This window comes from Cetorhinus maximus, chromosome 1 (assembly GCF_964194155.1).
Source record: "Cetorhinus maximus chromosome 1, sCetMax3.hap1.1, whole genome shotgun sequence".
Taxonomy (NCBI): domain Eukaryota; kingdom Metazoa; phylum Chordata; class Chondrichthyes; order Lamniformes; family Cetorhinidae; genus Cetorhinus; species Cetorhinus maximus.
Window position 1 is genome coordinate 202,328,544 of NC_135879.1, and position 72,089 is coordinate 202,400,632.

The window sequence follows — 72,089 nt, forward strand, 5'->3', positions numbered from 1 at the left end:
TGGTTCATTGTAATGGGATACTTGTGAAATAAAAGACCAGACATAAATCCACAAATTACAATCTTAACATTTGTAGCGGTTAAATGATCAACAGTGTTTTTTTGGATACTATTATTGCTGGATTTAAAATTAGCAGCTATGTCTTATCTACCTACTAGAATTCTTTGAAGATCCAACCACACAAATGGATGGAAAGTAATATAACTTACTAGGAAATTTGGAAGGTATTTTAAAATTTTCTATATGACCCATGTAAAGAAGGCAAAGGGCTATGGGATTATTGGGAAATTGGCTAACTAGTTTGAAAATTTTTCTTGGCAATACCACACAGAGAATGGTGATAAATAGAAAAAGATCTGTGACAATAGCAACTCACTGATTTTTATAGGGCTTTATTTTTATATAAAGTTTAGCTCTCTACTGTTCACACTCTTCACAAATGACTTGTAAGGGAGTACTTGTACGAACATAAGATCTGCTGAACATATAAAGCTATACTCATAACAAGATATGTGAACTAGCAAGAGACAGAAAGACAAGATTTCAAAAGCTTCTATAGGTATGTAAAAAGGAAGGGATTAGCAAAATGAAACATGATTTCTTTACAGGCAGAGTTAGGAGAAATTATAATGGGGAATAAGGAAATGGTTGGGATACTAAACAAATACTTTGGTATCATTGCTCATGGTAGAAGACAAAAACAAATCTGGAAATATTGGGGATCTAAGGGTCTAATAGTAACTTGAAACTTAAAGAAATTAGTATTAGTAGATAAATAGTATTGGAGAAATTAAGAGGAAAGTTGATGAACTCCCAGGATCTGGTGGCGTGCAACCATGGGTTATAAAAGAGGTGGCAGCAGAGATAGGGGATGCTCTGGTCTTGATCTTCTGAAATTCCCTAGATTTTAGAATGTTCCCCACAGATTGGAAGATAGCAAATATAACCCTGCTTTCAAGAAAGGAGGGAAGAGAAAACAGGGAACTATAGGTCAGTCAGCCTGACATCAGTATTAGGGAAGATGCTAGAATCTATAACAGGGATATGGTAACAATATGCTTAGAAAATCAGAAATCAAAAATAGTTGGACAGCATCATCATGGAGTTATGAAATAGAACTCATATTTGGCAGATGTATTAGAGTTGTTTGAGGATGTAATCAGTAGCCAGATAAGGGTGTACCAGAGGATGTAGTGTATTTGAATTTTGAAATAATATTTGGTAAGGTAGCAAACAAGAGATTACAAAATTAAGGCTCACAGGGTTGGGGGTAATATGACTTAAGGCGTGGTTAATGGACAGAAAGAAGACTAGGAATAAATGGGTTATTTTCAGGTTGGCAGGTGGTAACTACCACAAGGATCAGTTCCTGGGCCTCAGCTATTTACAAGCTATATCAATGGCTTAGATAAGGGGACCAAGAGCATTGTAACCCAAGTTTGCTGATGATACAAAGCTAGTTGGGAAAGTAAATTATATTTCACCCCTCTCCTAATATTACTCAGTTCTGTTGAAGGGTCATGAGGACTCGAAACATCAACTCTTTTCTTCTCTGCCGATGCTGCCAGACCTGCTGAGTTTTTCCAGGTAATTCTGTTTTTGTTTGGGAAAGTAAACTGTGAGGAGGATGCAAACTGATAAATGCAGGTTAAGTGATTGGACAAGAATGTGGCAGATAGAATTAGATATAATGTGGAGAAGTGTAAAGTTATCCACCTTGGTAGAAAAATAGAAAAGCAGAATGTTTTTTAAAAGATGAAACTCGGAAATGTTGTTATTCACAGGGACCTGGGTGTCCTTATGGATCACAGGAAATTAGCATATAGGTAGAGAAAGCAGTTAAGAAAGCCTTCATTACAAATGGATTGAAGAATGAGCAAAAATAATGCAATTGGTGAGACCACACTTGGAGTATTATGTACAGTTTTGGTCTCCTTAGAAAGAAAGAAAGATTTGCATCGCTTTTCATGATCACCAGGCATCTCAAAGCACTTTACAGCCAATGAAGCACTGTTGTAGTCTAGTCACTATTGTAATGTAGAAAACACAGCAGCCAATTTGCACACAGCAAACCTCCACAAATAGCAATGTGATAATGACTGATAATCTGTTTTGTGATGTTAGTTTAGGGATAAATATTGGCAGGAAACTGGGGATAACTCCCCTGGTGTTCTTTGAAATAGTGATATGGGATCTTTTACATCCACCTGAGCAGACAGATAGGGCATCAATCTAGCATCCCATCTGAAAGGCGACACCATCAACTGTGCAGCACTCCCTAAGCACTGCACTTGAGTGTGAGGCTTAATTGCTTTGCTCAAGCCTTGAGGTGCAACTTGAACACAGATCCTTGTGATTCAGAAGTGAGAGTGCTAGCAACTGAGCTATGGCTGACATTCCTAAGGGAGAATATACTTGCCTTAAGGGCAGTACAATAAAGGTTCACTGTCTGATTCCTGTGTTGAGGGAATTGTCCTATGAGGAAGGATTGAGTAGACTAGGCATATATTCCTTAGGTGATCTCTGAAACATATCAAATTTCTAAGAAGCTTGACAGGATAGATGCTGGGACGATGTTTCCTATTGGTTAGGAGTTTAGAACTAGGGGTGATAGTCTCAGGATAAGGGGCTGGCCATGTAGAACTGAGCCGAGGATAAATTTCTTTAATCAAATGGTTGTGAATCTTAAAATTCTTTATCCAGAGGGCTGCAGATGCTCTCGTTGAATATATTCAAGACAGAGGTCAATACATTTTTGGATACTAAGGGAACCAAGGGATATGGGAATAATGTGAGAAAGAGGAGTTGAGGTAGAAGATCAGCCATGGTCCTGTTGAATGGCCAGCAGGCTTGAAGGTCTGAATAAAAAACCCCTACATCTGTTCCTTCTGTGCTATGTAGCTAGTTCACCAAAATAATGGAAATACAACAGTTTTCAAAAGGATCGAGGCCAATTAAGTAATTAGGTTAAGGAATGGCAGCCAGTAACTGTACAACTGTACCCCAGCAGGGACTAGTTTCACAAATTCATGCTGTTACTGGACAGTTAGTAAGTTGGCAGTACATATTGGGAAATTGCAGGCACGCCGAACAGGACTTTCTTTGCACCTGTTTTATGGATGGAAAATCATGGGCAGTGTAGCCACAGTGTGGGGCAGTGGTTGAGGTTCCCTGCTAGCATTGACCTTAAATATCTTCAGATCAAGCAGTGGGAGGGAACAGAAATAGTAAATAGATTTATTTAAGTGCATAAGTGTTAGAGGTGACTGATTTCTTATACAACAGCAAAATATATATTTTTTAAATCAACTCAGTTACCAATTTTCATAGAACTGAGAATTTTGGAAGGTGACTTTTTTATATGAACTGGATGCTCTTAACAATCTGCAATGGTCGTGATTCATTATTGTGGGAAGTAGGTGGGACTGATAAGTAATTCATTGTGTGTCACAGGCGGTTCAATGAACACAAATCTCTGCTTTCAATATTTTCCATGTATTATGTAGAAACAAAGAAAGATGCTTAATTATATTTTTTATAATTTGCCTGTATCTTGGGGTTACTGTCAAGCATAAACATGTCACAACCATTCATGAGCACCATGGTGGGGGCAGGGTGTGCCTTTTTCTGAAGCATACAGAAGGATTTACAACCTGTACTTGGAAGATCTACAAATATATAGCAGTGTCCACTCTGTGGCTAATGCATTTGATGTAGATGATAAAAACTTGACAAAATCTCCAATCTTCTATTGTATAAATTATTGCTGAAACCTCAACATTTGGTAGAAAAATCAAAAAACTGTAATGTTTGTAAAATTTGCTGCATGTGAATTACTTAAAAGACTTAGGCTTAAAGCCTATGTGTAGAACAACATGGGGCAGTTTTTTGCGATATCAAAGTGGCAATGCATTCAGCCTTCATTGTTACTATTTATCAAGGAGGCCCCATAACTTTCTGGGGTACGCATCCTAGTGTGCTAATCCAAAAGTTGCAGTGGTCCTATTATAAGAAAATCTGTACTTTTTAGTTGGGTCTGCATGTTTTTGGGGTGGAAGCCGAGGAGTACAATTCATTGCATACCCCGGGTTCCGTCGTGAGCACAGAGAATGGAAGGGGGAAGGGCTGCGCATGCTCAGTTCCGGATTTCCTATGACGGGACCTGGAGAGATGGCGTGAAAAGAATTATCAGGTGACCGGGGTGTGCGTGGCATTAGGAGAGTGCCCACAAGATTAGTCCGGCCGGAGAAACAGCATGAGCGCAGCAGTGTGTATCTTGGAGCAGCTGCAGGGCAGGCATTGGCTCAGCACAGCTGCAAATTGGGGCTTAGAGAAGTGCAGCCTGGCAAATACCATGGGCCGCAGTCTCGGACAAAGTGATTGAGCAGCTGGGAGGTGAGCAGTCATTGGGGCAGCCTCAGTTGGAGTCCGTTTCCCTGACAACTCATTGCAGGAAGAAGAAGGTTTCCAGGTTGAGTTGGAGCTGCTGTTGAGGGAAATCAGAGGCTATATTCTAAAAAGAGCGAAACTGAAATCCCTCGTGGGGAAGATAGAGCTGGAAGGGCTGTGTGACTCACAGTGATCACTGATGTCGGGACGAGTTGCTAGAAATTTGTGAGACTTGCCTTGGTTGTGATTGATATTTGGTGTCCATTTTGTGGCTTGCGTTTGACCACAGCTTGCCTGTTACTTCATGTTTACCTCATGTAAATTCTGGATGTTAGCGTACAAAATAGATAGTAGCAACTGTTTGCTATGTTGACTCATTTATAGTAAAATTCCTCTTTGTTTGAAACTGTGCAAACTTTTGGCTTTATTCTTTTAGTAGGTAACTGGGATTTAAAATTTTGTCTACCTTAAAAAGTTAATGGTTGCTAACTGGAATGTAACACAATTAGCACTATTTCCGAGGGTTTACTACTTCAAATGGCAAGTATGGGCCAGTGCTAATTTGGGTTAATTTTTTATTTGTTCTTTCACAGAACATATGAACAAAGAGCAGGGGTAGGGCATTCGGCCCCTCACAGCTGCTCTGCACTTAATAAGATCATGGCTGATGTGATATTAACTTCTAATCTACATTCCACCTACCCCTGATAACCTAGCACCCCCTTGCTTGCGAAGAATCTATCTGCCTCTGCCTCAAAAATATTCAAGGAAACTGCTTCCACTGCCTTTTCAGGAAGAGAGTTCCAAAGATTCACAACCCTCTGAGAGAAAAAATTTTGCCTCATCTCTGTTTTAAATGGGCAACCCCTTATTTTTAAATAGCAACCCCTAGTTCTAGATTCTCCCATAAGAGGAAACATCCCCTCCATATCCACCCTGTCATGACCCCTCAGGATCTTATGTTTCACTCAAGTCGCCTCTTACTCTTCTAAACTCCAGCGGATACAAGCCTAGACTGTTCAACCTTTCCTCATAAGACAACCCACCTATTCCAGGTAATAGTCTGGTAAATCTTCTCTGAACTGCTTCCAACGCACTTACATCCTTCCTTAAATAAGGTAACCAATACTGTACACAGTACTCCAGATGTGGTCTCATTAGTGCCCTGTATAACTGCAGCATAACCTCCCTATTTTTGTAATCAGTTCCCTTCACAATAAATGATAACATTCTATTAGGTTTCTTAATTACTTGCTGCTCCTGCATATTAAGCTTTTACAATTCATACACTAAGACACCCAGATCTCTGCATTTCAGAGCTCTGCAATCTCTCACCATTTAGATAATATGCTTTTCTTATATTCTTCCTGCCAAAATGGACAATTTCACATTTTCCCACATTATACTCCATTTTCCAGATCTTTGCCCACTCACTTAACCTACCTATATCTCTTTGTAGCCTCCTTTTGTCCTATTCATAACTTACTTTCCTACCTATCTTTGTGTCATCAGCAAATTTGGCAACTATCTCATCCATCCCTTTATCGAAGCACTTTATTTAAATTGTAAACATTTAAGATCCCATCACTGATCACAAGGCGCATCACTTGTTACATTTTGCCAACCTGAAAAAGAACCATTTATGCCTATTCTCTGCTTCCTGTTAGCCAGCCAATCTTCTATCCATGCAATATGTTGCCCCCTATACCATGAGCTTTTATTTTCTGCAATAACCTTTGGTGTGGCACTTTATCAAATGCCTTCTGGAAATCTAAGTACAGTACATCCAATGGTTCCTCTTTATCTACAGCACATGTTACTTCCTCAAAGAACTCCAATAAGTTGGTTAAACATGATTTCCCTTTCACAAAACCATGTTGAATCTGCCTGATTACCTTGAACTTATCCAAGTACACTGACTGCTATAGCTTCTTTAATAATAGCTTTTAACATTTTCCCTATTAAGTTAACTGGCCTGTAGTTTCCTGCTTTCTGTCTCCCTTTTTAAATAATGAAGTTACATTTGCAATCTTCCAATCTAATGGGACTTTCCCCAAATCTAGGTTGTTTTGGAAAATTAAAACCAATGTATCAACTATCTCACTAGCCAGTTCTTTTATGGCCCTAGGATGAAGTCCATCAGTCACTTGTCAGCCCACAGCCCCAACAATTTACTCAGTACCACTTCTCTGGTGATTGTAATTTTCCTGAGTTCCTCCTCCCTTCCATTTCCTGATATATATCTGCTTCTGGGATGTTACTTGTATCCTCTATAGTGAAAACTGATGCAAAATATCTGTTCAATCCATCTGCCATTTTCTTGTTTTCCATTATCAATTCTCCAGACCCACTTTCTATAGGACCAACACTCACTTTGTTAACTTGTTTCTTTTTAAAATATTTATAAAAACTCTTACTATCTGTTTTTATATTTCTGGCTAGCTTTCTTCATACTCTATTTTCCCCTCTTTATTAACCTTTCAGTCATCCTTTGGGATGTGGGTGTCACTGGCTAGGTTAGCATTTATTGCCCATCCCTAATTTCCTTTGAGAAGGTAGTGGTGAGCTGCTGACTTGAACTGCTGCTGTCCATGTGTTATAGGTACACTCACAGTACTGTTGAGAAGGAAATTGCCCACTAATTCTGAATTAATTTCAATTTAAAATTTTATACCTGTATTTCCAGACGTAAGGGGCCTTCTTGTCGTAGGCTCATGTAGTGGTTTAGTCAATGTCAGTGACAAGCATTGCCATTGTGCCACTGACTGCTACATCTACATGCACGTGTGTACCCAGTGCCATTGTGGGTTTATACATTGTTGAAAGTTTCCCTCTTTTTGACCATGCAAAGACCAAACAATTTAATAAGGAATGCATCCTCCTGTGTTTCATGTGACAGTATTGTGATTGAACTACTACATTCCATAATTGCATCATCATCTCAAATTCAGTCCTCTCTCAATCTCACATCCAGTTAGCCCCAACCTTTCTTGAGTCACAAATTTTATTGATAGTAGTTGTTACTCCTTTTCTAAACTTTCCTCTCATTCACTCCTACACCTTTGGTTAAGCAATATTACATATTCTTCCTCCTCCACGCTTCCTGACATTACATGTTGCCTTCCATCTAACCCATCTTTTCCCATATACTCAATAATATAACATGGTGAGGCCAACTCTGTTTAAAACACTTCCTCTCAATATTTGCTAATGTCAAATCCCATGGACAGAAATATCAGCTGTTCAATCCCGAACAGAACAGTGCCTTGGATTCTTCTCCTACTGAAAACAGAACCAACACCATTTCCTCCAAAAACCTTTATTAGCCATGCAAAGTGCTGATTTATTGCTACTGGAAGGGTGGGAAATACAGTTTTGGTTTCAACCAATTAAGGGGCAACATCACTTTTCAACAAAATGACAGAAGTAGTAGCATCTGAAGCGTCTCAGGGTCAAGATTGTGAATGAGTCAGAGCATACGCACCCTTGGAAGTGTCCATAAAATTCTAAACTGATGAGGGCCGGAGAAATCATTTGGGCCACAGATGTGGCCTTTCCTTCCCATGGCCCAGAGATTGGGGCATGAAGCCTCCAGTTTCTGTGCCCCCTCAGCTTGTTGCTGTATTGCTGCCTCCAAGGAGCTTCCAGCCTCAACACTCAGCAGGAGACTGCTACAGTACTGGGAAGAACCCAGCTGAGTCCTCCCTGTCCCCATCATTAGTGAACTAATTGCTAATTATATTTTGTCCGCTGTTGTCGGTCAGGTAGCTGGTGCTGTTGATGACAAGATTGCCTAAAGGCAGGAACACATTGACTTGCCAACCCAAGTCCCTCATTTCCAAGCTTACTCTTGGTCCCAACTTCTAGCCAGCCTCAGGAGGACTGGGAAGATTCCATCCCCTGTACTGGTAGCTGGCTGCTGGCTCTCATGTTCCAGTTCCTCTTCTTGTGGTCCAATTTAACCCCTTCGGTGTTTTCACCCTCTTCTTTAACATAACATCAAAATTAAGATATTTTCCATTGAGAAATCCATGTTTAGAGTGCAAAATAGTACATTGAGCAGAGCTGAATAAAATAGCAGCTAAAAGTCCTGATTCAACCCCCAAAGAACTAAAATAATTACTACGCAGGCAAAGAAACACCAACCTCTGTTGGAACACATAAAATGACCTCCTCAATATAATGTCCACTATGAAATATTCTTTGCTGCAGTTGAGGCCCACCATTCAGAAAAAAAAAGCATTCAGTGAGACCTGCTTTGAATTCACTCTATTATCTACGTTTTGCTGTAAGTGGCTCAAACTTTAAATGAGTAAATCACTACAGCAGCTATTCAGGCAGCCCAAGTGAAACCATTGTACTGTTCTGCATGAAGCCATTTTGCATTTTAATCCACACTAATTTATATTACACTTGTATTGATATTGTGAGCGAAACATATTTGTCCTCAATGCTCCTGTTTGTTTTGAAATGATGTGAGGAGTGGCATGGCTGCCGATCAGCGTGACAGGAAACAAAGGCCCTAAAATTCTAAAGGAATCTTTGATAGTTAAATGCTTGAGTATTTGTATCTTGAAAAGATAAAAGTTCCTTTCGAACTCTCTGGTGGCTCCGTGAGCGAATGCACTGTTTGGTTGTGCAGACGTTTTGATCCTTAAACTGAGCTTTGTTAGGTTATCTCATCCAGGAGACAGTGAGGATGCTAAAGTTGGTCTCAGTACCCCAAACTATGGAAAGTAAATGCCCATTTTTCAGAGGAGCTTGTTGCAAAGAAAGCATGTACCAAGATTACTGGGAGTCTGTAATGCTTTGCACAGTTGACTTGACTACCAACACTCACTATCTAAACTCATACATGAAGAAGACCACTTGAATGAGCTACTTCAGGGTTGCCAGTGCCTTTCAAAAAAGTCACTTCCTTCAGGAGAAGAATGGGGAAAACTGAGGGTAAAAATCTGATAGATAATGACTGAGGGATGATCAGCTACTTATAGTAGTCTGGACAGCATACATGATGCTGATGTAATAATTATGTTGGATCACATGACTGAGAAGTAAGAGAGATCTGGAAGGAGGAGAAGCTTCGACTCATAAAAGGACCAAATATGTAAATAATTGTTGTAAATAAAGAGTAATGGTTTTGAGAAACTACAGACTCAAGCAGCATACTTTGGGAAAATAGACAGTCCCCAAAAATCACCATCTAGATCCCAACAACACAACAAAGCAAGGTGGCAGTGAGTAAAAGAACTGGCAAACTTTAAACAGAATGTACAGGGCTGGCAAGAAAAGCAGTCATCAAAGGAAGGACAGAAGAGAAAAATTTAAGACTCACCAAGATGTCAGAACATCATGGCAGCAACAGAATCAAGCTGAGACAGAGACGCGGAGACCAGAAAGTAGTAAGCACAGACCCGAAACAGAAGGTAGCAGCACAGAAGCAGGAACAATTTCAGGGCTCAACACTACCATTCTCAGAACCATTTCAGAGTGCAGAGGGCTTGCAATAGGCCAGAACTGGGACAACTGGAGAAAGTGTTTCTCAAAGTACAGACTAGGTCAGTACACTATTTTATGCAGTTGGATCTATCACTGATGACATGATAGCAAGGCTGGAGGTTGGCGAGACTTTAACTGCTTATGCAGAAGTCCTGCATGCTCTCAACTCTTATTTCAGCATCCATCAGAATTTAATAATGGAGGACTAAATTTAATAAAAGAAAGCAAGGTCCAGGCAAAATCATCAACGATCTCTATAGGCTGGGAGGGATTATGGAATTATGGAACCTTAAAGGTTGTGCTGATTCACGACAGGATTGCAGTTGGGGTCATAGCTGAAGCATTATTAGATTGCTTACAGACAAGAAAGGATTTAACACTAGTGATGGTATTGCAGATTGTGAGGCAAATGGAACTCAAGAAAGGGAATCGTGCTTTTGTTCTTGTGTAAGGAGAGGAGAGGAGGTAGAGGAGATCAGTTTGTAAGCCATAAAAGAGACAGCGTGCCAAAGACTAAGCCGACTAAAATGGGGGGAAAGTGCACCAACAGCCATTTTGAAATGTGGAGGCAACAAAATGCACAAGCAAGAAGAATGTGCAGCGACGGGGAGAGTGTCACAACTGTGGAAAAGTAGACCATTTCAAAACTGTTTGTCACTCAACAATGCTGACAACCTACAAAATGAGGGAGAAAATTTTAAAACAGAGCCACATACAAGAAGTGGAAGAACCACAAGGAAAGGAATAAACCTTCCTAGTGGAGGTAAATGATACTGAAAAGAATTGGAGTATTAAGCGAGAAATTGAAAAGATGCAGCAGCAAGGGGTTATCTTTCTGATCACCATGACAACAAAATGGTGTTTGCGAATGGTTACAGTCCCAAAGCCAAATGGCTCTACAAGAATCCATGTGGATTTAACTCATCTAAATGAATCAGTGGAACATGATGGCCTCAATGAATGAGAGCCTTGTCAAACTGGTCAAGAAATTTCATTTACCAAATTGGATGTGAAATGTAGGTTTTGGCAGTTGCCCCTGGACAAAGAATCCAGATTACTGACCACATTTATAATGCCATTCGGTCATTATTGTTTCAATAGATTGTCCTTTGGCATAACGTCCACTCCAGAAATTTTCCAGAAAACATTGCCTCATACTCTAGAAGACATGAAAGTAGTAAGATACCATATGGATGACATACTTATACATAGCTCCATGAGAGAAGAGAATGCTCAGAGAGTCAGTATCACTGAATGCAGGCCTAACATTGAATGAAAAATGTGAGTTCACCAAACCTACGATCAATTTTCTAGGTCTCATAGTTCATACCACTGGAATCACAGTTGATCCACAAAGGATGAAAGTAATCAGAGAATTTCCACAGCCCAAGAACATAACTGAGCTTCAAAGATTCCTTGGGGTAGTCAAATAAGTAGGCAAGTTCTTGCCAAATTTATCAGAGGCCAACAAGCCCTCGAGACAGCCGTTGAGACAAGATCAACAGTGGAGCTGGAATGTGGACCAGCAAAATGCTCTTGAAAGGATTAAACCACTTTTAATCTCTTCTGAAACCTTGTAAAATTACAACCCAGAACTAACGACCACAGTAGCAGTAGATGCATCGTCTACAGATCTGGGGGCAATTTTATTTCAAGTGCAGAGAGACAAAAAAGCATAGATCAGGATATTATGCCTCTAGGCCACTAACAGAAACAGAACAATGGTACCCCACAATAGAAAAAGAGGTGTTGGCAGCAATGTGAGAATGCCAATAAAATTTTCAGACTATGTTATGGGGTTGCGTTTTAAAATCAGAACAGACCACCCTCTGAACATGAAAGAAATTGCAAAGATGCTGTCCAGAATCCAGTGATTAAGGTTAAGATTGGTGAGATATGATTCCATTACATAGTATGTGGAACTTAGGAGCAGGAGTAGGCCATTCAGCCCATCAAGCCTGCTCCACCATTCAAAATAATCATGGCTGATCTTCCACTTCAATGTCTTTTTCCCACACTATCCCCATATCCCTTTATGTCATTGGCATTTAGAAATCTGTCAATCTCTACTTTAAACATACTGAATGATTGAGCTTCCACGGCCCTCTGGGGTAGAGAATTCCAAAGATTCACAATCCTCTGAGTAAAAAAAATTCTCCTCATCTCGGTCCTAAGTGGCTTTCCCCTTATGTTGAAATTGTGTCCCTGCTTCTAGACTCCCCAACAAGGAGAAACATCTTATCTTCATCTACCCCGTCTATCCCTTTAAGTATTTTGTAGGTTTCACTGAGATCACCTCTCATTCTTTGAAAAGCTAGAGAATACGGGCCCACTTTCCCCAACCTCTATTCATAGGACAGTCTTGCCATTCCAGGAACAAGGGAAGTATCAAACAATGGCAGAACACTGTCTACGATTACTATCAGAAAGAAGCAAACAAGGGGATTTAAACTTCATTGAGGAGGTTGAAACATATACATCATTAATCACTCAATAATTAACACCAGCTACTGCAAAAAAAGTTGCAGGAAATAAAACAAGCCCAGCAATGAGATAAAGAATGTCTCTAAATCCGACAATGTTGTCTGGAAGGATGGCCAGACTGTATCACCTATAGTCCGATACTGTGCCAACACTTTGAACAGTGCAAGCACCTTACAGTCATTGATGACTTACTGGTCTTCAACGAGAAAATAGCCGCACCGAAACACTGGGTTTTCAGATCGGCAGGCGGGCATGATGGGCAGGCCCAGGAGCGGCCGAGAAATAGGCCACTGCCCACAATAGGCCACAGATCGCGATTTCACACTGGCTGGCCAATTAACGGCCAGCCAACGTGAAACTCACACTGAAAGACTGAGCACTGCCGGGAGGAGAGCGAATGCTGAAGTCTGGGCAGTGGCGAGGGGGCATGCAATGAAAGCTCCCTGAAGGCAGAAAGCTGCTTCAGGGAGCTGAAGAATTTAAAACCAAAAAGTTAGGTTGTAAAAATGCGGAAAAAAATGTCCACACATATGACTCACTCACCTAAACGTACAGATAATAAAAATTTTGCCCAAATATTTTTTTAAAGTTATTATCAGAAACCTCATCCCGCCCGTGGATGAGCTTTCCTCAAAAATCCAAAGGCCTCCTGGCTGATTTGCCCGCCCGCCAACCATGAATTTGGACGGGCAGCAAAAAATCACTAATTGAAACTTTAATGGCCTTAATAGACCTCTTAATTGTCAGCAGGCGTGCTGCCGACTATTGTGCGTGCCCGCCGACCAAAGTATTGTGCGAGTGCATGATTATGTCAAGACGCTCACCCGACATCATCGCTCACTATGTTACGCCCGATTGGGTCAGGCACATGCCCGCTGGTGGGGTGTAAAACTCTGCCCTTAGGCTTGATATTCTTCAAAGACTTCACCAGGGTCATCTAGGAATAGTAAAATGTCGTACGAAAACACGGCAATCAGTCTGGTGTCTGGAACTGAGTTCCAAAGAAGTCCTATTGGACTCGAAACATTAACTCTGTTTCTCTCTCCACAGATGCTGCCAGACCTGCTGAGTTTTTGAAGCACTTTCTGTTTTTATTTCTGTCTTTCTTGTGCCGTAAATGGCCAAGAACAAAAGGAACCATTAATTCCTTCTACTTTTCCAAGAAGGCTGTGGGAGCATTTGAGAATGGACTTATTTGAATTTAGAGGAAAACTTTCTTTATTGTAATTGATTACTGTTCACAATGGATTGAAGTGAACAGATTGCATTTTATCACAGCAGAAACAGTCATCCAATTGCTCAAGAGAATTTATGCAGCACATGGCATCCTGGACATCATAGTTTCCGATAATGGGCTGTAATTTGCTAATGAGTTATTCCAAAATCTTGCGAACAAATATGGCTTTGTTCGTGTAACCAGTTTACCTCACTATCTTCAAGCAAATGGAGAAGCTGAATGAGGAACCATAAAAAATTTATTGAAGCAAAATGAAGCCCTTAATCTAGCACTACTGAGTTATCAAAAAAAAACCTCACCACTACAAAATGGCTTCTCACCATCAGAAGGGAAGGAGATTGAGAACACAGCTTCCACCTCTAGCACAAAAACTCAACCCAATATCACCACAAATGACCATGAGAGCATAAGATAGCCTGAGGAAGAACGGAGAAGCAACCAGGCTTGGAACTTTAATCACAGGCGTAGAGCACATGAGTTAGCACTGCTGGAGCCCAGGGAGAGAGTATGGGTCTGAGGCCAACAGAGGAAAGTACAATTATTGAAAAACTTACACAAGAAGATTGTACAGGATTGAGACACACCAGGGTATCTATCATAAGGAGAAACCGCAGCGCTGTAATTTCCTTGGGGGGGAAAAGTCTTTTCTACTCAGATCCTGATGTAGAAGAAGAAAGACATACTATAAACCCTACAGCTACCCAGGAGAAGAACACTCACACCAACAGAAGGGAGAGTATGGAATATCCTCAACCTCAAAAGGTGAATAGAACGAGATCAGGGAGGTTGGTCAAGGCACCTCAGAGACTAACCCTGTGAAGTCTGAGACTTTGAGGGGAGATGTAGGAGGGTGTAAATATGATAGAAATTTGGGGGGAGATGTAAAGTGTTAACATCAGAAACATACATGATGCTGATGTAATAATTATGTCAGATCACATGAATGAGAAGTAAGAGAGATCTGGAAGGAGGAGAAGCTCCAACCTTGTATAGAGGTCCAAATGTGTAAATACTTGTTGTAAATAAAGAGTAATAATTTTGAGAAACAACAAACTTGAGCAGCATAATTTGGGAGAATAGACAATCCCCAAAACCCTCGTCTAGACCCCAACCACACAACAAAACATAAGAAGCTTCAGCTGTTTCAATAAATATCAGAAGAGCACTGAACACAAGGCAAGGGCGGGGTAGGCTGGTCATGATACCACACTGGCAACCTAAACTATTCCACCCATCCAAATAAAGGAGGAACCATGATAGGTTAAAGTGTAATACCTATTGTTACAAGAATATTTTTAGGAATGGCGCAAGAACAATAATATCAACCCTCCATGATAGCTGCGAAAACTGTTTCTTACTTACTCCACTGAAGAAACAGGTTTTCTGGAGCACTGTGGTGGTTCCAGAGTCACAGCTTTGGGTTGCTGTGCCTTTTTGGAAACTGCCCCGAGTCTGAATGTCGGTGCATATGTTCCTCCAACATCAGATGTGCATCTTTTGGCTCTGGTTCTTCAACTCTAAACCTCGTGGGCAGCTTTCTCTTTGCCCTCTGCTAAAATGGTAGCACATCACACTCCTGCAGCTCCTTTTATGCATAGTGAATTAACCCAGTACAACATATTCACTGATACTATCTACTTTCCCTTAGGTGCAAGTACCTGAGCTGGTGTGTGTGAATGCAAAAGCAAATGATGCTGGGGCTTACATGGAGTAGGTTGTGGCAGAGGAACATGGCACAGGTTCTTGCTTTCAGGGTTGCTGTTCAATAATGACCTCAACATCCTCTTTCTCTACATCTTCTTTCTCATTACCTTAGTCCACAAAGGAGGAATTTTCTCTTCCTGTCCATCACCCTATTAACCCCTCCCGTTACTGTGATGGATCTGCGGTAAAGGAGCGAATAAACTAAGAATGGGTGAGGAAAAGCCACTTTAGGATTAAGGATGTGGAAAATGATGGCTGTGTGCTACTTTGCTGTCAATTCTGTAGGTACGCACACACTAACCTACACTTTCCCACTGCTCTCCCCTTAGCTCCATAGGATTAAGGATGTGGAAAATGATGGCTGTGTGCTACTTTGCTATCAATTCTGTAGGTACGCACACACTAACCTACACTTTCCCACTGCTCTCCCCTTAGCTCCATAGTATACTCCTTTTATGAGTGAATTCTGATATTTGGAATGCCCCCTCAGGTCTCCTGCCTTTCACAGGCATTGTGCACAAGTTTCTTCTGAAAAAAATGGGTGAATTATATGAAAGCTAGCCACAACAAAAACAATATTTATTAGCACCCCTAATATAACAAAATGTCCAAGGCCAATGTTCAGAGGTGAGTTATCAAAGAAAATTTGACACTGGGCCATACAAGTGGATATTAGGGTGGATAACCAAAAGCTGGGTCAAAAAGGTAGGTTGTAAGGAGCTTCTTAAAGGAGGAAAGTGATGAATAAAGGTGGAGATATTTAGGGATGGAGTCTCAGAGTTTAGGGCCTTGGCAGCCGAAGGCATAGCCGCCAATGATGGAATGATTAAAATCAGGGAATGCTCAAGAAGCTGGAACTGGAAGAGCACAGAGGTCTCAGAGGGTTATAGGGTTCAAGGCATTGCTTAACCAGAGGCAATGTAGCTTTGCAAGCTCAGAGATAATGAATTTTAATTGACCTCAGGTTTATGGAGGGTAAACCAATGAAGGTCGGCCAGGGCTGCATTGGAATAACCAAGTCCAGAGGTAACAAAGGGGTTGACGGTTTCAGCAGCAAATGAGCTGAGGCATGGTGGAGTTGTGCATAGTTACATAGGTGGAAATAGCTGGTCTTAGTAATGGTACAGATACGTGGTCAGAAGTTCATCTGAGTGTCAAATATGACACCAAGGTTCCAAACCACATGGACTGCAACAGTTCAAGGAGGTGGCTCGCCACTACCTTTTCAAGGGCAATTAGGGATGGGCAATAAAAATCCTGGCCTAGTCATTGACACCCATGAATAAAAATAGCCTGGTTCAACTTCAGATAGTTGCCAAGGAGAGGGTTGGAGTCGGTGGCTGGGGAACAGAGTTCATGGCAGGGTCCAAAGGCAATGGCTTTGGTCTTCCCAATATTTAGTTGGACAAAATTTCTGCTCATCCAGTACTGGATTTCTGACAAGTAGTCTGACAATTTAGGGACAGTGGAGGGGCCAAGAGAGGTGCTGGTGAGATTGAGTTGGGCAATTGAGGGAAGTTTCCCAAGTGATAGTGAGCAGCTGATGTAAGAAATATATTCCCTTCTTAAAGTGAAGAAAGGAATTGTTTGTAAATTGGTCTTATGTTCTACTTTCCACCTGCTTGCATTAACCAGATCCTTATTTTGGGTGGCTCTATTAAGTTCTTCCCTTAAGACATGCTGCAAAAATGGTGCAAAATCACACAAGCCAATTGCTACATCCACCTGACAGTCAACTCACTATTCCAAACATCATCCCACTTACCTCCTGTTCCCCCAGCTTGTTGCTGCAATCTTCAGCCATGCTTGGCTTCTTAATTAATTTTCAGAAAACTATTCATGTTTTACAGTGCAGTTATACTACTGAAACACCAGTGGACACTTAACTGAACAGACCCCACTTGTGAGGGCAGAATCAATGCTAGAGAGGGTTGGTGGTTCAAGTCTAGCTGAAGGAAATATCAGTGCAATAAATGGCCCAGTCAAATTTTGGGGTCTTTAGCTTTGTAGCGGGTTGAATTTCAATGTGGGTTTACCCCTATCCTCTGCACAGGTGATCAGGAACCACGCTATCCACCCCAGAATTCAATGTCTCTCAGAAACATAACAAGATACTTTACAGGCAATGGAGCTATTCACTGCTATTATATCGTTAAGCACAGCAGCCATTCACACACAGCAATATCCCATAAACAGAAATGAGATGAATGACTATTTAATCCATTGGTGGTTTGTTTGCTAAGGAATAGATGTTGACCAGAACAGCAGGAGCATTCCCTGCTCTTCTTCAAAGCATGCTATTATTTATCATTTACCTAATCATGGAGACAAGACCTCAGTTATCAGCATCTCCAGCAATGCTGCATTACTCCAGTACTGCACTGAAGTTTCAGCCCAGGTCATGTACTCAAGTCCTGGAGGGAGCTTGACTCCATTACTTTCTGACTATCAGATAAGTGTGATAACACTGAGTTAAGCTGGCACTATTAGAGCCACTTTCTGTCCCCTGTGATAGATGAATTTTCACCATGTTTATGCACATTGGCAGGCCTCAATGTCTCAAGTGTACTGTTTGCAATGAAATTCTCACAGCTAAATTTTAGGCAATAGTAAGAGCTCCGGATCCAGCTGGAGAGATGACAATCAATTCTAGAGAAATAAGCAGTCCACTACTCCTCCTTTTGCATGAAATTAAATGCCCATCATCATCTACAATGCACCTGGAAAAATCATTGGTAGCACCTTACAAATGGTGCACTTTGGCTCAGTTCATAGCACCCTCGCCTTTGAATCAGAGGGTTGTGGGTTCATGTCCCGCTCCCGGAAACCAAGAACTGTGATTGTACTCGAAAGAGTTGCAATCTGTGACTGTTGATAACTCGAAAGAGTTTCAGAATGTGCATACGTGAATTTATCTGATTGTAACAGATATTGTTGCTTATCATCCATTTCTAAATATCTTCAATTATTGTAACTCTAGAAACTAACATGATATGGGTTAAGATTTTATTTTTAGAATTCATAACGTAGCGGCAACCCAAAAGGTGAATGATTATAAAACACCAAAATAGTAAAATTATGATCATTATATTGGAAGACCTTCCCTAACAATGCTTATTTACATTAAAAACATCAAAACATAATCTGCTGTGTGAAAATCATTTAGTTAATGTTCAGAGGTACAAGAACATTCAGTTATTTTAAAACAAAAAACAATTTTGTCTGATATTTGGTACAGCTAAACACTTGGAGAAAAAAAACATAATAGTCTCTTTAGATTTATTTCTGGCAGGATTGATATCATGTATTCAACTTGGGGTTTCGTCCTTCAGGTTCATCAATTGCAGAAGATAATCCACCATCTGTCAAAAAAGAAACATTGCCCATTAATTGAGGACTGCTTAGAAGCGACAAGATGAATATCTTATTATTTTGTCCTTCTAACCCTTATTATTCAGTTACTAAATCTAGCAAAAAGGCAAAAATAGCAAATATTGACTCTTCTGTACTCTCCAATAGCACATTGGCTCTTTACGGTTCTCTGGCAAGACGAAGGGAGAAGCTCAGGTTTTTCCCCATAGTGAACTGCTCCACCTCGTGGCCAAACAGAAAATTTACACAGGCATCCAATATAGCAGAGAAACAACCTTGTAACCTGAATTCCTGCCTACAAAACAATCACATGACAATGATAAGAATAGAAAAGTTAATGAAAGATGAGAATGTAAAGAAATTGCAAAATAAAATAGCCCTCTAAACGCTAGATAGATTGAAACTAGTAGCATTCAGAGAGCCAAAATGAATTGCTTCAATCCTCAAACATGTATTGATGCCAAGGTATATACAGACGTACATCTCCCACAACCACGATACAACAAATCTGTACAATGGATTCACAAAATATGTATTAAATATAACAATTCAATTCAAAAATTTCCAGCACCTGTCATATTTTGCTTTATTTAACCTTCATCCTATTTCAGTCACTTGAGCATTCCTGATTCTAACTGCTCCACTGCTGATGACTGCGCTTTTAGTTGCATCGGCCCTAAGCTCTGGAATTCCGTCCATACACCTCTCCATCTCTACCTCACTTTCCTCCTTCAAGACACTCCTTAAAACCTACGTCTTTGACCGAGCTTTTGGTCATCTGACCTGATATCTGGCTTGATATTTTGTTTTACAAAGCTCCTCTGAATGGCCTTGGGACATTTTATTATAATATAGGTGCTATATAAATATAAGTTGTTATTAGCTGCCTACCATTACCATTAGATAAATGGCTTTTACACCATGACAGCACATCTGTACCAAGAAACAGTTTGTGGGGAGTCTGCGAACGCGATTGTCAAATTTGAAACCAGTTCTGCAGACATGTCAGTAGAAAGGATCTAGAATGGTACAGTAAGCACAAAGTAGGGGGTGCAAGTGGGAAGAACACAGAGAACCTAGCCAGATAGGAAAGAGAGAAAAAATGTAAAGAAATACTGAAAAACAACTTACTTACCTTAGTGTCCAGAACAAAGGAAGAAATCACAGTTCATTCCACAGCACCAGCCAATGGCCAAAGCCACTATAGACAGGCTGAAAGCATTTTTAAAAAATCATATATGCTCTTATTATCAATAAAATTTAGATTTACATTGACTTGTAATGTTACCTCACAAAGGTAACAATTAATTAGACCAGAAATCCCTTTTTGAGTGCCACAAGTATTTTTTTCTGATTTTTCACCTCTGCCAGGATATTGCGTGTCAGGGTGGGGGCACAGGAGGGAAGTAATTGAAGGTGGACATGTTGGTATGGGTGTAAATTGTACTCTGCTGGGATGTGACAGGCTCAATGGACCATCTATTTTCTCTTTCTGATCTTTTTCAGATGTGTACGTTTAAAATGTAAAATAGATTAGGCAGCATAACATTGTCATACAACTGAAGACAGCTTTTTTAAAGGGAAGAACAACTAAAGACAGATTTTTTTAAAGGGCAGACCTCCCAAATTTGACCTTGCTGGTTGCTAAGATATTGACTAATGATACTGATTGCTCACAGTAAAGTCAAATATTTCTCATAGCTAACATGATTCTACAAATCAAGTTCAACAAATCATTAGCTCTGCACTTGAACAACAATTAGGCTCTCAGCAACTATCTGAAAGAGAATTCCCCAGGAATAAGAAGTGAATAAAACTTGACTGCTTTTATTCTAGGATAACCTTTTCAGAGTAAGATTCAATGTTGTGCTGTAGTGGGTGTTGTTTCTGTTTTTCTGCCTTACTCCGTAGCATCTTTAGCTATGCTCAGTCACATCTCCTTAAGGCCAGAGGTGGTGGAATAGATCAACCTTACACAATCTACTTGTCTTTTGGCTTTGGACTGTAGTTCAGAAGTGAGTGGTAGGTTTCCGTTGAAGTAGGTCAATTAGCTGAATAGAGGTATGCAGGAAAACTAAATAACCAATTGTGACAAACAAGCTAAGCTTTCTTGAGGATTCACATGCAACCAGCCACTCTGCCTGTTCCACTTTTTCCCCTGTGTAGCTTACACGTCAAGTCAAAGAATTCTAACTAAAGACAGCCAGGTACTCATATCAGGTATAGGTGGAAAGCTAAGATCATAATCAATCTTCCCAAAGGAGTTACTGACAGGTTTTCTTTGTGCTCAAGACTGCAAATCTTTTATTTTTTGTATTAATTTGTGGGATGTGGTTGTTCCTGGCAAGGCACTTATTGCCCATCATTATTCAGAAGGCAAACTTCTTGAACAGCTGCAATCCGTGTGGTGTAGGTACAGCCACAATACTGTTTGGGAGGGAGTTCCACGATTCTGACCCAGCGTGACGAAGGACTGTTATAAATTTCCAAGTCAGGATAGTGTGTGACTTGATGGGGAACTTTCAGATGGTGGTATTCCCATGCACCTGCCTTTTCCTTCTAGGTGATAGAGATTGTGGGTTTGGCCGGTGTCGTCAAAGGAACCTTGCTGAGTTGCTGCAGTGCATCTTGTACACACTGTAGCCATGGTGGTGGAGGCAATGAATGTTTGAAGTGGTGATGCAAACAAGTAAAGGTCTTACTGTCCACTATCTAATTATCTTTAATCGCTTTTTGATAGAGTTGACTACTCCGTAGGCACTGGAGTTGTAAGCAAATTGAGTTAAATCATTTTTGAAGACATTATCTGTGGAACAAGCTGTTTAGGTGCTGTGAAAAGATAGACACATATTTGTCATGACTGATTAAGGAAGTTTGCATATGGTTCAACAACCTAAATAATATATTCCAAGAGCCCAGTTTACCAATGAGATCAGATTTTTAAAAAACGTACTGATCTGACTTTGAGCCAGACATTGAGGGAAGTGAACCTGCTGTACTTAGCAGGCCTGGGTTATATATGACTCCATGACATCAATGTAGCTAGCTCTTAACTGGCCGCTAAAGCTGCCTAGCACACCATTAAATTGTTAAAAAAAAAATCAGGGCTCTAAGGATGGGCAATAAATGCCAGTATTGCCAGTGACACCCCCAAACAAAGAATTTTTTTAAGTCATTATTTTTAGACAATTTTATGCATTTTGATGGAGATTTTGAGAATTGAGATTAACTTTCAGACTTTCATTAAATATACTGTTAGAAACTCCAATTGGCACAAGTGCATGTGATATTAGTCCATTGTTCTGAAGTTATGCCATCAGATTTAACTATCCTCCAAAACTCTTTGAAGTTTAGTTTATAATTATGGATATCTAAAGTGTTATAAGGTTTGTATCTTGAGAGAGATGATGGTAGAATCTTTCATGCTGGAAATTAATCAGGCAATATGCTTCCCTCCCCTTTTGCCTGAATTCCTCAATGTAATTGTGCAATCCAACATTTTTTTAGACAATGTTGCAATAGATCTTTGACTAAATATGAATCATTACCAATTAATAGATGTTTAGGTTAAATGTTGCACACTGCAGCATTGCATTAGGTATGTTTGGCCTGACCAAGGTCTAAATCACTTTGGCTGATAATACGGAATGAGAGACATAGAAGTGAGGTTTTTGAGTACAAGAATGAAGCACTGGAGTACCGGACTTTTGGGGAGTGAATTTGTCACAAATGTGCAAAGTTTTATATGTTTTGGGAATGTGTCTCTAATTTAAAGTAAACTGGAGGATTGAATGGGATTATATATTCTGGATTCTGCCTGACAACAAGTTTGGGTGGCTTGGATGTGAAAGGTTACAAGGGAGCCCTGGTTGTTTTACTGGAAAGAAGGTGCAAGATATTCACACCAGTAAACAATGACCTGAGCAGCTGTGTTGACAGTGGACAGACTGTTGGTTTCCAAGTCCCGTGGAGGTGTTAGGAATGTTAGGTTTTGTAAATAGGTATATTATTTAACTCCAAGATAGAATGGAGCTGTGGGGAGAGAGGGGTTGGGGAGGGGTGCCTAAAGATAGCTAATTAGCATTTCTGCCTCGATACAAAGCCCATATGATTCACATTCTCATGGAGATGGGCTTTAAGAGAGCAAGAGTCCAGAGGGAGCATTGCAGAGTCGGGTTGCAGATTTTCCTAAAAATATCACTGAACCTCATAGGCATGGACAGTGTGTAAGAATCTAAGGGAGCGAGAGAGAGAAGGCAGAGAGACAGAGGCAGCAAGACTATTGTTCACCACACAAATGCGGATGGAGCTCGCACTCAGTTAGAAGAGACCAAGCTTGCCTAGCTTTGGCAAGGTTGTGGGGTGGGGGGGTGGGGGGAGATGGGGGTGGTCTCCATGGTAACCCACACTGTTAAAGTTGGGGATTAGATGTTATCTGGCTGGAAAAGGAAAATGGTGCTAAGAATCACTTTGGGTTGGGTCCTGGAAAATGAAGTGTCCACTTAAGGGATGAAGTAAAGTATAACCGGTCATTCAAAATGTTAAATGGGAGATCTTTTCTTTAGTTTAGGGTATAAGTTGCCCACTGGAATAGTGTTTAGTCAATGTTCCTTTTAGATTGCGGCTTACAGTAAAAGTCTGAAAATTTGAAATCTTGTTGTGTGAACCTTTTGGCCATTCACTAGAAGTTCAAATTTCTTTTTAAAGTTATCAGTCTCTACAGGGATCATGACAAATTTTTGTGGATGTTCTACTGCTCTTCTGCCTAGCTTTGCCAAAAGAAGCACACAAATCCCAGTAAATTTACAAAGTAACCTCTCTGTAACCTCTGGGAAATCATCCCCTTGAACTTTTGCAATGTTATCCTAACAAGTAGTTAGACCATCAAAGGATGGTGGACAGAAAACTGTCTTCATAGGTCCTTCTTCATTCTTGAGAGATACATTTGTCCAAAAAAGGTCTTCAATTTGTGAAGGTTTGCCACCTCATGCTTGGAATAAACAGTGTCTGTGTTACAGCTTCAACTGAAAGAAATTATAATCAGGATAAATACAGCCTCATTTAACGCCTACTCCCTTAAGACACTGTAACTAATATTAAACAACTCAGAAATTGCAAAATCTGTAAGAGATGAAAGATTGCTACAAAGACCATGGATGCTTGTGAAATGTAATGACAATTTATGACTCTTGAGCATAAACGGTTGCCAGTTTGTCAACAGATATAACCACTCATGTCTGAAGCCAGATTCTTGTTCAAACAATGCTGCATATTTAGAACCATCTCTCATTCCTACACTAAAACTGGAATCCAATCCCTGGTAATTGATTCTAATGATTCTGTGCATAGTTAACACCAGATCCTCACCATTACCAATTCCAAAATAAATTACTCCTTAAATGACCATTCTGCAACAACTTGTATTTAGGCGGTGACCTTAACATTAAAAAAAAGTCCCAAGGCTCTTCACTACCAAAATTGTTATCAAGCAAAATTTGACTTAGTGGCACACAAGGAGATAATAGAGCAGATGACCAAAAACCTGCTCAAAAATTTTGGTTCTAAGGAGTGTCTTAATGGAGGAGCGAGAAGTAGAGAGATGGAAAGTTTTAGAGAGGGACTTCCAGAGCTTAGGGACTTGGCAGCTGAAGGCACAGCCGCCAATGGTGGAGCGATTAAAATTGAGAATGCTCAAGGGACCAGAGTTGGATGAGCTAAGATGTCTCATTGTGGAGAAGGCTGGAGGAGATTACAGAGCTCGAGAAGGGCGAAGGATTTGAAAACAAGAATGAGAGTTTTAAAATCGGGGCATAGCTTATCCAGGAGCCAATGTAGGTCAGTGAGCACAAGTGTAATAGGTGTATGGGACTTGGTGTGAGTTAGGACTAGGGCAACAGAGTTTTGAATAACCTCAAATGTATAGAGATTGAAACATGGGAAGCCAGATAGGAGAAGGTTGGACTAGGCAAGCCTAAAGGTAAGAAATGCATGGATGAGGGTTTCAGCAGTGGGCATGCTAAGGCAGGGGTAGAATTGGGCGTTGTTATGGAGGTAGAAATAGGCAGCCTTAATGCTGGCATGGCTATGTTGCTGGAGCTCACCTTGGAGTTAAGTATGTTATGAACAGCCTGGTTCAGTCTTAGATAGTTGCCAGGGCAATGGTTGAAGCCAGTGGCTAGGAAACAGAGTTTGCACTGGAGACTGAAAACAATAGTCTTGGTCTTCCTATGTTTGGTTGGAGGACATTTCTGCTCATCCAGTACTGGGTATTGGGTACACTGTCTGACCAGTTAGACAGTGGAGGGGTTGAGAGAGGTGGTGGTGAGGTAGAGCTGAGCATTGTCAGAGTACAAGTGGAAACTGACACTGTGTCTTCAGATGAAGTTGTGGAGGGGCAGCAAGTTGATGAAAGATATGAGGGCTACTAGGTTCCATATTTCTTGGTGGATGATGAGACAATTGGCCTTAATATGATCCATAATTGAATCCATCTCAGATACACATTTGTTCAACTACTAGGCATTCCATTCCCTCACCACCAATTCCCTCCCTCACCACGGCCACTGCTTCAGGCTGAACTAGACTCTTTGCAACCTCACCATTAGATGAGATTCCGATCCCTTTCCATCACAAAGACTGCCCAATTTCACCTCAGCACCATCACCTACCACTGATCCTGCCTCAGCTTTTCTGCTTTTCCAATGGTCCAATGTATGTGGAGTTAGGTTGCAGATCAGCAGTATTGATTGGCAGTACAGGCTCAAGGGGCGAACTGCCCGACTCCTGTTCAATATTGCTATGTTCTCCTGGCTGGCCTTCAACATTCCACCTTCCATAGCATTGAGCTCAATTAGAACCCTACTGCTTTTATCCTAACCTGCATCAAGCCCTAGTCACCTATCATCTCTGTGTTCGCTGACTTGCATTGGCTTTTGGTCCACCATGGTCTATATTTTAAAATTCTTAATCAAAGCCAGCATGTCAGTAGCTTGAAAAATAATGTAGGAATAAAATCACAACAAGCCTCAACTATAGAATACTTGGTAGCCCTATGTATCCCTGCAACCTTTATCCAAATGGCTGTTAATTTTGTCTCGGTTTATTGTTTTTTTTAAAAAGCTTCCCCGCCAACGGGGATTAAACTGACTGACTGTGGTTGCTGGCTTATCCTTGCATCTTTTTGTGGACCAGAGGATAACAATTGGAATTCTCCAGTCCTCTGGCACCATCCCTGCATCTTAGGAGAATCGGAGGATTAAGGCCAGTCCTTTGCAATTCCTTCCTTACTTCCCTTAATATCTTCAGATGCATCTCATCCAGTTCTGGTGATTTACTGATATCAAGCAACATCAAAAATCGAATTGGCCCCCTAGGGCACAGTGACAGAGAGATAATGATAGCTATCATTATCCATGTAGTGTGTCCCAATGAAACTGCCAAATGTGTAGAGGTATAACCAGACTTTGCTCAATACGAACCAAACTGAGACTGACACTCATTTCAATTACATCTTTATAGACTTCAGGGAGCCATATTTATCCTATCACCCAGAGCTAAATCTGAACCCTAGAACTGAAGAAAGAGTTCTAACCCACTATTCTGCCCAGTTCCCCCCCTCTCAATTCTCACCGTTCCAATTTTATAACTAGCATAACTGAAATACCTTTTTTATTATTTACCATTTGAGATTTTTTACTTTATGCCTGTCTATTTTCTTGGATGGACTTTCATGGATTGAGGACTGGTTCATGGATTGAGGATTGGTTAACGCACACAAGACAGAGAGTCAGAAGTAATGGGTCTTTTTTCAGGTTGGAAAGATGTAACTAATGGAGTGCCACAAGGATCAATCCTAGGACCTCAATTATGTACTACTTATATTAATGACTTGGAGGAGGGGGGCAGAATGTAATGTATCCAAATTTGCTGATGATACAAAAATAGGTGGGAAGGCATGTTGTAAGGAATCTGCAAGGGGATATAGTTGAGTGAGTGGGCAAAAACTTGGCAGATGGAGTTTAATGTAGGAAAGTGTGAGGTCATGCACTTTGGAAGGAAGAATCAAAAGGCAGACTACTACTTAAATGGAGAGAGACTCCAAAAAAGTAAAGCAAAGAGGGATCTGGATATTCTTGTGCATGAAACACAAAAAGTTAGCATGCAGGTGCAGCAAGTAATTAAGAAGGCAAATGGAATTTTGGCCTGTATTTCTAGGGGGTTGGAGTTTAAAAATAGGGAAGTCTTGTTACAACTGTACAGGGTGTTGGTGAGGCTGCACCTGGAGTAGTGTGCACAGTTTTGGTCCCCGTATTTAAGAAAGGATATACTGGCATTGGAAGCTGTTCAAAAGAGATTCATTGGGCCGATTCCTGGGATGAAGGGGTTGACTTATCAAGAATGGCTAAACAGGCCTTTATTTATTAGAGTTTAGAAGAATGAGGGGTGATCTTATTGAAACGTACAAGACTCTGAGGGGGCTTGACAGAGTAGATGCTGAGAAGATGTTTCCACTGGTGGGGGAATCTCGAACTAGGTGATATAGTTACAGAATAAGGAGGCACTCATTTAAAACTGAGATGCGAAGGAATTTCTTCTCTCAGAGGGTAGTGAATGCCTAGAATTCTCTACCTCAGAGAGTTGTGAAGACTAGATCACTGAAAGTATTTAAAGAGGTAGATAGATTTTTGAAATATTGGGGAGTTAAGGGCTATGAGGAGCTGGCATGAAAGAGGAGTTGAGGCCTGGGGCAGATCAGCCATGATCTTATTGAATGGTGGGGCAGGCTTGAGGGACCAAATGGCTTAATCCTGCTCCTATTTCTTATGTCCTTATGTTCATTATTTAAGGAGATCATAAAAGGCAACATTGTTCTTCGCTCCCTTATTTTAACAAAAATACTAGAATAAAATAAAATAAAGGAAGGAACTCTATGACTGGAGAAAAATAGATCCCTTAACATTCAGTTGTATTGCAACAGTTCTAAATTTTTGTCTTTGACCTCTCTTGCTCAGAAAAAAAAACTTTCTTCCATTCAGCCTGTGTTAGATTAAAGGGGTCCAACATTCTAGAGGAAGTGTAATGAAGTGGAATTCCTTTTGCCCTCACCAAAATATTGGGATCAGGTTATCATCATATTCAGGGAAGGCAGTCTGGCCTGGGTACTCATCCCAAAGGCAAGGAGAGAAAGTAGAGCAACCAGGGAAGGACCAAAGAAACTGGAGCTAAAACAAATTCTAAAAAGCAAAAGAGTTACATAGTAAAAGCAATAAATAGTAAATAGTAAAAAGGCAGTAAAAGGAAGTTTGGGCATGGAGGCAGGGGGTGTATAGCTGAGGTGTTGATGAAGAAGATGGTGTCAAAGTTGAAGAAGAGGCAGTTAAGACACTGTATGGGCTAAAAATTGATTAAGAGGATTATTAGCTCAGCTGGCTGTACTTAAAATTGATAAGTCCCCAGAATTGGATGAGATGCATCCAAGGATGCTAGGGGAAGTAAGAGTGGAAATTGTAGAGGCATTGGCTTCAAGCTTCTAATCCTCCTTAGGTAAAGGGGTGGTGCCAAGGACTGGAGAATTCCAATTGTTATCCCCTTGTTTGCAAAAGGGTGTAAGGATGAGCCCAGAAACTACAGGCCAGTCAGTTTAACCTCAGGTGGTGGGAAATCTTTTAAAAAAGATAATCCGAGACAAAATTAACAGTCACTTGGACAAATGTGGATTAATTCATGAACGCGAGCATGGATTAGTTAAAGGAAAATCACAGAGATCATTGATGAGCGTAATGCTGTTGATGTGGTGTGTATGGGTTTCCAAAAGAAATTGATAAAGTATCACGTTACAATCTTGCCAGCAAAGTAAAAGCCTGTGGAATAAAAGGGAAGTAGCAGCATGTTTTGCTGAGTGACAGCAAACAAGAGAGTAGTTGTTTTTCAGGCTGCGTGCAGGAAGGTATAAAATGGCGTTTACCAAAGCTTGTTATTAGGACCACTGCTTTTATTGATCTATATTAATAACATAGACTTGGGTGGACAGGGCACAACTTCAAAATTTGCAGGTGACACAAATCTTGGAAGTGTTGTGAACTGTGAGGTGGATAGTGTTAAACTTCAGGAGGACATGGGCTGGTGGAATGGATGGACAAGTAGCAGATGAAATTTAATTCAGAGAAGTGTAAAGTGATTCATTTTGGTAGGAAGAACAAGGAGAGGCTTTAGAAAATAAACTATACAGTTCTAAAGCGAGTGTCAGAGCAGAGGGACCTTGGGCTATTTATACACCAAATGGTTGAAGGTTGAGAAAGTGGTAAATAAAGCATATGAGATCCTGGGTTTTAGAAGTAAGGGCATAGATTACACAACCAAGAAAATAATGGTGAATCTTTATAAAACACTGGTTTAGCCTCAACCTGAATTTCATGTCTGATTGTGGACACCACACTTTAGGAAGGATTAGAAGGCATTAGAACCAGTCCAGAAAAGATTTACGAGAATGGTTCCAGGGATGAGGAAGTTCAGTTGCATGGATAGATTGGAGAAGCTGGTGGAGAAGAGAAGGTTAAGAGGAGCTTTGATAGAGGTGTTCAAAATCATGAGGGGTCTGAACAGATTAGGCAGGGAGAAACTATTCGCATTGGCAGAAGGACAAAGAACCAGAGGGTGAATGGCAAAAGAACCAAAGGCAACCTGAGGAAAAACTTAGTTATGCAGTGAGTGGTTAGGATCTGGAATGCACTGCCTGAGGGTGTGGTGGGGGCAGATTCAATTGTGGCTTTCAAAAGGGAATTGTAAAATTGCCTGAAGAGAAAAAAATTGTACGATAAGGGCATGGGCGTTGAGACTAGCTGACTTGCTCTTGCAGAGAGCTGACATGCGCATGATGGGCCAGTTGGCCTCTTTCTTTATTGTAACCAATTTATGATTCTATGAGAAAAATGCACAGTCTCAGCAAGGATCAATTATTTTTTACCTGCGGTTCTTCTTGAGGACTTAAAGAACTGTTGCCGACATCAGCAGCTAAGAATTCTTCTGAATATTTATCAGCACTGTTGGTTTACCTACACCATATGGACTGCAATGGTTCAAGAAGATGGTTTTTCAAGGGCAATTAGGGGTGGACAACAAATGCTGGTCTTGCCAGCAATGCTCACATCCCATGAAATAATTTTTTAAAAGCTTATAAGAACACACTGGATGTAATTATCAGGGCAGCCCCTTGATGTGCCAGGTGGGGGTGTTTAGGTTTTTTTATTCTTTCATGGGATGTGGGCGTCGTTGGCTAGGCCAGCATTTATTGCCCATCCCTGCTTACCCTTGCACTGCCACCTTCTTGAACTGCTGCAGTCCATGTACCATATAATATACTTGCATTGAAGATGGTACAGCAAAGGTTCACTAGATTTGTCCCTGGGTTGAGGGGGTTGCCCTATGATGAGAGGTTGAGTAAGTTGGGCCTATATTCTCTGGAGTTTAGAAGAATGAGAGGCAATCTCATTGAAACCTACAAAATTCTGAGGGGGCTTGATAAGGTAGATGCTGAGAGATTGATTCCACTGGTCAGGGAATCTAAAATATGGGGGCACAATCTCAGGATAAAGGACTGATCATTTAGGGCTGAGATGAGGAGAAATTACTTCACTCAAAGGATTGTGAATCTTTGGAATTCTCGACCCCAGAGGGTCGTGGATGCTCCATCGTTAAATATATTTAAGGCTGGGATGAACAGATTTTTGGTCTCTCAGGGAATTAAGGGTTATGAGGAGCAGGCAGGAAAATGGAGTTGAAGCCCAAGATCAGCCATGTTTGTATTGAATGGAAGAGCAGGCTCGATGTTCAATATGGTCTACTCCTGCTCCTATTTCATGTGTTCTTGCATGTGGTGCAGGTACATCTACAGTGCTGTTAGGGAGGGAGTTCCAGAATTGTAACCAGCAACAGTGAAGGAATGGCGATATATTTCCAAGTCAGGATGGTGCGTGACTTGGAGGGGAACTTGCAGGTGGTGGTGTTCCCATGCATCTACAGTCTTTATCCTTCTTGGTGGGAGAGGTCACAGGTTTGGAAGGTGCTGTCGATGGAGCCTTTGTACAAATGCAGTGCATTTGTAGATTGTAAGCACTGCTGCTACTGTGTGTTGGTGTGGAGGGAGTGAATGTTGAAGATGGTGGATGGGGTTCCAATCAAGTGGGCTGCTTTGTCCTGGATGGTGTTGAGTTTCTCAGTGTTGTTGGAGCTGTACTCATCCAGGCAAGTGGAGAGTATTCCATCACACTCCTGATTTGTGCCTTGTAGATGGTGATCAAGGCGTTGGGATTCAGGAGATGAGTTACTTGCCACAGAATTCCCAGCCTCTGACCTCTTCCTGTCGCCACAGTATTTATATAGCTGCTCCAGTTCAGTTTTATAGTCAATGGTAACCCCCAAGATGATGATAGTGTGGGATTCAGTGATGATAATGCCATTGAATGTCAAGGAAAGATAGTTGATTCTCTCTTGTTGGAGATGGTCATTGCCTGGCACTTGTCTGGCATGAATGTTACTTGCCACTTATCAGCCCAAGCCTGAATGTTGCCCAGGTCTTGCTGAATATGGGCACAAGCTGCTTCAGTATCTGAGGAGTCGTGAATGGTACTGAACATTGTGCAATCATCAGCAAACATCCCCACTTCTGACCTTATGATGGAGAGAAGGCCATTGATGAAGCAGCTGAAGATGGTTACGTCTACTCACTACCCTGAGGAATTCCTGTAGTGATGTCCTGGGATTGACATGATCGACCTCAAACAACCACAACCATTTACCTTTGTGCTAGGTATGACTCCATCCAATGGAGAGTTTTCCCCCTGATTTCCATTGACTCCAGCTTTGCTGGGGCCCCGTCATGCCACACTCGGTCAAATGCAGCCTTTATGTCAAAGGGCAGTTACTCTCACCTCATCTCGGGAGTTCAGCTCTTTTGTCTGTGTTTTGAACCAAGGCAGTAATGAAGCCAGGAGCTGAATGGCCCTGGCGGAACCCAAACTGAACGTCAGTGAGCAGGTTATTGCTGAGTAAGTGTCACTTGCTAGCACTGTCAACAATCCATTCCATAACTTTGCTGATGATCGAGAGTAGACTGATGGGGTGGTAATTGACCGGGTTGGATTTGCCCTGCTTTTTGCTCACAGGATATACCTGGGCAGTTTTTCACATTGCTAGGTAGATGCCAGTGTTGTAGTTGTGCTGGAACAGTATGCTTCTTAAACTTGTTCTTACACAACTAGATTTCAAATAACATTTTATATGGGCCTACATTTCAACAGCTGAGTATACCACAATTCTAATCTCCCTCAACTCAGGAATGTCAGCCTCAATGCTTGTGTTTAAGAATTGAAATACATAGGGGTAGAATTTCTGCAGGGGTTCCCTTCCCTGCCATCCCACCATAACTTTGACAAGATTAGCAGAAACCCCAGTGAACGAGATAAACAGTTCCACCAATTTTCCACTGAAGTTACAGTGGGAGGATACAAAAAAATGGTTGTTTTTATCATTTCTTTTCATCAGTACTTTTCCCCTTTCAGAGTGTACTATTGTGCCACAAGCTCCTGCCATTTCCTACACCCTTTGTGATTTTCAAAAAAGATTTAAGTATTTTCTTGAACCAGCAGGGAAACAGTATTTAGCTTTATTGAGGTTTGATTATTCTCATCTAAAATGGCCTTGCCCCTCCCTATCTCTGCAACTTCCTGCAGCCCTACAAACCTTTGCGATCTGTGATCAGCAGTCCTCCAAATTTGGTCTCTTGCGCATCCCTGATTTTAATCACTCCACCATTGACGGCCATGCGTTCAGCCGTCAAGGGTCGAAGCTCTGGAATTCCTTCCCCAAACCTTCCTGCCTCTCTAACTCTCTTTCCACCTTGAGATGCTTCTTAAAACTCACCTGCTTGACCAAGATTTGTTCACCTAGCTAAATGCCTGCTTATGTGGTTTGTTGTCAAATTTTGTTTGCTAATACTCCTGTGGAGCCTCTTGAAAAGTTTTACTCAGTTAAAGGAATTATATAAATGCAAGTGGTTGTTGTCTGTTGTTGTTACACATTGCATAGATATAATTCCTATAGAGCACATCATAGGAAATCATACCTGACAACATCTAAATCGAATATTTTTTACTTCCTTCAATGTTCTCCATTTCCTTCCAATGGAAGTAAATATTTCTATGGACGTAGTCCATTCTCCATCACCTAGCAAAATAGCTGTTTTTCATGTCTAAACTATATATTGGTTGTTGATCTGCTATTCCCACACAAGGAGCATCATAGCCGAGCAGGTCCTCTACCTGATGTGGCCTTTCTAGAGGAATCAATACATCGCAATCAGGAACAAAAATCCTAGATGATGTTCCCTAGTTCAGAAAGGCTGAGTGCAGCTCTTGTGTCCCACTATCTATAGTGGCAATTACCCAACTCACGATTATCAGGGACTGAACTAGTGACATATTGCTCTTTATGATTAGTTACACATTCTCTAACTAATCCTTCAGGAGAATTCTCCATTTTTAAAAAAAAGTGGGGTTTTGTATACTTGCCCCTTTGGAGTCTTCGTTAGTTGTCTGCCATGGTTTCTTGTTAAATATTGGAAAGTGTTCCCTTGTTTGCTGGACCTTTCTGGATTTTGCTTCCTCCAACAAGCTTAAGAAATTCTTTGCCATCTCAGCCCATTGCAGATCACCTTCTGGCTCCTTAGCTTTTTCTGACAGAACTGGATGCACCATGTTGTCACTGTTGGCATAGCCATAAAGGCCATCGTCAATGCTTTTTTTCCCCATCAAGTGACCTTTAAAAAAAACAAGGAGATTTATACTTAAACTTGAAGCACCACATAAGCATGATAATCAGAATTTTTTTTTCTAACTAGAATTACTTTGGCTTCAGGATCTTTCACCAGAAGCATGGGACATAGGATACGTTTACATTAACATGGGTGACTCCGTGGCTTCAATTCTTTAAACAGAGTTAAACACTATTAGCTATGAAAGCAATAGGTATTTTTAAAATCCTAACCATGCGTCACTCCATTATAAACAAATAATGGACAAATTGTGGCAGTTTTACTTAAATCTTAATTACCCAATTCCTACCAAAGAACCACTAAGAAGTCTACTGAAAGAATCCCAAACACCCAGAAATCAACTCTTTTTTATTCATTCGTGCTATGTGAACATCGCTGGCATAGCCAGCATTAATTGTCTTTGAGAAGCTGGTGGTGAGCCAACTTCTTGAACGACTGCAGTTCATGTGGTAGTAGGTACACCCACAGTGCTGATAGGAAGGGAGTTCCAGGATTTTGACCCAGCGACAGTGAGGGAACAGGAATATATTTCCAAGTCAGGATGGTGTGTAACTTGGTGGGGAACTTGCAGGTGGTGGTGTTCCCATGTGCCCATTACTCTTGTTTTTCTAGGCTGTAGAGTTTGCAGGTTTGGAAGGAGCTCTCGAAGGAGCCTTGGTGAGTTGCTGAATTGCATTTTGTAGATAAAGGGGAGAAAACCGCTGCCACTGTGCACTGGTGGTGGAGGGCGTGAACGTTTAAAATGGCAGATGGGCTGCTATTCAAATGGGCTGCTCAGTACTGGATGGTGTCAAGCTTCTTCAGTGTTATTGGAGCTGCACTCATCCAGACAAGTCAATGTGCCTTGTAAATGGCAGATAGGATTTGGGGAGTCAGAACAAAGTTACCTAGCACAGAATTCCCAGCCTTTGATCTGCTGTTATAGTATTCATACTGAATGGCTGAACCAATTAAATTTCTAGCCAATGGCAAACCCCCAGGATGTCGATAGCGATGATATTGCAGTTGAATGTCATGGGGAGAAGGTCAGATTTTCTCTTGTTGGAGATGGTCATTGCCTGGCAGATGTGTTACTGACCACATAACATCCCATGCCTGAAGTTGTACAAGTCTTACTGCCTTTGACTGCTTCAGCATCTGAGGAGTGGTGAACAGTACTGAACACTGTCCAGTCATCACCGAATGTCCCTTCTTCTAAACTTATGGAGAGCATGTAATTGATGAAGCAACTGAAGATGATTGGGCCTAGGTCTTGAGAAACTCCCTTAGCAGTGTCCTGGGACTGAGATGAATGGTTTCCAACAACCACAACCATCTTCCTTTGTGTTAGGTATAACTCCGAACAGCGGAGAATGTTTCCCCAATTCCCATTGACTTAAATTTTGTTCAGGCTTCTCGTTGCTACACTTGCTCAAATGCTGCCTTAAAATGAAGGTTTGTCGCTCTCACACCACTTCTGGAATTGGGCCTTTTGTCCATGTTTGGACCAAGACTGTAATGAGGTCTGGAGCCAAGTGGCCCTGGTGGAAACTCTTTCGAGTTATCAACAGTCACAGATTGCAACTCTTTCGAGTACAATCACAGTTCTTGGTTTCCGGGAGTGGGACATGAACCCACAACCCTCTGATTCAAAGGCGAGGGTGCTATGAACTAATTGCTGTGTAAGTGATGCTTGATAGCACTGTCAATGGCACATTCCATCACTTTGCTGATCATTGAGAGTAGACTGGTGGAGCAGTAATTGACGATTTGGATTTGTCCTTCCTTTTTTGGACAGGACATAATCTGAGCATTGTTGGGTAGATGCCAGAGCTGTAGCTGTACTGGGATACTCAGATCAAATCAAAGCCCTGCAATCCAACCACATCCAGCCATGAATGGTGGTGGATAATTAAACAACTAATCAGAAGAGGAGGCTCCACAAACTTCCCTGTGGTCAATGATGGGGGAACCCAGCACATCAGTGTAAAAGGCAATGCTGAAGCATTTGCAACCATCTTCAGCCAGAAATGCCAAGCAAATGATCCATCTCGACCTCTTCCTGTGGTCCCCAGCATTATGAATGTCAGTTTTAAGCCAATTCTATTCACCCCACATACTATCAAGAAATGCCAGAAGGTATTGGATATAACAAAGGCTATGGGCTCTGACAACAACTTACATGTCGCTAACATATAACAACAAATTATATAAAGCAGTTCTTGCTTCTTAGAATGCATAGCAGTCAATCAGCATTGAAAGAAAGGTTTATGTCTTAGCTGTAACCCTTCATCAGAATTGCCTGCTGCAGATTTCCGGCATTTCCTCTTTTTATTTACAATTCTCAGCATTTCTGAGTCATTTTTTAACCCCACTTTTCCTTCTGCATATGAGGCAAAATTGCATTTTTTTCTAGTTACAAGCAACCAGCTGAAACACTTCAACAAAAGGGGAACTTCTTCCTTGATGTGTGCGGCTGTTTTGTTGGTAGATGGTCCTTTACAGTAAAATGGGAACTATCATTTTCTGCACATCTTGGGCTCTGAAACAATTACAAAAATTCAATACTGGCAATACAGGGCTGTGTCCATTTTGCTCAAGAATAGCAATTTTTTGGCCTAGCATACTAGCACATCATTGGAGTTCAACAAATACAGTCCAAATACAAGGACTGCTGAATGCCATTGTAAATTTTCTAGCATTGAATCAAGATAACATACTATGCAGAAGAGGTAACAATGAAGCAGTGTGTTCATTGGTTGACAGCTCTACCACATCTGTATTCAGAATGTCTGAGGCAGGCTGGCGTAGGTTCCCCCATTGGTTTGTAAGAAAGATTTTGCATTTGCAAAGCACCTTTTCACACCTTCAGCTGGTTCCAAAGTGCTTCACAGCAGATACATTACTTTTGAAGCGCAATCACTGCTGCTACCTTACTGAGCATGATAGCAAGATAAATAACCAGCCAGTCTATTTTGCTGGTATTGATTGTGGGTATAATTAATACAAATTAAGAACTGTAGCAAAAAGTGTAGGAAAACCAAACATTAAGCAAAGTAAATTCGTGTAAATCCAGCCCGTACTGGACACAGACAGCACAGAAATGCTGTTAATGAGACACAATTCACAATGTCGCCGAGAGAATTGCTTGATTGAAAAAGAGGGAAAAAGAGAGTCAGTAGTGATACTTTTTTGACGTCGAGTTCCACCAGAAAGGACTCGATGGGATCTCAATAGCGCTATTGACCGAGCCTGTAAACCTCTCACTGCGGTTAACAGATCGATCTGTTATTACAAGCATTAACAAAAGGTGGCGCAAGACGATCACCAAACAAAAAACCCTGTAATAGTGGGGTGCAATTGTGAAGCTTTTTAAGGATCAGGTCAAAATCGAATGTGATAATGTGCAAAATATGTGTAATTCATGTAACCGATAAAGCAGAATTGCATCATTTGCACGTTTAAGATTGCGAACTACTCTGTAGTTTAGGCTTTAGGCTTCGGAAATTTGGCGTGAATGCAGGAAATAGAGGAAAAAGCGATGCTTTCCAAATAAATTTTACGCGGATAATTAGATAGCTGAGTTTGTTGACATGCGGGCGATGGTTGGGTCCAGTTGTCTCACTAGCAAAATATAAAAACAAAAAACTGCGGATGCTGGAAATCCAAAACAAAAACAGAATTACCTGGAAGGGTCATGAGGACTCGAAACGTCAACTCTTCTCCGCCGATGCTGCCAGACCTGCTGAGTTTTTTCCGGGTAATTCTGTTTTTGTTTTGTCTCACTAGCAAAGCCTGAGTTACTATAGCAAAGGTATGCTACTTTCCAACGACCCGTGGACGGTTCCGCTTCTATCCCGCGTTCTCGTTTTGCAGAGACATTGAAATTACCATCGTACTTGGTCACACTTTTGGCATTGGCGCAATAGCAGCTATAGGGGATAGATATTGACTACAAACTGAATAATTGAATCTTAGAAAGGGAAAGAAATGTAATGAGTACAACAACGCCTAAAAGAAACCACAGCTTCCATTTTACTCGAGAATATATCTCTTTTTTTCTTGCAGTGTTCTTTACTTTGAAGGAAGGACAAACAAATTAGACTAAGAGCTGCCAGAGAAGGAAGTAGGTAGAACACAGCATTGCCTGCTGTGTAACAGGTTGGACCAGATAGATCACAGGATTATTCAACCTGTTGGATCTTCGTGTCCTCAGGTGGCCTGTGGCCCGATTAAACCTTTCACTAACGACACCTCCGAATTTCATTATTCGCCCCAATCCTTTGCACTCGTTTGGAAAACTTAACGCAGAAAGCGCTCGGTTAAACATACCTGTAGATGCAACGTGCTGTACGACCGGGCGCCAAAAACAAGCAAGCATCCCAACAATCAGCGGGGAGGCAAATCTGCTCACAAGGGTGCAAAAAGGGACAAAGTTCTCCCGGATGAGAGACAGCAGACAAACAAATGAACACACCCGGAATAAAGCGCCATCCGTTTGTCGTGAAATTTTAAAAAATGCCTTTTTCAAAAATCGCGCTTTGCACTTATAATAAAATTCAAGTGACGAGTCCGATCCAGCGACATGTGGAGACGGTGGGGCAGGGGGGTGGAATACTCCTGTAATCATTTACCCAGTCCCACATTCAATGGAGAAAAAGACGCGAAATGATAACGACTGCGGAGACAATAAGGGAATTCAATGCCTGGTTTGCCTCTTGAATGAACGGCTCATTTCTCGAACCGAGTACATTTTCACACGTTAATGACAAACAGAGCTGCACCATTGAAAGTCAATACTCACCCACCGCCCAGTGACTGCCCCTGGGGAACATCTTCGTCAAACTGCCTTGATTTTCAACAGGAGCTGCGAGCCCATAGTGGACCTTAGAACTTGTAACACTTAAGACTATCAGAGAAAAGAGCAAACGGTGTTTCCATAAAATAAATTCAGACCCCATCTCACCCTAGTAGCACACGAATCGCCCTCCCTCTCTGACCCTCTTGCACTGAAACTGCCTGGAATGGTTCAGAAGCTGTTTTCCCCCCCACTCTTCACTTACAATAGATGGTCTCTGCTTCCCCTTCAAGTGTGGGTGCAATTTATATGAAACTATGACGAAATCGCGGGTAGCTGACAAAATTAACTTAGCTGACGATCGCTTACGTGAACATTTCTGAATAGTATATATAAATCAAGGGTCACGTTATCATCCATCTGTATCTTGGAGTGATTTATTCTGAGTTGTATCTCCCAGCACATTGGCATCATGCTTCTAAGGAGGGGGGGGGGGGGGTGGAAATTCGCAAATTGATCGAGATCTTCCTACCGTGATGAAAGAAGGCGGTGGAAAAACGCAAGGGCTGTGTACATTTTTGGTTCAATGTCCTTTATTAAATCCACAGTAAACAGCCACTAAAGATCCTTGCATATAATATTGTTAACAGGTGCTCGACTCGTGTAAAAAAAAACAGGCTATATCTATTAAACACTCTTTCGGACTGCTAGCGATATGCCCACATTCTGGAGACAGTGCTGATAAGGAATCCTGGGTCGTTCGCGGTTTATTTACCCCAATAACTTAATGGCCAGAGATGTATCATTTACCAACACCTGCAGCGAAACCCAAACAAAGCGGAGAGCCTCGTCCGCCCCACTGTAAACCAAACCCTGCGGGAGTTCAGAGGAAGGCCATCCCGCCTGTCTGGTTCTCTCAGTTCAATTTCCTGGAAAATATCTTGGACCATGAAATGGTCCTTTATTCTTTAATTTTGATTTTTCTACCTTAGTTGTCACACATTCCCCGTGCCTTGCTCCTTTTCTTAAAATTCTGTTAACCTTCCCTTGTGTTTTTAATTGCCTCATTATTAACCACCACCCTCCCCCCCTCCACCCCACCCGCTTGCTCGTTTCTAGTTTGTTTTTCATTCATTATTCCCGGGTCGTCTACATTTTTTTCAGCCGCATTGTACTGATGTTTAAATGATGGCTTATTTAAACAGCGCAGATAATGTGAAAGTTCCTTTAATCCTAAATTGGTGGCGACTTTAATCGCACAAAGATATTCTCCATACTTATTAATATAGTAACAATTTTCGGAAGTCATTACAGCATGAATCTGAACGACCATTGTCTCCCGTCCAAATCTGCCAAGCAATCATTTTGAAATTGAACTTTAATCAGTTGAGTGTTAGAGTGTCGGGAACTCGCGCAATTCCCAGATATCCGGGGTGATTTGTGTTTTTATTATTTTCTAGTATTTTATGAGCTTTCCTCCCTCCTGTTTTTTTTCCCCAGGTGGAGATAACCGTTCACCGGTTTCCAGATTTACCTGTCTGAGTAATTCAGATGTTGTACATTTACTCCTGAATCACCCCATCTTGAGTCAACTCACACAGTAAACAACTCTCTGCAGCTAAAACAGAAAATACACAACAGGTCAACCAGGAGCCCAAAGGAGAAAAACAAAAAAAGGGTGAATGTTTTAGGGTGGACCCGTTCCTCAGAGTTGGCCCCAGCTCAATGGGGGCAGCCTCATTTTCCCCTCAGATCCTGGCTGACCCGCTTTGTATCTTCAGCATTTGGAAGGTGCCCCTTGCGAATTTTTCGACCTTATTAATATAGCAATCAGCAAACAATTACTTTGAAATTGAGGGCTAACCTATCGAGTAAGCAGTTCTATTTTACCCTTTATAACTTTTACATTCTGCCTCCTGGTTTACATTGTCTTTCCTTCCCACATTTTCTTCATGCAGTGACAGAGGTTGCTTGGCGGGTTCCCCACACAAGGCTCAACCAAGGGTGGGGGAGGCACTGTATTCGACAGCACTAAAATCCACTCTAATCGTCAACCGCTCGGTCTATGAAGATTTCAATCCAACATTCTGTTTACTCTTCTTACTAAGTTGAGAGCTGAAAATAGTAGCCTAGCTCCGTGCAGTGAGCAAATCAGTTTTTGCAGCTCTTTGACTCCAGCAACAGTTTGCACTAAACGAGGGGCGAAGTAGTAGTAATTTCAGGCTCGGGAATGTGGCGCTATTATTCGTCCCGTTAAGACTGAGTGAAATTCACAGGTGCCTTTAAAGACGAACATTCAGTAGAATCAAAGAATAGTGCAGTACGGGAGGCCATTCGGCCCATCGCGCCTGCACTGGGCATAGTGTTGTCGAATTAGGAATGGTGAGGCCCCGGGGCATAATTTCTGCATGCAACATCTGCAAATAGCACCTCAATGGTGCAGTGATCCACTGGGAGGGAGGGAGCTTCATAATCGGAAGAAACGTTATGGATTTTGCAAACATTCCGCTGCCTTGAGCGTCCGGTTCAATTTAGCGCCGTCTATCCATCGGCTCAATTTAACCAACTCACCCCCCACCCCAAAAAAAGTTTCCGCTACCAGTTGCGAAGTTTTCCTCCTCACGTTCGTAAACCTTCTCCGAAAGGTTACACTTGGGGGTAGAATTTCCACGGCGGTTCTTAAGTCTCCCGTCGTGATTTCGGTAAAAGAATCCGGAGAAACACGGTTGGGAGAGGGAGTGGGGAGGTGAATTTCCCCCGAGGTTCTCCCGCTTGCCCCGGTCTGCCGGTTGATGATGGTATTGGCTGAAGGAGATACTAGCCGGCTTGTCCTTTGCTCCATGTTTGCTGTATCATAATGTCCCTCTTGGGCAATGCCCCAAATGGGATGAAACAAATGTGCAAACTTGTGATTTGTGTTCTATTCCATGATCTACAAAACCTGTTGAATAGCTGCGTCAATTACTTCAAGGATCTGCCCACCAATGTTCCCAAATCTTTCTTCATCTCCCCTTGACATTCAACAGCATTATTGTTACAGAATCCCGCACTAGCAACATTTTGGGAGCTATAATTGGCCAGAAACTGAACTGGAGCAAATATGTATAAATATTGTGGTTACAAGAGCAGGTCAAAAACTGGGAGCTCTGGGCGAGCATCTTACTGCATTTCTCCCCAAAGCCTGTCCACCATCTGTAAGACACAAGTCAGGAGTGTGATGGAATACTGCCCATTTGCCTGGTTGAGTGCAACTAAAACAACATTCAAAAAGCTTGAATCCATCCAGGACAAAACAGACCATTTGATTGGCACCCTATTCACTCCCTCCACCATCGATGCACAGCGGCAACATCTACAAGAATCATTTTAGCAGGGCTTCTTCCGCAGGACCTTCCAAATCTACATCTTTAGTACAAAAAGTTTCCTAACCCCTTCACATGTGGAAGTAGCTGTGTCACTGCAGCACCATCAGAATTTCCTACGTGGTGAACTCCTCCTTGATGTGGGCCTCATTTGAGCCCAACATAGGAAAATGGATTGGGGTCACCCAGAAGAATAAGGCAGCAGGTGTATGGGAACACCAACACCTTAAAGTTCCCCTCCATGTCACACACCAACCTAATTTGAAACTATATCGCTGCTCCATCATCTTTGGTGAATCAAAATTCTGGAACACCCAAGGCCTGGAACTATTGAAGAGCACTATGGATGGACTGACATTTCACAGCTCATTTCCCACCACCTTCTGAAAGGCAATTAGGTATGGGCAATAAATGCTGGCTTTGCCAGTGATGCCCGCATTCCATGAATGAATAATAAGAAGAATTCAGCCTGTAGTGCCATGTTTGACAATCTCAAAGTGGAGAAGGGTTAAGAGTGAACATTGGGCAAATGTCATGTTTGAAATGTTTCATCTGATAGAATTAAACTTGTCAAATGTATCACAGCCATATTTAATATCTCAAGTTCTTGTGCAAAAGGTGGAAATCATTAGAAATTACAATCAGATCAGTCATGATCTTATTGACTGGCGGAGCAGGCTCAAGGGGCCGAGGGGCCTACTCCTGCTCCTAATGCAGATGTTCATATGTAAATATAAAGTTTGTTGAGCAATAACAAGAAGACGACAAAAGAAAGGAGACCATGGGCTGGCTTTCTATCTTATTGCCGAGTAATGGGGGTAAGGAACTTCTGTCCATCACTTTGATCCCACCATAAACCTAACCCATTTTCCTATGTTGGGCTCAAATGAGACACACATCAAGGAGGAGTTCACCATGTAGGAAATTCTGATGGTGCTGCAGTGACACAGCTACTACCACACCTGAAGGGGTTCGGAAGCTTTTTGGGCTGAAATGGCACATGTCCCAAAGGAGACAGTGCAAAGTAACAACAGCTTATATTTGTAAAAGGCTTGGGGAGCGATTAAAATCAGAGATGCACAGGAGGCCAGAATTAGAGGAGCCCAGATGTCTCGGAGGGTTGAGGAGACTAGTAATTGGCTTTATAGACTTAAATATGGTGATGTGTTTTCATGATGTCAGACACTAGTTTGAAGAAGTGATACAATACCCAACAGACTGTCACATTTCCCTTGCTATTACAAGGAACACAGGGTAATGCAGCAGGAGATTTACACTGTATATTTTCACAGATAGAAAGTGCTATGGAAAGAAACACTGGCCAAACATGTGCCACACACAAATGTAATTGAAATGTTACCTAACTTTTCATTTGGGGTGAGACAGCATAAAATATTCAGAAAGGAAAGGATTGCTTTCCGTAGAACTGGGGATAAGGCTGAGTGCAGTGGGGAAATGTTGCAATGTTCTGCATTGTTAGGTTATGATTTTACACAGGCATTTAAGTTGAGATGTCATCACAGAATCATAGAATCACAGAAGCACACAGTGCAGAAGAGGCCCTTCGGCCCATCAAGTCTGCACTGACATGTGAGAAACATCTGACCTACCTATCTAATCCCATTTACCAGCACTTGGCCCATAGCCTTGAATGTCATGACGTGCCAAGTGCTCATCTAGGTACTTTTTAAAGGATGTGAGACAACCCGCCTCCACTGCCCTCCCAGGCAGGGCATTCCAGATCATGACCACCCTCTGGGTAAAAAAGTTTTTCCTCACATCCCCCCTAAACCCCCTGCTCCGCGCCTTGAACTTGTGTCCCCTCGTGACTGACCCTTCAACTAAGGGGAACAGCTGCTCTCTATCCACCCTGTCCATGCCCCTCATAATCTTTTACACCTCAATCAAGTCACCCCTCAGTCTTCTCTGCTCCAACAAAAACAACCCAAGTCTATCCAACCTCTCTTCATAACTTCAATGTTTCATCCCAGGCAACATCCTGGTGAATCTCCTCTGCAACCCCTCCAGTGCAATCACATCCTTCCTATAATGTGGCGACCAGAACTGCATACTGAACTCCAGCTGTATCCTCACCAAGGTTCTGTACAACTCCAACATGACCTCCCTACTTTTGTAATCTATGCCTCGATTGATAAAGGCAAGTGTCCCATATGCCTTTTTCACCATCCCATTAACATGCCCCTCTGCCTTCAGGGATCTATGGACATACATGCCAAGGTCCCTTTGTTCCCCAGAACTTCCTAGTATCAGGCCATTCACTGAATACTTCCTTGTCAAATTATTCCTTCCAAAGTGTATCACCTCACACTTTTCAGGGTTAAATTCCATCTGCCACTTATCTGCCCATTTGACCATCCCATCTATATCTTCCTGTAGCCCAAGACACTCAACCTCACTGTTAACCACCTGGCCAATCTTTGTGTCATTCACAAACGTACTAATCCTACCCCCCACATAGTCATCTATGTCATTTATATAAATGACAAATAATAGGGGACCCAGCACAGATCCTTGTGGTACACCACTGGACACTGGCCCCCAGTCACTAAAGCAGCCTTCTGTCATCACCCTCCATCTCCAACAACTAAGCCAATTTTGAATCCACCTTATCAAATTACCCTTTATCCTATGTGCATTTGCCTTCTTTATAAGTCTCCCATGTGGGACCTTGTCAAAGGCTTTGCTGAAATCCATATAAAATACATCAACTGCACTACTCTCATCTACACACTGGTCACCTCCTCAAAAAATTCAATCAGATTTGTTAGGCATGGCCTCCCTCTGACAAAGCCATGCTGACTATCCCTGATCAAATCTTGCCTCTCCAAGTGGAGATAGATTCTCTCCTTCAGAATTTTCTCCAGTAGTTTCCCTACCACTGACATGAGACTCACTGGCCTGTAGTTCCCTGGCTTATCTCTACAACCTTTCTTAAACAGTGGAACCACATTAGCTGTTCTCCAGTCCTCTGGCACCTCCCCCGTGGCCAGAGAGGAATTAAAAATTTGGGTCAGAGCCCCTGCGATCTGTCTTATGGTCTTAATTAGGTCCAGCAATGCACCGTCCCTTGTTGGACCCTCTACATATTGACTTAAAAAGTTCTCCCTTGCCTTCCTCAGCAATCTGGGACACAAATCATCCGGACCTGGAGATTTGTCCACTTTTAAGCCTGCCAACATCTCCAATACCTTTTCACACCCTATATCAATTTGCTCAAGAACCTCACAGTCTTTCTCCCCGAGTTTCATACTTTCATCCTCATTCTCTTGGGTAAAGACGGATGTGAAGTATTCATTCAACACTCTACTATAGATTTCCCCCTTGGCCCTTAATGGGCTCTACTCTTTTCCTGGCTATCCTCTTCCCATTGATATACTTATAGAATATCTTGGGATTTTCCCTACTTTTACCAGCCAGAGCTTTCTCATACCCCCTCTTTGCTCTCCTAATTGCTTTTTTAAGCTCCACCCTGCACTTTCAGTACTCTACTAATGCCTCCGCTGATTTGCTCCCCTTGTATCTGCTAAAAGCCTCTCTTTTCCTTCTCATCGTCTGCTGAATATCTCTGGTCATCTATGGTTCCCTGGGCTTGTTACTCCTTCCTATCACCCTAGAGGGAACATGTTGAGCCTGTACCCTCCCCATTTCCTTTTTGAACACCACCCACTGCTCTTCTGTAGATTTCCCCACAAGTAGCTGTTCCCAGATCCTGCCTTATTTTACTAAAATCCGCTTTCCCCCGGTCCAAAACATTTTTTTGCAACTTGTTTATTTCTTCGTCCATAACAAGCTAAATTGTACCATGTTGTGGTCGCTATCACTAAAATGCTTGCCCACCACTGCCTCAGCCACCTGTCCGGCTTCGTTCCTCAGAATTAGGTGGAGGGACAGGTAGTATTGAGGAGGCGGGGAGGCTACAGAAGGATTTGGACAGGTTAGGAGAATGGGCAAAGAAGTGGCAGATGGAATACAACGTGGGGAAGTGTGAGGTCATGCACTTTGGTAGGAAGAATAGAGGCATAGACTATTTTCTAAATGGGGAGAGAATTTTGAAATCTGGAGTGCAAAGGGACTTGGGAGTCCTAGTCCAGGATTCTCTTAAGGTTAACTTGCAGGTTGAGTCGGTAGTTAGGAAGGCAAATGCAATGTTGGCATTTATTTTGAGAGGACTAGAATATAAAAGCAGGGATGTGCTGCTGAGGCTTTATAAGGCTCTGGTCAGACCACATTTAGAATATTGTGAGCAATTTTGGCCCCCGTACCTCAGGAAGGATGTTCTGGCCCTGGAGAGGGTCCAGAGGAGGTTCACGAGAACGATCCCAGGAATGAAAGGCTTAACATATGAGGAACGTTTGAGGACTCTGGGTCTATACTCGATGGAGTTTAGAAGGATGAGGGGGGATCTGATTGAAACTTACAAAATACTGATAGGCTTGGATAGAGTGGACGTGGGGAAGATGTTTCCATTAGTAGGAGAGACTAGGACCCGAGGGCACAGAGTAAAGGGAAGACCTTTTAGAACAGAGATGAGGAGAAACTTCTTTAGCCAGAGAGCGGTGAATCTATGGAATTCATTGCCACAGAAGGCTGTGGAGGCCAGGTATTGAGTGTATTTAAGACGGAGCTAGATAGGTTCTTGATTGGTAAGGGGATCAAAGGTTATGGGGAGAAGGCGGGAGAATGGGGTTGAGAAACTTATCAGCCATGATTGAATGGCGGAGCAGACTCGATGGGCCAAATGGCCTAATTTCTGCTCCTATGTCTTATGGTCTTAATTAGGTCCAGCAATGCACCGTCCCTTGTTGGACCCTCTACATATTGACCTAAAAAGTTCTCCTGTAATCATTTCAAGAAATCCACTCCATCCAAGCCCTTAACACTATGTCTATCACAATTCATGTTGGGAAAGTTGAAATCACCTAATATAATTACCCTATTGTTATTGTTTTTACACACCTCTGCGAATTGTGCACACATTTGCTCCTCAATTTCCCGCTGACTATCTGGGGGGTCTATAATAAACACCTAACAATGTGGCCGCCCCTTTTTTATTCCTAAGCTCTATCCACAAAGCTTCATTTGATGCCCCCTCCAAGATGTCATCAATGGGAGCCTGGCTTAAAACTCTTCCTTTCTGAAAGGTAGGTTCTACATTTATGTCGCCAGGTTCTGGCTCAGTAGCTTCCTATGCCATTGGCTGTAACTGGCACTCCTTTCATGTGCAGCATGACAATGTCTCTTCAGATTGCAAAATTGCACAAGAAGCAAGATAGTTCAATGATTTTGGACAACTTCATGAGCTACACAGCAACCCTCCTCCCTGATCTATTTGAAGCATTTTAACCTTTGAGTATTTGGTTTAACATCACGACAGTGTGCTACACTGTAATTCTAGTGGCTGTGTGCACTTCATTATAAATGTTCTTCAACTATTATTCATGGAATTCATGTTATTCAAGAGATCATTGTGCACAACTATTTCTGTTTTGCATGTACATTTACAAAGTGCCTAATGTCCATGACACATTTCTTGCGTATGGAGGTGGCAACTGAGAGAGAGCATAATAGATGCTGTCTATTTTGTCCAGCCTCAGGTGTCCTCTGATATTGGGAGGTTTCTCACTGCGGTCAGTATCCAAGGGTGCAGAGGACAGCCTTTTCTTCTAGGACTCATTCAACCACAGCTTCTCTTTGAAATAACATAAACATATCTTGCTTCAGAATCGTAGCTGCTTCCTGAATAACAGTTATTGACATATGAACATATGAACAAGGAGCAGGAGTAGGCCATACAGCCTCTCGAGCCTGCTTCGCTATTTAATAAGATCATGGCTGATCTGATAGTAACCTGAAAACTGCATCCTGCCTACCCCCCGATAACCTATCACCCTGTTGCTTACCAAGAATCTATCCACCCCTACCTTAAAAATATTCAAAGGCTCTGCTTCCACCACCTTTTCAGGAAGAGAGTTCCAAAGGTTCACTGTGAATAAATTTCATCTCATCTCTGTTTTAAACGGGAGACCCCTTATTTTTAAATAGTGACCCCTATTCTAGATTTTTCCAATAGAGGAAACATCCTCTCCACATCCACCCTGTCAAGATCCCTCAGGATCTTATATGTTTCAATCAAGTCGCCTCTTACTCTTTCAGTTATTAGTCTGATAAATCTTCTCTGAACTGCTTCCCACGCATTTACATCCTTCCTTAAATAAGGTGACCAATACTGTACACAGTACTCCAGATGTGGTCTCATTATAACTGAGGCATAACCTCCCTACTTTTGTATTTAATTCTCCTCGCATGCAGGATGATGTTTCTGTGGTCATACACCACCTGAACGCTAACTAATGGGCTAATTGTGGAGAGCCCTTTTGCTCACATGGGAACCATATATAATGCTTTGCACATGAGGAAACCCTTCCATTCTGTAAAGTTTTATGCTCTATCTAATTGATACCTCATTGCCATAGAAAAGATGTTGCTCATTGTAAACATTTCATATATCATTTGTGTGATATGCATGATAAATGTCCGTTGGGATGGCATAGAAAGATTTAGTAGAAATTAAAGTTTCATTATATGGTTAGCCTTCATTGAACAGTAGGGAAGTCCCTGATCCAGAAGACGGTTGAAATCATTATACAGCAGATGGCACAGCTCATCGATAACCTGCCCTAGAAAGCAAATGGCACCGAGTAACTATTTCCACAGACATGTTCAGAGATGTATGCAGGGTCCCTTACAAGGGAAATTAGAGATAGTATTAGATCCAAGGAAGAGGCATACAAATTGACAAGAAAAAACAACAGACCTGAGGATTGGGAGCAGTTTAGAATTCAGCAAAGGAGGACCAAGGGATTAATTAAGAAGGGGAAAGTAGAGTATGAGAGTAAGCTTGCAGGGAACATAAAAACTGACTGACTATAGGTATGTGAAGAGAAAAAGATTGGTGAAGATAAATGTAGTTCCCTTACAGTCAGAAACAGGGGAATTTATAATGGGCAACAAAGAAATGGCTGACCAACTAAATACATACTTTGGTTCTGTCTTCACAAAGGAGGACACTAATACCAGAAATGTTGGGGAACACAGGGTTTAGTGAGAGGGAGGAACTGAAAGAAATCATTATTGGTAGGGAAATGGTATTGGGGAAATTGATGGGATTGAAGGCCGATAAGTCCCCAGGGCCTGATACTCTACATCCCAGAGTACTTAAGGAAGTGGCCCTAGAAATAGTGGATGCATTTGGTGGTCATCTTCCAAGATTCTATAGACTCTGGAACAGTTCCCACAGATTGGAGGGTAGCTAATGTAACCCCACTATTTAAAAAGGGAGGCAGAGAGAAAACAGGGAATTATAGACCAGTCAGCCTGACATCGGTAGTGGGGAAAGTTCTAGAATCCATTATAAAAGATTTAATAACTGAACACGTGGAAAACAGTGGCAGAATTGGACAGAGTCAGCATGGATTTACGAAAGGGAAATCATGCTTGACAAATCTACTGGAATTTTTTGAGGATGTAACTAGTAGAGTTGATGAGGGGGAGCCAGTGGATGTGATTTATTTGGACTTTCAGAAGGCTTTCGACAAAGTCCCACATAAGAGATTGGCATGTAAAATTAAAGTGCATGGGATTGGGGGTAGTGTATTGAGATGGATAGAAAACTGCTTGGCAGACAGGAAACAAAGAGTAGGAATAAATGGGTCTTTTTCCGAATGGCAGGCAGTGACAAGTGGGGTACTGCAGGGATCGGTGCTGGGACCCCAGTTATTCACAATATATATTAATGATTTAAATGAGGGAATTAAATGTAATATCTCCAAATTTGCAGATGACACAAAGCTGGGTGGGAGGGTGAGCTGTGAGGAGGATGCAGAGATGCTTCAGTGTGATTTGGTAAGCTGAGTGAGTGGGCAAATGCATGGCAGATGCAGTATAATGTGGATAAATGTTAGGTTATCCATTTTGGTAGCAAAAACAGGAAGGCAGATTATTATCTGAATGGCTATAAATTGAGAGAGGGGAATGTACAACAAGACCTGGGTGTCCTTGTACACCAGTCACTGAAGGTAAGCATGCAGGTGCAGCAGGTGGTAAAGAAGGCAAATGGTATGTTGGCCTTCATAGCCAGAGGATTCGAGTACAGGAGCAGGGATGTTTTGCTGCAATTGTACAGGGCCTTGCTGAGACCACACCTGGAATATGGTGTGCAGTTTTGGTCTCCTTATCTGAGGAAGGATGTACTTGCTATAGAGGGAGTGCAGCAAAGGTTTACCCGACTGATTCCTGGGATGGCGGGACTGACATATGAGGAGAGATTGAGTCGGTTAGGATTATATTCGCTGGAGTTCAGAAGAATGAGGGGGGATCTCATAGAAATCTATAAACTTCTAACAGGACTAGACAGGATAGATGCAGGAAGGATGTTCCCGATGGTGGGGGAGTCCAGAACTGGTGGTAGACCTTTTAGGAATGGGATGAGGTGAAATTTCTTCACCCAGAGAGTGGTGAGCCTGTGGAATTCGTTACCACAGAAAGTAGTTGAGACCAAAACATTGTATGTTTTCAAGAAGGAGTTAGATATAGCTCTTGGGGCGAAAGGGATCAAAGGATATGGGGAGAAGGCGGGAACAGGCTATTGAATTGGATGATCAGCCATGATCATGATGAATGGCGGAGCAGGCTCAAAGGCCTACACCTGCTCCTATTTTCTATGTATCTACGTATCAATGTCCCAATGTCAGAAACCTTAGGGTCGTACTAAGGATGACCAGGACATTTTAGGGCTCATTGCATCTTCATTTGCTGGCCCACATGAACTTCTCTTCCTCATCTGAATTTTGGAGTGCGTTGAGAACCCCTCAACGAATGTAGATTCTCACTTCCTTATATGGTATTCCGAATGTTAGCAGCAACGAAAGTAATGAAAAAAAAATTGATAAGGAAATAAATACAAAAATTCAAAATTAAAGTCCATCCAGCAAAGCCAACTAACTTGGAGCAAAATGCAGCAAGAGATAATTAAAAACACAAAATAAATACCTTATCTGGAAGCGATAATATGTGTGGGTGTTTGAAAGTTTGAAATGAGAATTTCTGAGAGCTATGTATTTTCCTTGGTTGTTCTGGAACACATCATCAGTGCCTGGCTCATGAATGTAGAGGCTCCTCTTTGTTTCAGCACTTCACAGAATCATAGAATTGTTACAGCGTAGAAGGAGGCCATTCGGCCTGTCATGTCTGCACTGGCTCTCCGTAGGATCAATTTCCCTAGTGCCATTCCCCTGCCTTCTCCCCTTAGCCCTGCAGGTTCTTCCTTTTCAGATAACAATCCAATCCCCTCTTCAATGCCTCAGTTGAACCTGCCTTCAACACAGTCTCAAGCATCGCATCCCAGATCTTAAGCACTCGCTGCGGGGAAACTTTTTTCCTTATGTTGCCGTTGCTTGGTTTGCAAGATGAAAAATTTTAAATTGCTGCATGTCCACTTTAATTAAATTAGCTACTTAAATGTAACTCATCCTTTTTGTGGAAAAGTAATTTAAAAAAACAGTATCGCATGTTCCCTTGTCATGGATTCCACTATTGAAGGGTAAAAGTTGCCCCTTACTTGTTCTGTCAATTTTCTTAATTATTTTGCTCACTAATCATATCACAGCATAATTATGGATAGGAAAATATATTTGGCCATTTCATCCACCTGAAAACCCTCTATTTAACATCCAATCGTTTTTCGATAATTGCAGGGTATTTACCTTCATTATTCCAAAGAATAGTGAAGAAAAAAGAAATCAGTCTTAAATTCCTCAGTTTATGGGCAGAATTTTTTGCCTGTTGGGCGGGCAGGCCCGACCCAATCTCCAGTGGGCGAGGAGACAATCCCCACTGGAGAAGCAGGCCCCACAGCCATTTTACATGGGCTGGCCAATTAAGGCCCGCCCAGCCTGACGTCCGGCAGGAAGCGCTATGCCCTTCCTGTGCAGGCGGTGGGATTCCCCAAAAAGCGCTCTTTCGCGCATGCGCACGAAAGAGCACACATCTCCCTGAGGCTAAGTGCTGCCTCAGGGAGATCGCTTACACTTTTAAAAAGATTAAAAATAAAATAAAAAATTCCCTAACCTGTCCCCCTCATGTGACAATGTCACATGAGATGGGACATGTTCATAAATTACAGTAAAACTTTATTAAACTTTTTAGAACCCTGCATGAAACCTCATCCCGCTGCTGGATGAGGTTTCACATTTTCTCTATTTGCCGCCGGGGCTCCTGGCTTGCCCACCAACCTTAAGGTTGGACGGGCAGGTCCTTTAATTGTTTAAATGATCCTGTCAGTGGCCTCAATTGGCCATTGACAGGTCGGCGGGCCCGCAGCTGATTTTGCTGCGGGCCCGCCTTCCTGAAAATTTAAATGGGGCGGGGTGACGTCGGGGGTTCCGCCCAACGTCATCCCGTGTCGTTTTATGCATCAGCGAACAGGCCCCGCCCCCGCTTGCCGACAGCAAAATTCTGCCCTATTAGTTTGAGTTTTGATCTCTTTTATTGCTCTCTCAGTTTTAGTTTGAAGTAATTTTCCAAATTTTCCTTTTTGATATTATTTAGTATCTTACGTAGTTGAATAAGTTCATGCCTCCTTCAAAGGTGGAAAACCCAAGTTTCTCCAATCTTTCCTTGTAAATCAGGCACCAACATTAGGGATCAGCCTTTTGTCTCCTTGCCATACTAGATCTGGCACTTGAATATCTCCCCTGTGCCTTAGTGACCAGAACAGGACACAGTAATGGTCTGACCAGAACACTAAGCTTAAGTATATCCTCCTCAGGTTTATGCTCTACTGTTTTCACTGTGTCAGAATTCTGTTTGTTTTGTTATTTGCTGCTCTGAATTGGTTGGATATGTTGATCTTGATTATATGGCCCAATGGAAGTGTGTTTGCAGGTGAGGCAGTCTGTAAAATGCCGTGGGTACCATGCCCAACCAACTACACACCTGCCCTACCCTCATCACAATTTACCTGTGGAAGGAGGCGTCAGGTGGCCAGGCCACTCATGGCCAATTGAAGCCCTTTTTGAAGCCAATTGAAGTGGCCACTGCTCCTGATGGTGCCGCTGGGACTGGAGGGTTGCCATCCATTTGATTGGCTGGAAACTCTCATGTGGGACTCCCTTCATAAATTGGGGCAATTAGTGCCCCTCCAAGTGTTAAATGCAAGTGGGGTGAGTTACCAGAGATGGGGCGATCTTGCCCAGACCTTTTCGCCAGGGAGGTGTGTGGGGACCTGGGGATAGGGTTTGCACTATAAAATCAAGCCCATTGAGCCTGATAAGACTTCAAATCTGCTTCTTTATACGAGTACGTTTAGTATATATATCACACATTTTCCTTTTTATGTGAGGCACGTCACACCTGACTGCATAAAATTTAATCTACCTTTCATAAATTTTTCCAACTCCTTCCATAATTTCTGAATTGCCTCCTTTGAAATTCACTAAGCCTTCTAGTTTGACATCATTTTCAACGTTGACTTTGGTATTAAGTTTCTGATGTTAGAAACAGTAGTGATCACAATACAAATCCTTGGGATAACTCACTTAAAACTTACTCCAATCTAACACAATCCCTTCAACAAGTACTTATTGTTTTTACTGTTCTGTACTGTTCAATAACTAATGAATTCCCCATATTTATTCCAAATTTCCACAGCTTTCAGCTTGACTTTGGGCTTGTCTTCAAGCTCTTTCTTTTCTGCATTCTTATTTATGAGGTCATTATCATACAGTTACTTCTTATTGCTTTCTGGAAAATCTATTTATTTATTTTGCACAGTATTACCCCCTTAATCAAATGTGAAGCCTGCACTCCTGAAGATAATGGGGTAAATTTTAAATACATTTTTGAAGTAGCCCCCTCACTCATGGCAACTCAGGACAACCAGCTTCCTCATCAGGGAATAGGATGCTTCAGTTCCCTCCCCTCAGGCTTGACATCTTAAGTGGGTGGGTTTCTGCAGATACAACTCCACACTGATGCTCTCATTGATCTCACAATTTTGTGAGGTCAGAGATGATGGTCCAAGGTAGTCACCTCCTTGTCTGTCTGCCAGGATTGCACCCCATGAATTTTTTGGGCCAGGTGTCTTTCGAAGGGTCGTGAAGACTCGAAACATTAACTGATTTCTTCTCCACCGATGCTGCCAGACCTGCTGAGTTTTTCCAGGTAATTCTGTTTTTGTTTTGTCTTTCTTAGCATCATTTGAAAACTTGCCTCCACTGTCAAATCCAAGTTATTTACATATAAGGGATAATAATATGGTTTTGCACTCCAAGCAGGGACACTCGCCACTGGTAACATATATCAAAAACATTGCAATTTTAAAATTGAAGATTTTTTAAAAATCATATGCATAGCCCTATAAACTGCTCATCAGCAAGGCTCTCCAGCAGAAAAACAAAATCATAACATTACCCCTGTGATAAGTTGAAGTGCTAGCATCTACTTCTGAAAGTCATGACTTGTTCCTGCCTGTTACTAAAAACATATTTATATCCCAGCTATCTGCCTCCTATCTGCCAACCAATTTCCTATCTATGCAAGGAGATTGCCTCGTGGCTGATCAAGCCTACTTCTGTATAGATTATGGACGAAAGCCCAACATCAAAGTCACTGCATTTCTTCAAAGAAAATCAAACACCAAGCCCAACTCCAAAATATTCATCCTTTTGTCACTTCTTCACTATTCCATTTTAGTCTGGTGACAATGTAAGAAATTACACTGCAACAACAACATGTTGTATTTATGTAGCACCTTTAATGCAGTAAAATGCCCCAAAGTGCTTCACAGGAGCATTATCAACAACATTTGACATCAAGCCACATATGGCAGTTGACCAAAAAATATGTTCAGAGAGGCTGGTGTTAAGGAGCAACTTAAAAGAAGAAAGAGAGGCAGTGATGAGATGGAGAGGTTCATGGAAGGAGTTCCAGAACTTGGAGCTAAGGATACAGAAGGATGGAACATTTAAAATCAGGGATGGTCATGAGGCTAGAATTAGAGGAATGCGGATATCTCAGATTGTTGTAGGTTGTGGAGAAGATTATAAAGGTTGGGAGGAGGCAAGACCATGGGGGCATTTGAAAACAATAATGAAAATTTTAAAATAGAGAGGTTGCAGGGCTGTGAGCCAATGTAGGTCAGCAAGTACAGGGGTGAACAGGACTTGGTGTGAATTAGATCACAGGTATCTGCATCCTGCCAACCACCCGATAGCCTATCACCCCCTTGCTTACCAAGAATCTACCCACCTTTGCTTTAAAACCATTCAAGGACTCTGCTTCCACCGTATTTTCAGGAAGAAAGACTCATGAACCTCTTAGAGAAAAAATTTCACCTCATCTCCGTTCTAAGCGGGTGACCCCTTATTTTTAAACAGTGACCCCCAGTTCTAGATTCTCCCACAAGAAGAAACATCCTCTCCACATCCACCCTGTCAAGACCCCTCAGGATCTTATATGTTTCAATCAAGTCACCTCTTACTCTTCTAAACTCCAGCAGATACAAGCCTGGTCTGTCCAACCTTTCCTCATAAGACAACCTGCCTATTCCAGGTATTAGTCTGGTAAACCTTCTCTGAACTGTTTCCAGTGCATTTATATCCTTCCTTCAATAAGGTGACCAATACTGTACACCGTGCTCCAGATGTGGTCTCACTAGTGCTATGTATGACTGGAGCATAGCCTCCCTACTTTTGTATTCAATTCCCAATTCAATTTAATGGAATGGAAGGAAATGGCAGAGGCAGTTGACCAGATGCTTTCAGTCTTCATGACAATGAAGTCTGTGAGCTCCTAGCATTTGTTTCTGGGGTCCTGTTGTCTCCCATCTTAACCCAACTGAGAAAGCCAAATGCATATTTTTAAATTGCTGATAGAACAAATTCAGACACATTTCACCAACAAAGCAAATATCAAAAGGTGCACAGTTTTCAAATTGCAGTGCTAGTATTGACATCACTGTTCTCAAGCTAGGGAGGGAAACAAATCATGCTTCCCACTCTCAGTCACTCTAAGTATATATGTGGGCACTGAGTGGAAAAGGATTGAGCCTGTATGTGTATACAGCCATGTGAAATAGCCTGCTGACTGTCACTGACAAGGTTCGCACTTGGGTAATCTACCAGAGGATTGATGCCATCCATGGAACCTTATACCTTATACCTTAAATAATGTATTTGAGGGAAGAGGCAAACACTGCGGGGGTGGGGGTGGGGGTGGGTGAGTGGAGTGGGGTGGCAGTGGGTTGGGGTGGGAATGCAACTGCATGATAAAAAATTCTCTCCTGAAATACTATTATCATAGAAATTGCAGTTTTTCATATTTTCAATAGAGGGCATCTCAGTTTTGACTACAATAGCCCAAACTGACACTGAAATTTAGCAAAAAAAAAGTGAGCTTGTTCCTTTTATTTCTAAGTCATTAAATTGCTGCTAAGAACAATTTGTTCTAGCTCTACTACAGCTTTATTTTCACCTCCGGTGTCCCCAGTGATCATTCAAAGTGATCTTCAATCTTTTATCTGTCGAATAGCTATTGAATTGCCCTCTGCACTGCTCTTAAAATCAAGTGGCTTAAAATGAGTTCATGCAAAATACTATGGGCTATACTAATGGAGACAATGGGGCTTTCTGTTTAGAATTATGCCAGGCTTTTTTGGACCACTCCTGCATGCTCATATTAATAGGTAAAATGTGTAATAAAAACCACATGTGCTGTAACTATAATAGGCTTCAATATCCCTGAGCTGGGGAAGGCAAACATCAAAATGCAATCTTACTCCTGAACATTGTCCAATGACTCTTAGGTGAAAGCTAGTCTTGTGTAGACAGCAAGTGAGGACAAGGATTAGATGTGGGAATTGTATACTCCATGGTTGAATAGTCCACCAATTCATTCTTCAGGCTCTAACATGAAGAATAGCCACCTTAGTGAATTATCATAGGATTAGGGGACTATGGCTCAATTAAGAATCAATATATTTGGGAAAGGAATGGTAAAAGAAAAGAAAATGGGAGAAAAACAAGCCTGCTGAATTTTGTAATTAGAACATTAAAAGACATACTTTTGTGTTTAACAATCTTGGGACAAAGCATTGAAGCTCTGGCACTGCATAACAATAATTTAGATCCCCAAGATTTTCAAATGAATGGATAAAAGATTTTGGGTATTGCAAATAAGATGCATACCCAAATTCCAGATATGCAGCATCTTCCAAACCCAACAAGGTCAGTGCCACAGGAGCATGGGAACGCCACCACCTCTCCAAGCATGTACATAGCACAAAGGTGGCTGTCGGAGGCCAATTGTCTCAGCCCCAGGATGTCGCTGGTTGGACAAGCAGCTCAGTTAATTAGCTTAATTGGTGTTTAAATGGCCTTAATAGGCCTTTGACAGTTTGACGGGCGCGCACTGGAGTCGGCTGCATGCCCGCCGAATCGAAGATCTGAATGGTGTGCGGTGACGTCGGGATGCCCGCCCAACGTCACCGCACGTCATTTTACACATCTGCGAGTGAAGCCCACCCCCGCATGTCGACCTGAAGATTCTGGCCTATATTACCATTCCTTCACTGTCGTTGGTTCAAAATCATGTAACTCCCTCCTTAACAGCGCCATGGGTTCACCTACACCACATGGGCTGCAGCGGTTCAAGAAGGCAGCTCACCGCTACCTTCTCAAGGGCAATTAGGAATGGGTAATAACTGTTGGCCTGGCCAGTGATGCCCACATCCCATGAAAAAATAAAAAAAATACAACTCTGACTTCAGTAATAATTTTATCTCCACTCCAAAACTGCTTCAGTCAATTATCAAGTTGTATACAAAGTATTGATATCAACCTCACTTCACCCAGTATATAATGACTTTAACTCTGGACTGACACTTGTCCTTCTCTGTATATTAATAGACAAATGTAAATGTGAAATGTTCAAACTCACATAAACCAAATAAGAATGGTAAAACCAGCTTTAACTTCATAATCATTTACTTATTAACCCTCCCGGTGCAGTAGGTGAGCGTACGGATTTGAGGGCTCCAGGGACTACTAATGAATATAGCCTACAGCAAAACACTTTCTGTATTTTCATGCTTACAAATTAAAGAAAAGAAACATAACACGCCCAAATGCTCAAAACATCTTGTGTTAATTCACATTTTTATTTTTTTACACTTAACAATAATTTACATTTATATAGAAAATGTCAAAGGCATTTTACAGAGCAGCAAGAAAAAGGGAATGATGGTGTAATGGCAATGTTACTGGACCAATAATCCGGAGGCCTGGACTAATGCTCAAAAGCAGGAGTTTGTATCCCACCACTGCACCTAAACGAGTTTAAATTTAATTAATAAATCTGGACTAAATAGTCTCAGTCATGATAATCATGAAAGTACTCAACTCAACAGCTACAATACTGGCATCTACCTGGCTATGTGGAAAATTGCCCAGGTATGTCCTGCATACAAAAAACAGGACAAATCCAACCCAGCCAGCTCCTGCCCCATCAGTCTATTCTCGATCATCAGGGAAGCAATGGAAGGGGTCATCAACAATGCTATCAAGCAGCACTTGCTAAGCATTAACCTGCCCACTGATGCCCAGTTTGGATTCCTCCAGAGCCACTCAGCTCCTGACCTCATTACAGCCTTGGTTCTAACATAGACAAAGAGCTGAACTCCTGAGATGAGGTGAGAGTGACTGCCTGTCAGGAAGATATTATAATGTTATTGGAAAATAGGTGTTTCTGTGTCTATATGTGTCTGTGTGCATGTGTGTGTGTGAGACATAACTGGATTAAAGGCAGCTGGTCTGAAGGCTTTGATGTGTTAGAAGAAAGCTGTGTTTGAAATGTTAAATAGGTAAAATGGGGGAAGTTTAGAATGTAAGGCATAAAAGAACATTTGCATTTTTAAATAAACCAGATTATATTGTTTTCAAAGAAGGGGGGAAATGTGTCACCTAGCCAGGTGAAATTAAGAAACAGTGTGTTTACTTTTCCCAAAGATTACTGGTAAATTTGATACTATGAGAGATTTTTATTATTAAAAAGGTAAAGCCAAAGACATAGTGAAACAATGGGAATTTGTATCCAATGGGGAAAGTATGTATAAAGGAGCGAAGACTGTGTGTAAGGCTAGGCGTTTTAAAATCTAACAAATGTGAAAAGCCTTCAGCATCTATGCTTCAACCTGCTGTCTACAACAAACTAAAGTTAAGAAAGTTCACTTTGAATCGGATTGTTCAGGGTATCATGGGGAGAATTTTCCCCCCATCTGGGGGCTTGTGCGAGGGGGGGTATGGGCGGGGGCGGGCACGAACCCAATCGGTGCCCCCGATCGGGCCCGCGCCGCCATTTTACGTGTGCGGGCCAATTAAGGCACCCCAGCATGGCATGCACCCAGAAGTGCTGTGCGCTTCCTGTGTGGGCGGGAGGAGAGGTTCCCTGAGTCGGGGCCTGAGCTCTTTCATGCATGTGCACGAAAGAGCACAGAAATCTCCCTGAGGCACCTCTGTGCCTCAGGGAGAAGAGTTTAAGGTTTAAAAATTTAAATAAAGAACAGAAAATATTTTAAGACATGTCCCCTCATGTGACAGTGTCAAGGAACATTAATGAAAAAATGTATTTAACTTATAAACCCTTCATGAAACATCATTTCACCCGTGGATGAGATTCCATGGAAAATGCGAATGCCGCCTGGCTCTTCGCCTGCCCGCCAACCTTAACGTTGGAAGGGCAGCTCAGTTTATTACTTTAATTGATATTTAAATGGCTCTAATAGGCATTTGACAGTTCGGCGGGCGCACAGCTGACTCAGCTGCGTGCCCAACAAACTGAAAATCTAAATGACACGCGGTGACACGCCCGACGTCACCCCGAGTCATTTTACATCTCAACAAGCGGGCCCTGCCCCCTATCGCCGAGCCGAAAATTCTGGCCCATGGTTCTTTGCCTGGGTCTTTTAAAATCTATGGGCAGAATTTTCTGCCTGTCGGGCGGGCGGGCCTGACACAATCTTCGACGGGTAGGGAGACGATCCCCACCGGAGAAGCGGGTCCCACCCCCATTTTACTTGGGCGGGCCTATTAAGGCCATTGACGGGTCGGCGGGCGCACAGCTGATTTTGCTGTGCCCCCGCCTTCCTGAAAATTTAAATGGACCAGGATGATGTTGGGGGTTCCACCCGACATCATCCCGCGTCACTTTATGTGTCGGTGAGTGGGCCCCGCCCCCTGCTCACCGATGTCAAATTTTTGCCCTATGTGTTTTACTGTTGCCTTAACTGGTGTAACTGGGAGTCAGGATAATTAGGGGATTTAGAAGTTATTATAGTAGTAATTTGTATACATATGTATGTGCTTAAAATCATTTTTCATATAATAAATGTTTAATCTAGTTTTATAAAAACCTATAAGGATCGGTGGTCTTATTACTACTGAATTCAAAGCCCGCATCTCGAAACATACAAATTGCAAAAAATATAGGTGTGGCAGTTGTCTCAAGTTTCCCTCTGGAATTCGAACAACTCAGCATTTACCATTGGCTGTGTCATAATACTGCCCCTGACATCAAGGCTGCATTCAACTGAGGATGACGTCAAGGAGTCCTAGCAAAAACTGGAGTCAATGGGAATCAGGGGGAAACTGGTTGGAGCTATAGAATAAAGGAAGATGATTGTGGTTGTTGGGGGTCAGTCATCTCAGCTCCAGGACATTGTTGCAGGAGTTCCTCGGGGTAGAGTCCTCGGCCCAACCATCTTCAGCTGCTTCATCAATGACCTCCCTTCCTTTATAAGGTCAGAAGTGGGGATGTTTGCTGATGATTGCACAATGTTCAGCACCATTCACAACTCAGATACTGAAGTAGTCCATGTCCAAATGCAGCAAGACCTGGTCAATATCCAGGCTTGGGCTGATGAGTGGCAAGTAACGTTCACACAACACAAGTGCCAGGCAATGACCATCTTCAAAAAGAGAGAAGCCAACCATCGCCCCTTGACATTCAATGACATTGCCATCAATGAATCCCCTACTAACAAAATCCTGGGGTTACCATTGACCAGAAACTGAACTGAACTTGCCATATAAATACCGTGGCTGCAAGAGCAGGTCAGAGGCTGGGAATCCTGCAACGGGTAACTCATCTCATGACTCGCCAAAGCCTGTCCACCAATTACAAGGCACAAGTCAGGAGTGTGATGAAATACTCTCCCCTTGCCTGGATGACTGCAGCTCCCACAACACTCAAGAACCTTGACACTGTCCAGGACAAGACAGGCTGCTTTTTGGCACCCCTTCCATAAACATTAACTCCCTCCACCACTGACGTACAGTGGCAGCAGTTTGTACCATCTACAAGATGCACTGCAGAAATTCACCAAGCCTCCTTAGACAGCACCTTCCAAACCCACGATCACTACCATCTAGAAGAACAAGGGCAGCAGATAGATGGGAAAACCACCACCTGGAAGTTCCATCCTGACTTGGAAATATATCGCCATTCCTTCACTGTTTCTGGGTCAAAATCCTGGAACTCCCTCCTGAACAGCACTGTGGGTGTACCTACACCAAAAACGGACTGCAGCAGTTCCAGAAGGCAGCTCACCACCACCTTCTCAAGGGCAACTAGGGATGGGCAATACATGCTGGCCCAGCCAGTGAAGCCCGCATCCCATAAATGAATAATAAAAAAAACACAGCTGGTTTACTAAAAAGCCCTTTAGGAAAGGAAATCCATCAACTTTACCCAGTCTGCGATATATGCAGTTCCACACTCATAGCAATGTGGTTGGCTCTTAACTGTCCTCTGAACAACCTAGAAAGCCACTAAGTTGAACCAAATTGCTACAGAAAAGTCATTTAAGAATAAAACCAAATGAACCATCTGACATTGCCCCAGGCATCAGAAATGACAAAGGCCCATTCGACCCTGCCCTCACTGACATCAGGGAGCTTGTGCCAAAACTGGGAGAGTTTCCCTTCAGACTAGTCAAGCAACAGCCTGACTTAGTCACACACACTGAATCATATCTTATAGCCAAAATCCCATATTCCTCAATCACTATCTCTGAATATGCTCTATCCCACTGTTATGACGTGGAAGGTGATGTGTGCCAGATGGACCAAATGCACAAGGGAAACTTGGCCATGCTATCACAATGGTTTTGCAATTTTTATTTATTACGAAAAGATTTGGGCACTAAATTCAGAAGTAATGAATCCACTAACACATTTAGTGATTTTAAAAACTAAATTAAAACATTTATGTATGTGCTTGAAATATTTTCTTTTGTTAATAAGATTAAGTTACTTAATACTTTAAAAAATCCCAAAATTCCTAACTAACCTGACTCCCAACTACATACCCCCTTTAAGGCAACAGTCCAAAATAGATTTTTAATTTAAATAGCAAGTCAGAAAATTTACCACAGCATCCACTCGACAGTGGAATTCCAAAGGATTTTCTCCAACTTTAGTTACTGGACCCAGCAAACATTTGCAAAAATGGCTGGAGGCTTCACCAAGGCTGTTCTACACACTCCTTTTAGTTCTTATATGCCCCCACAACATCACCTTCCTTCCTTCTTTATATATGTTTCTCTCTCTTTGATCTGTAAATTCCATTGTTCTGTATGACTTTGGAAATGTACTTTTCCCATTATATAAAAATCTTTCATGTTACCAATGTGGTCAGTATCTTTTGGGAAAAGTAAATATAATAACTTTGCATTATCTTGTTAATTGTAAACATGCTACCATCCCTTTGAAACCCAAGCAACTCCTTCACTTATCTAAAAATGCAAATTTCCATCACACCTTACATGCTCAGACCTCATTCATGTTTACTCATTAGTATTTCAAATGTCTTTTACCCCTAACTTCTTTTCATAATTTCAAGCTTGCAGCCTATCTGACTCTAATTTGATTAAATCACACAGAACCATCTACACTCACACCCATAAATCTACTTTACAATAAACCACGATAATATTATGAAACTTATTATAGTTTTGTGACACCTCCATTCTGAAGGAAAATTGAAACATCATAATTTTAAAATATGGCTTCACTTTCTCAACCCATCTTACATTACTTACTATACTTATCTACATACACACACCGTTACATTACCAGGTGCATGCATTAGCAAAACAATATGTACAAACCCTTTTTATTAACAGGGGTCATTTCAGTCCAGTGTCCAGGTTTTCTTGTCCAGCCACATGTATAATCTGAAAATTAAATGGTTGCAGTAATAAACTCCATCCGAACAGTCTTATCCTTTGGTCTCAAAATTTGTTCAGAAATTTTAAAGGATCGTGGTCTGTATAAACAATTGTTTCTGAAGAATTGCTTGCAACAGAAACTTCAAAATGCTGCAATGCTAATACCAAACCCAGAGTCTCCTTTTCAATGATTGAATACCTTCTCTGATGTACATTCAGCTTTTGTGAAAAATATCCTGTTGTTTTCTCAATTCCAGTTTCATCTCCTTGCAACTAGTACAGCACCAATATCTACATCACTTGCGTCAACTGCCAACTTAAATTGCTTGGCTTAATTAGGTACTGGCAAAGCTGGTGTCGCAGTCAATATGGTTTTTAAACAGTCAAATGCATTCTGACACTTCTGCGTCCATTGGAACTTCTTGTTCTTTTTTAGTAGTTCAGTCAATGGAGCAACCACACTGCAAAAAATTTGGTATAGACTTCCGGTAAGATCCACAAAATCTCAAAACTTCACGTTTTGTTGTAGACATGAGGAAATTCATGATGGCTTTTACTTTTGCATCTCTTGGAGCCACCTTACAAGGTCCAACACCCTGCTATGAAACTTGCACTTCTGCAAACTCACTCTTAGCCATGTTCACCACCAAATTAGGTTCTTGCAGTCAATCAAACAGTTCTTTCAGATGTTGTAAATGCTCCTTCCACATTTTACTGAAAACTATCAAGTCATCAATATAAACAGCACAATTGCTCAGCCTTGCAATTAATTTGTTTGTCAGTCTTTGAAATGTTGCTGGTGCATTTTTCACACCAAATGGCATAACTTTAAACTGATGTAGCCTATCTGACATTACAAAAGCCGTTATCTCCTTTGCTCTCTCCGATAATGGAACTTACAGATATCCTCTCAGCAAGGCAATCTTTGTGATAAACTTTGATTGTCCCACTTTCCCAATGCAATCTTCCAACTGTAGTATAGGATATGAATCTGCTTTTGTCATTGCATTCACATTCCGATAATTCACACACAGGACGGAATTTTCCCAGAAATGCACTAAGTGTGGTAGTGGGCGGGTAAAATGGAGCCCTACCCGCCAACAAAAATGGCGGGTTTCCATGCCATATTTTCCCAAGCCTGCCTCATTATTTATTCATTCCCAGGAAACATGCAGTTTCCATGGTGGGCTGGCTCTCATTCACCTGCTTGCCATCACCCCGCCGTTGCATCACACTGGCTGCGATCTTTAAAAGGCAGCTGCCAGCAAAGCTCTCATTGCCACCAGCTCACCACCGCTGCCTGGGCGACATGGCCAGCAAAGGCAAAAAGACTGCAGCTCCCTGCTTCAACGATGGGTCACTTGAGCGACTGCTGGATGCCATGGACACCTGACGGATTTGCTCTGGCCATAGGACGGGCAGCAAATTCACCAAACTGGCTTGGGAGGTGGTAGCAGTGGTGGTCAGCGCAAACACCCTGCAGAGGAGGACAGCCACCCAGTACCACAAAAGGATGAATAATCTCCTCCGTTCCGCCAGGGTAAGTCATTCTTTTCATCACTCCCAACTCGCACTCTCACAAACCCATCACACACCCACAGGGCCCTCACTCACTGCCAGTGCACCATTCACTTTTTCACACACATCGTCATTGTCCCCATCCCATCCATGGGATCACTCACCATCCACACAGGCCAGGCATACTTATCATCTGGCCCGGCAGGAATCCTGATACACTCTCCCCATCTCTATTCATACAGGCCAACCTGGCTCACAACAGGAGGGAAAGGTCACATACAGATGGAGGGATGCTGGAGATCAAAGTTCTGACAGAAATCGAAATCAGAGCCATCCAGCTGGCTGGTGATGACCTGGATCGGTCCCGTGCTGACGGTGAGATCGGCACTGTTCTACCAAGTGAGGATCCAGCAGTGCAACATCCATCAGACAACCATGATGTGAGTGATGTGTCCTCTTTGACAGGCCACTGCCATGCACTAATTATCTCTCCTTGCTTTCACAGGCACATCTGCCAAACAGCCGACAGAATCCATGACCCAGGGCCTCCAATAAAGCCCCGAGAAACCTCTGGAGAGGAATCTGAAGGCACCCTCCCTGAAGTCCTGTCACAGAGCTCATCCACACCCTCCATCAGCAGAAACACACACCTCAGTGGGACCTAGCTTTAGAGTAGCCTCGGGATCACAATCTGGCGAGCATATTGCACTTTCTGATCCACAGCAGGCGGCGGCAGGGACTTCCGAGGTCCCCAGCATTTGGAGGACTGCTGGAGGTCAGAACATTGCTGAGTCCGAGTCAGATGACGAGCCTCTGGTCTCGGTCATGCCACAGTTGCTGGAGCTGCAAAGGAAAGCTAAGAAACATCCGAAAGGGATGTCAGCTGCACTCCTCAGATTGCAAGGCACGATGGAGGAGTCTGTCCATCTTCAGGCTGATATGATAGCGCCAGCATACAAATGCACCGAGGTCAACGCTGGTAGGATGGCGGCTGCCATGGAGACCTTGGTTCAGGACATCACTCCTGCACTGCAGCGCGGGCTACAAAGATAGGTGGAGGGACAGGTAGTATTGAGGAGGCAGGGAGGCTGCAGAAGGATTTGGACAGGTTAGGAGAATAGGCAAAGAAGTGGCAGATGGAATACAACGTGGGGAAGTGTGAGGTCATGCACTTTGGTAGGAAGAATAGAGGCATAGACTATTTTCTAAATGGGGAGAGAATTCAGAAATCTGGAGTGCAAAGGGACTTGGGAGTCCTAGTCCAGGATTCTCTTAAGGTTAACTTGCAGGTTGAGTCGGTAGTTAGGAAGGCAAATGCAATGTTGGCATTTATTTCAAGAGGACCAGAATATAAAAGCAGGGATGTGCTGCTGAGGCTTTATAAGGCTCTGGTCAGACCACATTTAGAATATTGTGAGCAATTTTGGGCCCCGTACCTCAGGAAGGATGTTCTGGCCCTGGAGAGGGTCCAGAGGAGGTTCACGAGAACAATCCCAGGAATGAAAGGCTTAACATATGAGGAACGTTTGAGGACTCTGGGTCTATACTCGATGGAGTTTAGAAGGATGAGGGGGGATTTGATTGAAACTTACAGAATACTGAAAGGCCTGGATAGAGTGGACATGGGGAAGATGTTTCCATTAGTAGGAGAGACTAGGAGCCGAGGGCACAGCCTCAGAGTAAAGGGAAGACCTTTTAGAACAGAGATGAGGAGAAACTTCTTTAGCCAGAGAGTGGTGAATCTATGGAATTCATTGCCACAGAAGGCTGTGGAGGCCAGGTCATTGAGTGTATTTAAGTCCGAGATAGATAGGTTCTTGATTGGTAAGGGGATCAAAGGTTACGGGGCGAAGGCGGGAGAATGGGGTTGAGAAACTTATCAGCCATGATTGAATGGCGGAGCAGACTCGATGGGCCGAATGGCCTAATTTCTGCTCCTATGTTTTATGGTCTTGTGGTCTTAACTCCACCTCTCATGCCATATTTGGCCTCCAACAGTGTGTACGTGAGAGGGATGCTGGGTAGCTTGTCCTCACTCCAGCTATCCCTTTCGCTCACTGAGTTAGCCAGGGGCCCTCCAGGTCCCTCCCATAGGGAGGAGATCAGCAGATGCACGCCGCGGGGCATCCACCCAGCTGTCTCTGGGAGTGACCGGCCCATCCGAATTCTCTCTTCCTGTGACCTCCGTAGCTCCAGCTCCACAGGCCGAGGAGGGTGCCATTGCCACACAGCAGTATCCCAAAAGCAGGCCTGGGCCCTCCAAGCCTCAGCCTTCCAGAGGACACCCGCCAAAGTCATCACAGACAGGGCGTCACAGTCAGCAGGCTGCTTCCAGCTCTGCTTGGACGTCCAGGGAGCACCAAGACGTAGTGGCAGGGTTAGGAAAGTTAGGTAAAAGTAGTTGCACAGCCTGGACATGGGTGTTGATCACTTGTACATACTGTTCACTATTGCCAATAAACTCCTAAGAATGTCTCCCTGCCTGTGACTCCTTATTCTGATGAGCAATGTTCTTGCCACTCAGATGTGAAACCTTTCTGCACAAGATAAAAGGCAGGTGTCTCAGTCCAGGTCTCTTCCCTGTGCTCTGTGCAGCCTTCAGACCACAGTGATGGTCCAGCCTCACACTCCCTGGAAACATTACTGATGCCTGCACCTCGACAGTGCTAGTCATTGCTGCCAGAATGTAGTGGAGAGGCACCACAGAGTTCTCTCATTCCCTCTGTGTTCTCAGCAACTTTAAGGTGGGGCTGGCCCCCATCACACCAGCATCTGTGACCAGTGATGCTGTGCTCCAGCTCCTGAAAGGCTCAGGTGTTGAAAGCGGACACAGCATCAGATGCGTCGAAAGTTTCATGGCTGCTTTTCTGAGATGGCTCTGACCATGGAGCGCAAGCGAGCTGCCTTCAGCCAGACAGGAGTCAGACATTCTCAGAGGCTATGTGAAGATCTATGAAGTATCCTCACTGCATATCGCCATTATCCTCCTGTGATCGAGTGACTATTAGGGCCTCCGCTGCATCTCTATGACATAAGCATTCTCACAGAAGGTATTCGCGCTGCCAAAAGCCAGATTGGAGTCAAATTTTCACAGCTGCGATGTGAGGATCTACGGGGACACCTCACTGCATGTCGTCATCATCCTCCACAAATCTGGCAGCTATGAGAGTCTCCCGAGTGCTCCTGACTTGTCCAACCAGTTCGAGAGCCTCATCCCCGTCATCGTCACCATCAAGGAGCCCCTCACCCTCATGCCCGTCGTGTCCTCCTCATCGGAGGAGATGTGCAGCTCCTCCATCTCCTCCTCAGCCAGCTCCTCTCCTTGTTGCAGTGCCAGGTTGTAAAAGACACAGCAAGTGACAACGATGCGTGACACCTTCTGCAGACTTATTGCAGGCATCCACCAGACCGGTCCAGGCACTAGAACCATATCTCCAGCATCCCGATGGTCAGCTCCACCAAGTTATGAGCTACTGCATGAGCCTCATTATACCGTCACTCTGCTGCAGTCTGAGGTCACGACACGGGTGTCATCAGCCATGGCCTCTGCGGGTAGCCCTTATCCCCGAGGAGCCAACCCTGCAGCCTCTGTGAACCCTGGAAGACTGCAGGGGTTTGCAAGCGACTCAGGATGTAGGCGTCGTGCACAATCCCTGGAAACCGTGTGCATACCTGCAGGATGCATTTCTGGTGGTTGCATACCAGCTGCACGTTCAGTGATTGGAAGCCCTTACGGTTGATGAAGTCCACTGGGTGTAGCGATGGAAACCTGAGCGCCACATGAGTGTAGTCAATCACACCCTGCACCTGTGGGAATCCCGAGGTCAGGGCGAATCCAATGGCCCTTGCATCTTGGCTGTCCCAGTCCTGGGCAAAATGCACAAAGTTGTGTGCCATGGAGAAGATGGCATCCATGACCTCATGCATGCATTTGTGGGTGGCGGATTGTGAAATCCCATAGAGGTCACCTGTGGAGCCCTGAAAGGAGCCACTGGCATAGAAATTGAGCACCGCAGTCCCTTTCACAGCCATTGGCAGCGGATGCCCTCCATGTCCCCTTGATGCCAAGTCTTGCAGTAAGTGGCAGATGTGAGCCACCAGGTCCCTAGTCATGCGCAGTCGTCAGCGACACTAGTTCTCAGTCACCTGCAAGAATAGCAGGCGGCATCCATAGGGCCTGGGTGTCACTAGGCGCCGACCAGCCACAGCTCCTTTTCACTCCTGGGCAGCATGTGCGGGAGCCCCTGCTGCCCCTTCTTCATGAGGTTGCTGCTCCTGCCTTTGTTCAACCAGGACCCTCAGTTGCTCTCTCCTCCATCTTCTACACTCTCTCTAGGCCATCGGGCATACAGCTAGGTCACCAGGATCCATGATCCTGACGTGGTCCTCCTGCAGCATGAAAGAGAGAGATAGACGGGGTTATCATGGCTGTACTTAGCACCTTTCCTGGCCCTGTGTGACTACCCCTTAATGCTTCCCGGAGAGTGCTGGTCACCCCTCGGATGGCCAGAGATGAGTGCGCTGCATAGCTTCCCTGTCAATCTGTGACATGGGGTCACTGGTCCAAACCAGGATGCTGAGATTGCAAGGGGCTGTGAGCACCTCCAGCAGTGACTGCTACATGGCCAGCGTTGGCAAGGAGATTGTACAATGTGTGCAGTCCAACTACTCCGCGGTCAGATAAAGTGGTGGAGGACTCGAAGTCTGTGCCAGGGAAGTGGGAGGTGAGGTATGGAGCGCTTGGTGGCCCTTTGGTGCCTCCGCATTGCTTGCATGGGCAGGCTGGCTCAGAATCTGACCCCAATCATATCACTGTGGCTGTGCCTGATCTGTCTCAGTTGCAGAGGGTCACTTCCCTCGCTTACCCTGCCCCCCACAGGGGATTGCCTGTGCGCAGGATGCAGTGCCAGGGCAGCACTTGAACTGCCCCTTCTTTCCGAGCCCCCCACAGACAACGGTTGCCTCTGAGGCTGGCCAGCACTTGCCCCCAGACACCTCCCCATCCCCCGCTCAGCTGTCACCTCCGAGGTTGGCCAGCACTTGCCCCCATGCACCCCCACCCCTCAGCAGTCGCCTGCGGGGCCAGGCATCAGTTGCCCCTTCCCCCCGGCGCCCCTGAGGCCTGTAAACAATGGGTGAGCTGTGGAGAATGCTGCTGCTCACTCACCTTAGTTCCCCCAAAATGAAGGCCGCCAAGTGCACGTCACTTGCGTGCTGTTGTGAAACACGTCGGTGTGCTTTCCCGGTGACGTGGACGGACAATATGGCTGGGTTCCAAGAGCCTGGCGGGTTGGCCTTTTACTATATGCGCATGTATTACAATTAGCTGTCCGCCAATCGATGGCGGAAAATGTATTCCGCTGTTGGTGGGCTGGGCGGACGAACCTTTGGACTACCTTCATGTCGTCGTGAAGCAGGTCGTGGCATATTTTCCGCGTGCAGGGGAACCCAGCATTCGAGGCAAAGCCTCTGGCTCGCTCTGACTAGCTGGCCTCGTCTGTATGGAAATGAATGAAAGTCAATGCCTGCCTGAACAGAGCTTCTGTCACCAGCTTGACGCAACTGTGGACAGCTGACTGGGAGACTCCACATAGATCCCCCACTAAGACCTGAAAAGAGCCAGAGGCATAGAAGTTAAGGGCCACTGTGAGCTTCTGAGCCACTGGCATGGGGTGTCCACCCACACAGTCGGAGCTGATCTCAGTTCTAATCATCTAGCAAATGGAGGTCACAGTCTCCCTGGGAAGAGGGAGGCTCCTTCGACATTGCACATCTGACATAATGAGGTAGCTGCATCGCCGCCTGTAAACCCTGGCAGCAGAATGGTGGCGTCTTCTGCGGCCCCTTCCGCCTTGGGCTACCTGTTGGCCCTCCGCCCGTTGTGCCTGTGCCTCTCCTCCCACAGGTCCCACCCCTAGAAGCTGCAAAGGGACACATGTCCTCCTCTCCCTTCTGCCCCGCTTTTCCTCCCCAGAGGAGGTGCCACCAGCGGAGACCACAATCCTCTTTACCAGGGTTATGGAAGGCTGTCTGAAACCTGGATGGGTCCACACAGTCTGAATCCTCAGGGGGCCTAGAAGACACCAATGTGTCCTGAAATGAAGCCTGGAAATGCTAAGAATGAAGCCCCCATCAAAGATTAAGCTGACAAGTGCCAAAAAGCCATTAGCAGCAAGTTATCTCCAAAACTCCTCACTACTCATATTGTCAATGCTGCTGACCCTTCTTATCCTGCCTAAGAATGAGGTTTTGCCAGTAGTGGGCTGCCTGTCTCCCCATTTTGCCCATGGATTGAGCGAAAAATCACATGGGCAACGTTAAGTGGCCATCAATTGGATTGTCAAGGTCCTTAACCTGCCTCTTAATTAATGGCGGATGCGATTCTGACTCCTGCCGCGCCCGCTGAGCGAAATATCGTGCAAGTGCGCGATGGCGTCAGGACACTCACCCGCCTGACGATGAGCTAAAAATCCTGCCCATAAAATAACCAGTCAGGATGGCATCTTATAGTGGGGAGCACGAGTGATAGTTCCTCCAAAGGGAAGGGAGCCACTTTTAATTGAACCACACAGTGCCTACCCAAGAATTTCCCGAGTGAAGACTGTAGCTCGCAGCTATCTATGGTGGCCTGGGATGGATGGCAAAGTAGAGAGTTTAGTAAAGCACTGTGTGCAATGTCAGCAACTGCAAAAGTTGCCAGTGACAGCTCCGTTATACCCATGGGAGTGGCCAGGTGTGGTTACACATTGACTACATTGCACCTTTCCAGGGAACAATGTTTCTGCTCATTGTTGATGCCCATTCAAAATGATTGGATGTTTATGAGGTGAAGTCACCAACGTCGGCCTCTACAATTGAGAAACGACGTCAGAGTTATGCCATTCATGGATTACCGGAAGTAGTCGTTTCCGATAATGGCACAGCATTTACAAGTGCTGGATTTCAATGGTTTATCAGCCTCAACGGTATCACTCATGAAAATTGCACCGTATCACCTTTCCTCCAACAGACTGGCCAAAAGGGTGGTTCAAACATTCAAGACAGGCATGAGAAAGCTAACTGGTGGTTCCTTGGCAACCAAGCTAGCACGCTTTCTTTTTCATTACAGAACTACTCTTCACACAACAACAGGTGTTGCACCTGCAGAGTTATTGTTGAAACACCACCTCAGGATGAGATTGAGTTAATAATGCCGAACTTAGAGAGGAAGGTGGAAAAGAGTCAGGGAAGCCAGAAAACTAGACATGTCTGGCAAGAGGAAATTTACTGTGGGAGAGCTGGTATACATGAAATACTTCAGGGAAGGACCAAAGTGTTTACTGGGGAAATAAGTGCGGTGACTGGACCTTTATCTTACCACGTGAAGGTGGAAGGCTGGGTCATTCATAAACATGTGGGCCATTTAAGAAAGAGAGAGACAAATCATCAAGGTATGGTTCTAGCAGTGATCATTACTGGGTCTGTATTTCCTGTTGCAGATATTCAACCCAGGACTGACATGTTTGATGTTCCTGTAAGAGTTGAGGATACAGAACTGCAAGTGCCCACTGAAGCATCTGATGTTCAGGCAACTCTAGAAATGGAGATTCCTGACAAGAATCTGAAGTTGTGGAGCTGCG

General features: G+C 43.0%; 1 protein-coding gene across 3 annotated transcripts; it reads right to left on the minus strand.

Moving 5' to 3' along the window:
• Positions 1 to 18,302: 18,302 nt before the first annotated feature.
• grp (gastrin-releasing peptide) lies at positions 18,303 to 39,355 on the minus strand. Of its 3 annotated transcripts, none has more exons than XM_078559354.1 (3): positions 38,296 to 39,355; positions 33,250 to 33,497; positions 18,303 to 18,675 (listed from the first exon to the last, which is right to left on the minus strand). In XM_078559354.1, the coding sequence occupies exons 1-3, from the start codon at positions 38,450 to 38,452 to the stop codon at positions 18,622 to 18,624; spliced, it is 459 nt and encodes a 152-aa protein (XP_078415480.1). In that variant the 5' UTR covers positions 38,453 to 39,355; the 3' UTR covers positions 18,303 to 18,621. The 3 variants fall into 3 exon arrangements, with proteins under 3 accessions (XP_078415480.1, XP_078415437.1, XP_078415559.1); XM_078559311.1 differs by having other exon boundaries at positions 37,824 to 38,303; XM_078559433.1 differs by lacking the exon at positions 38,296 to 39,355 and adding an exon at positions 37,178 to 37,583.
• Between the last annotated feature and the right edge of the window lie 32,734 nt (positions 39,356 to 72,089).

Bases quoted from the DNA above. Each gene is read 5' to 3' on its own strand.
- grp (XM_078559311.1), bottom strand. From the start codon at position 38,121: ATGATTACAGGAGTATTCCACCCCCCTGCCCCACCGTCTCCACATGTC. The intron at 33,498-37,823 runs GTATGTTTAACC...TTTTTTTTAAAG, and splicing joins ACAGCACGTTGCATCTACAG to GTCACTTGATGGGGAAAAAA. The intron at 18,676-33,249 runs GCAAGTATACAA...CTTTTTTGACAG, and splicing joins CTAACGAAGACTCCAAAGGG to ATGGTGGATTATCTTCTGCA.